General features: G+C 50.5%; 1 protein-coding gene across 1 annotated transcript; it reads right to left on the bottom strand.

Annotated features, from left to right (window-relative positions):
* Nucleotides 1-20,692: 20,692 nt before the first annotated feature.
* On the bottom strand, nucleotides 20,693-59,173 carry VSTM2L (V-set and transmembrane domain containing 2 like). The gene is made up of 4 exons (XM_068987869.1): nucleotides 59,053-59,173; nucleotides 33,416-33,585; nucleotides 31,519-31,569; nucleotides 20,693-20,965 (listed from the first exon to the last, which is right to left on the bottom strand). The coding sequence occupies exons 1-4, from the start codon at nucleotides 59,171-59,173 to the stop codon at nucleotides 20,693-20,695; spliced, it is 615 nt and encodes a 204-aa protein (XP_068843970.1).
* Nucleotides 59,174-66,778: the final 7,605 nt, after the last annotated feature.

Here is a 66,778-nt window from a genome sequence, read left to right as displayed (position 1 = left end):
TAAGATCCTTCCTTATAGTCTGATTGCAAGACAGTCTATGAGGAAGACATCAACTAACCTCACAAATATATAATGACACACTTACAGGACAGGGATCTGGGCTGGTGTGCAACAGGAGGGCTTGTACTTGTCCTGGGGTGGGGGTGTCCCTCAGAGCAGGCTACCTAGAGGAAGGGATGTTTGAGCCAAGATCGGAAGAATAAGTAAGACTTGACTATATGAAAGGGGACAGGAATGAGTAGCAGAATGCTTCGGATATCTCCAGGACAGCACATGCAAAGGTCCTGTGGTGAGAGAGAACAGAGTGAGTCTGAGGAAAAGGAAGAGGCCAGCAGGGGGGTGTGCAAGGAGTGTGTGTGTGTGTGTGTGTGTGTGAGAGAGAGAGAGAGAGAGAGAGAGATGAGGCTGGGGTTAAGGATGTTGGTTCTCTCCTCTGTAGCAGACAGGGCCCAGTGTCTAGCCCACATCCCTCAAGTCTTACCACCTCAGTGTGCTCCCACTAACTTCCTGCTACCCCATGTATGCATCTCTTTGCATGAAGACTTTCCATAGATAAGGAGGGCCTTCTTAGCAGACCAGAAGTCTTGGCATATTAACAGCTTGGGAGCAGCCTTCGGCCAATGACTGATGGAAGTTAATGTGTAAAAGCCACAGGTCCCCCAGTCCTAGGGATGACTTTGAGGTACATGCTCTACACTGGCTCCCAGAACTCCCTGGTAGGACAGAGCCCCACTCGCTCACAGTGGCTGCTTGCCTGACCACTCACACTTTCCCTGTCTCACTTTTCCACTCCCCTTCTGGTACTTTCTGGAATCACCTCCCCCAGTAAACTACTTACCCTTAAGCCTTTGTCCTAGGGACGTCCCTGGTGGTCCAGTGGTTGACAGTCTGCCTAGCAATGCAGAAGACTTGGGTTCAATCCCTGGTCGTGGAACTCAGATCCCATATCCCACGCCACAGCTACTGAGCCTGAGCGCTCTGGAGCCTGCGCTGCAACGGAAGATCCTACAGGACACGACAAAGATCTCAAGTACTGCAGCTAAGACCTGATGCAGCCAAGTAAATAGATAAATAAACTTTAAAAAATAAATATTAAAAAAAAAAAAAAAAACCTTTCTTTGTTCCAGTATCTGCTTCTGAAGGAACCGCATGCTACAACATCCCTTAAACAAGACACAGATAGTTTGCCAGCCGCCTCTGCATCCTTGCCTGGACGCCTTCCTCTCTCCCGTTTACTTCCCTTGCAGAGTGTGGGGCCCCTGGACTGTGGTGGCCCAGCTGGGGTCTGCCTGGCACAGTGGACGTCAGATCCACCACCAGCCTCTTTCTCAGTACTGTGCCTCAGTACCAACTCAACCTGAGCTGTCTCTCCTCCGGGACGGCAAGTCCAACAGAACTTTCTTCAGTGATGGAAGTGCTTCGTGTCTTCTCTAGCCACCAGCCACAGGCCCATAGAGCACTTGCACTGTGGTTGGTACAACTGGGGGGCTTAATATTTTATTAGTTTAGATGTAAATAAATACATGTGAAAGGAGCGAATCTGAGTCAGTTGTAGTGAAGTGGATGAACCTGTTATACAGAGTGAAGGAAATCAGAAAGAAATAAACAACCATATATTAGTGCATATATATGGAATCTAGAAAAATGGTGCGCATGAACCTATTTGCAGGGAAGGGACGGAGACACAGACACGGGGCAGGGGGCAGGGCAGGAAACGGGAGTATGAATGGAGAGAGTGGCATTGACACGTATACGCCACGATGTGCGAAATAGAGAGCTAGTGGGAAGCTGCTGCACGACACCGGGAGCTCAGCCCTGTGCTCTGTGACAACCTAGAGGGGTGGGATCAGGGGTGGGTGGTGGGAGGGAGGCTCAAGAGGGATGGGGACGTACCTATACATGTAGCTGATTCATGTTGTTGTACAGCAGAAATGAATACAGCAATGTAAAGCAATTATCCTCCAATTAAAAATAAATAAATACAATGTTATGAAAAAATATGTGTGGCTAATGGGTATTATATTGGACACACAGCTCTGGGATATGCCCTACTGTCTGTAGGTTGCTGTTTCCTGGACATCAAGTCTGATGGATTGTGGGAAGGGCAGCCAAGTAGACCCAGCTCTCTGCGCCCAGCTCAGCCAGTGGGCCCACCAGAGCTTCCTCAGGTAGGCCACCAGAAGGCAGCCACTCAGGTCCCAGGGTGGTCAACGGTGTGGGTCTGTCTGCAGATGCCGTTATTAACTCCCCCTTCTCTGAATGCACCACCCTTCAACTGCTCCCCACCCCGCTCTCATCCCCTGTAGCTGGAGCAGAGAACCTTGAGGGAGAAGCTGCCGTGGCTGCCCTGGTGGTAGGGGCTGGGAGTTTGGAGGTGCTGAGTGAAACACCTCCTTACCCACCAGCCTGGCCTCCTTTTGTGTAGTGAATTAAAAAGTTCTCCCTGATTTTGAGGAATAATTGTATTTTTCTACCAAGATAGTATATTAAACTCAAAGTGCCTAGAGTTCAGGACAGAGGCAGGCTCAGAGTAGGGCCTGCTAGAAGTCATCAATAATTAACCTCCCCTTCTTCTAAATAAAAGAGCCCCGCTATTTATCTAGGCACACAGCTGGTCAGAATAAAGGTCACCCTTTCCCATCTCCTTTGAGCCAGATGTGGCCATGTGACTAAGTTCTGGCCCATGATAGAGAAGCAGAAATGATCTTCAACTTCAAGCAAGCATCCTCAAAGAGAGGCTGTGTGCCCCTCTCTCCCTTTCCCTCCTTCCTCCTGGCTGAAATGCAGACCCAGTGTTGGGAGGTGGAGTGGCCATCTTGGGCTATGAAGAGATATCTGGTGAAAGGGACGGTAGGTCCCTTAGTAATTAGAAATGCCAACTAGTTAAAAAAAAAAAAAAGGGTCTTGTGATATTTAGGGAAGGAGAAAACAGGGCTCCAAAAAAGTTCCTTTGTTTAAATGAGATACAGTCCGAACTTTGACCCAACCCTTAAAAGCTGTCAATGCCTGTCAGGGACAGATCTTTATTCACTGATTCGTTTACTGAGTGCATGCCATGAACCTCGAGACCTGTGCAAGGCACTGGGGACCCAGCAGGGCACTGAAAGTCTGGGCCCTCACAGAGCCTTCATTGCCATTCCTGACAGTTTATAGCTCGGGGTACATTCTAAAGTGTTTTTACAGCCACCTACAGTGAAAATGGCATTGAGTTCACGCTTTAAAAATAACCTGCTCCTCAACCAGAACGCTCATATATTGCAGATGGGAATGCAAAATGGTGTAGCTACTTTGAAAAACATTTTGGAAGTTTCCAGATATACACTTCCTTTGCTGCCCAGCAATCCCATTCAGGTATTTACCCAAAAGAAGTGAAAACGTGTCCACACAAAGATTTATCTATGAATATTCATGGAAGATTTATATATAATGGCCCCAACCAGACACAACCCAAATGTCCATCAGTAGGAGAATGGATAAGCAAATGGTGATATATCCATACAACAGAATACTACTCAACAGTAGAAGCAAAAGAAGTAGTATACACAACCTGGATAAACCTCAAAATCACTATGCTTAGTGGGACTAGCCAACCACAAAAGAGAATATACTGTCTCATTCAATTTATATGAAATTCTAGGGAAGGGAAAACCAATGTGTAGAAAGCAGATCACTGGTTACCTGGGGCTGCAGTTTGGAGAAGGGGATTGATAGCAAAGGGGTACAAAGGAAGTTTGGGGGTTCATGAAATTATTCTTGATTATATATGATATATGTTTATCATATAATGGTGACTTTATGACTGTATCAAGTTATACACTTTAAATGGATGCTTTTATTCTATTAATATAGTAGTCATATATACCTCAATAAAACAGACATAAGAACTATTTTTAAATTTTTATTTATTTTACTCGCTGTTGGCTGTGCTGGGTCTTTGTTGCTGTGCGTAGGCTTTCTCTAGTTGTGACGACTCTCTAGTTGCAGTGTGCGGGATTCTCATTGCAGTGGCTTCTCTCGTTGTGGAGCACAGGCTTTAGAATACGCTCGCTTCAGTAACTGTGGGATGTGGGTTCAGTAGTTATGCATGGGCTGAGTTGCCTTGCCTTGCCTCACTAATCCATAAATTAGTGAGGAAAGATAACCTGTTTATATACTGCAGCAACAGATAAATTATATTTTTAAATAAATAAAGTTACATAACCACACTCACAAAGATAAGGGGATAGACCTGCCAAGCCCTGGATCTGGAAACAGGCAGAAGTGACCAGGAATTCAGGACCAAAAGGATTCTTCAAGAAGGAGAGAGAGCATATCAGACTCTTGCTTGAATCCCTATCTTAGGTAATGGGGGGAACAGGTGGTCTGGCGATTAGAAACTGAGCCATGCCACCTTGACTCATTAACTGTATCTGTGACATCTCTGATAGCACTGAAATCTGGGAATCCTAAACTCCAGGAGGAAGCACAGTTTGTGACTAGAATCCTGGGGATTTAGACAAGTGCAGAGAGAGAAAATGAGCATAAAGATTCCTCTTCAAAACAAGCTTGCAAACCAAAATTCTAAAGCACTTGAAATAAACCGACAGCCGACAAACTCAACCCTTAAGAGATGAATTTGCTCATGAGAAGTGCCAATAATAAAGCAATCTGAAAAATCCATTAAAGGTTTAGGATCCTAACAAAGGTAAGTGTTAGTTGCTCAGTCATGTCCAAGTCTTTGTGACCACGTGGATTGTACCTTGCCAGGCTCCTCTGTTCATGGAATTCTCCAGGCCAGAATACTGAAGTGGGTTGCCATTTCCTTCTCCAGGAGATCTTCCCGACCCAGGGATCAAAGCCAGGTCTCCTGTATTGCAGGCAGATTCTTTACTGAGCCCCTAGGGGAACCCTCAACAAAGGTAAAGGAATGAATAACTTGTAAAAAGAAAAAAAAAAAAAAGAATTATGAAACAAACAATTAACTGCTAATGTGAAAAAGAAACAATCAGAAATCCTAAAAGTGAGAAGAATCATTATTGAAGTGAATTCAGATGGGATACATTCTAACTAACACGCAGTTGAAGAGACAATTAGTATATCGAAAAATGTGTGCATGTATGCTCAGTGGTGTCCAACTCTTGTGATCCCGTGGACTGTAGCCCGCCAGGCTCCTCTGTTCATGGAATTCTCCAGGCAAGAATACTGAAGTGGGTTGCTATTTCCTTCTCTAGGAGGTATTCCCGACCCAGGGATCAAACCCAGGTCTCCTGCATTGCAGGCAGATTCTTTACTGGTTGAGCCACGGGGGAAGCCCCTAACAAGGGTAAAGGAATGAATAACATGTAAAAACATGTTACAAAACAAAGCCAAGCAATTAACTGCTAATGTGAAAAAGAAACAATTAGAAATCCTAAAAATGAAAAGTGTCATTATTGAAGTGAATTCAAATGGGATACATTCTAAATAAAACACAGTTGAAGAGACAATTAGTATGTTGAAAGATGCGTGTTGAGCATGCGTGCTCAGTTGCGTCCAACTCTCGCAACCCCATAGACTGTAGCCCACCAGGCTTCTCTCTCCGTGGATTTTTCCAGGCAAGAATACTGGAGAGGGTTGCCATTTCCTTATCCAGGGGGTCTTCCTGACCCAGAAATCAAACCCTCATCTCCTGCACTGCAGGCAGATTCTTTACCACTGGGCCACCTGGGAAGCCCCAAGTTTGGAAGATATTCCTGAGTAATTCACCCAGAAAGCAGCACAGAGAGACAAAGAAGTGGAAAATAGAAAAGAATATTTAAGACATAGTGAGCATATAGAAAGAGTCCAACATATGTATAATAGAAATTCTAGAAAGATAGAATAAAAGGTATTATGGAGATACAATATTTAAGAGATGGTGACTGAGAATATTTCAGAATCAAAAAAAAAAAAAAGTCCTCAGATGAAAAACACTTACCGTGTGCTAAATAGAATGGCTAAAAATCTCAGGAATTCCCTGGTGGTCCAGTGGACTGTAGCCCGCCAGGCTCCTCTGTTCATGGAATTCTCCAGGCAAGCTGGACGCTTTCGCTGCAGGAGCCTGGATTCGATCCCTAGTCAAAGAACTAAGGTCCTGCAAGCTTCGCAGTGTGACTGCCCTCCGTGCCCCCAAAGAAATCTCAACCAGAAGCATTGTAATGGTAGAGTAGAATGTCAAAGGTAACGAGAAAAATCTTAAGATGTAAGAGCACAAAGACAAATTGCCTACAAAGGAAACCCAGTTGAGCTCATAGCAGATTTCTCATCAACAGCAATAGATGAGAGAAACAGAGAAACAGTATCCAGATCATGCAGAGAGTAAAGTTGGATCAGCCTACCTCGATACACAACCAGATGAACACTGAAAAAGGAAATCAAATTACAGATCTTTTCGTAGATTAAGAGAGTTTACCACCTGTACCTTTACCACCTGTACCACCTGAGTATTAAACATGTACTTCAGCAAAAGAGAAAGAAGGAAAACATTAAGTGCAGAAATTGGTCACATATATTGGTGAATCTAAATCATTTCTGATAATATAATTAATTTCTGTGATAAACAGGGGAAATAACACTCTAACAAGGATGATGCAATGAGGGATAATTCAGCTCATAGTTAGATGGTGTTAGAGGGGTTGTCTTGTCAAGAGGAAAATAAAGATACTGGAAAACTTTATATTAATGCTGTTAGGAAAATATATACTTAAGTATGTTAAAAAACTAAATCAGGGATTTCCTTGGTGGTCCAGTGGTTGAAAATTCACCTCCCAATGCAGGGGACGTGGGTTCAATTCCTGCTTAGGGAACTAAGATCCCACATGCTGTGGGGCAACTAAACCCTCACACCACAATAAAAGATCTGCACACGTCAGGCAGATCCCATGTGCTGCAACTAAGACCTGATACAGCCAAAACACAATATAAATAAATATTTTTAAAAAAGAAAAAATATTGAAATAGTAAGAGAAATGTGATACACAGCTTTCAAATCAGTGAGGACGATAAAGGATGGGGTGCTAAAGAATGCTATCCATCAAAATTCAAAAAAGAAGAAAAACATTAAAGTAACCTTATGTGATCCCCTCCCCCAAAAGTGTCATGTTAATAGAAAACACACACAAAAATACACTGAAAATAAAGATGGTAGAAAATGAGTCTAAATAAGTCAGTAATCACAATAAATGTAAGTGGATTAAAGTGTCTTTGCCTATTAAAGACAGAGACTATGAGATTTTTAAAAGAATCAAAATCCAGCATCAGCTTTGCATAAGAAATATACCTAAGACAATGACACAGAAATATCCAAAAAGAAACATATCACAGGCAAATAGTAACCAAAGAAAACTTATCTAAGAATGCTAATATCAGCAAAATAGAATATAATGCAAAAAAGGACTACTAGGGATAAACTGAGTCAGGATATTTATGATAAAATGAAGAATCCCATCAAGAAAGTGAAAACTCATGAACTTTTCCTAGCATTTCAAGGGAGTCTTTTTGCCACTACACTTAGTCAAGGATTCATTGTTCATTAAACTAAATCTGCACGCAGGCCTAAGTCCCTTAATGTAAAAAAGGGTGAGGCATGAGGACAAAGGGAGATTGAAAAAGAAGGTTGCTTCCTAAATTATTAAGTATACAGCTCTGGGCTCAATCAACGTAACTGCAAGTAGAACAATAAAGGCCCAGCACATCCTAAATCACTTGTGGTACATTTGCATATTAAATTGGAACATTTATGTAGCTGTAGCCTAGAAAATGGCCTCTATTTAAATGTGCCCACAGTTAACACTTTCAGAAGCAAAACTCATATGGCTCCAAATGCAACTCAGCAAACCTCCTTCTCTTTGTGAGAAGTGAGGGCAATCAAAAGGCTGAGTTGTAGGTAAAGGAGATATTGGAGGCTCAAGAAACCTGGGGCATTTGACAAAAATCACATTTGACGACCATGTAGACAAGAAAGAGAAATGAGCTAGGTGAGGCAAAATTAGGTAAATTTGTCTTGGGCCCCAAAGGGCAGCTGATTAATTGATGCTGTTAAGCAGGAGAGTTCTTAATTGTAGAGTTCTATAGCCCAGCCTCAAATACTAGGTCCCTCATTTATTTACCAGCTAGGTGATCTCGGGAATTGTTTTTATTTATTTCTCTGAGCATCAGTTGCCCCAAAAGAAATAGCTGCCTGTTTCAAGGGTTGTCGTGAGAATTAAAGAACTCCTTAAAGCATTTGGCATACAATAGGCATTCGACAAAGAATAGGGAGAGATTTTAGAAGCCAGACAGTAAAGAATTTGCCTGCAATGCAGGAGACCCAGGTTCGATCCCTGGGTTGGGAAGATTCTCTGGAGAAGGAAATGGCAATCCACTCCAATATTCTTGCCTGGAGAATCCCATGGACAGAGGATCCTTGCAGGCTACAGTTCATGGGGTTGCAAAGAGTAGGACATAACTGAGCAATAACACTCACTTTCACTTTAGGAGTCAGACAAAAGATACAAGTTTCAGAGTTTTGATGACACAGAGTTCAACAGTTTGAAAAAGCAGTTTGTAATCTGGGCTGCAATAATGGGAGTGTGCTACTGGTATTGTGGGAGATAATAGCTCTGCTCTGTTAGCACTAACCACATCCCACCTTGAGTAGCAGTTTCACTTTTGAAAGCCATGTTTTTACAGCAAACTAGATCAGTGGTTCTCAAACTGTGGTCCCCAAGTCCAGCAGCATCAGCATCATCTGGGAATTTTTTAGAAAATGCCAATTATTGGAATCCACTCTAGCCCTACTGAATCTGAAACTCTGGGGAGTGGAAGCTAGAAATGAATGTTTCGTAAGTTAATGTTCCCTGATGGCTCAGATGATACAAGAATCTGCCTGCAATGCAGGAGACCCAGGTTCATTTCCTAGGTTGGGAAGATAACCTGGAGAAGCAAATGGCTACCCACTCTAGTATCCTTGCCTGGAGAATTCCATGGACAGAGGAGTCTGGTGGGCTATGGGGTAGCAAAGAATTGGACTCGACCGAGCAACTAGCAAACCTCAGCATGATTCCAACACTTGCCAAAGTTTGAAAACCAGTGATCTGGATAAACATACCTGTTAGTGATATGTAAAGGTCTCAAAACTATGCACATGAGTTCCATTGAAGGACTTGAAGATGTTCAGCCTCGAGGAAAGAAGATCTGACCAGTCTAAAAATAGGGATCAGATGGAATATCTGATCCTCCATGTTACCTCAGTGATGGTTAGGACCAAGTGTGGGAAACGTGGCGGAACAAAGACAGCCTGTAGATTAGAGAACGTGCCCTTATCTGCAAGTAAAGCACAACAAACTGACACAAGGGCCTGAATCAGGAGGGATTTATTGATTGGTAACAGGAGCCTAGAGGTAGAGGGTTCCTACCTGGCTAATCCCCCGGATCAAAGACCCAGTCTTCTCTCATCAGCCGTTTGCCTCTCAAGTGTATCGGCTGCTCTCCACCTGGCCGCCCAGTGGTGGGAGAAGTTCCCAGCTTACATGCTCAGACGCTAAGTAGCAGAGGAAGAAAGCATGACTTCTTTGTGTCTCCTCTTAAGAAACCTTTCCGCAGAGGGACTTCCCTCTCCCTCCAACAGGTGGCCGCTTGCATCTCATTGTGAATGGGACATACCAGGTCACATGACCCTTCCTAAACTAGTCTCCAGCTCAGATAATGGAACTGCCAGCATTGGCGTAGGCCAGAGTTAATCCACCTCTTCTGTGCCCCTTTGGTGAAACCTAGGGACCCCTTTCCAGAATACTCTACTTAACCTCATAGAATAAAAATGACAGGATTACAAAAGAAATCAGCTGTATTGAAATACAGTTTTACAAATTATATTTTTAAAGTGACTTAAGAATAAAACTGCTTCTTTACTAGTGCACTAAATAACAAAATCTAGCAGCAAATCTAATAAAAACCATAATTTTTAAGTAGCGATGAAGGTCAACAATTTTCTGAGGTACCTGTAATAACTGTTTTGTGATACGAAAACATTTGTGATTTCCATTGGTGACAAAGTCACAAGTTACTGCTATGATACTGCGGTTTGTTGCTTACATTCGTAATAGAAGGAAGTGCTAAATTTCAGTTGGAGTTTAATGCAAAGAAAGACATAGTTTTTTTCTTTTTTTCCCAGTGCAAGAGTGTGAATCTCAAGCATTCCATCCACAGACGCTTGACAAGAGAGGTCTGTGGACTCCACGTTAAGAGTCTGTAGCTTGGATTAAGTAAGAGTTGTATTCTGAGACATGCTCTTGCTGTTGTTCAGTCGCTCAGTCGTGTCCAACCCTTCGTGACCCCATGGACTGCAGCACACCAGGCTTCCCTGTCCTTCACTATCTCCCGGAATTTGCTCAAAACTCATGTCCATTGAGTCGATGAAGCCATCCAACCAACTCATCCTCTGTTGCCCCTTTTCCTCCTGCCCTCATCCTTCCCAGCTTCAGGGTTTTTTTTCAATGAGTTGGCTCTTCACATCAGGTGGTCAAAGTATTGGAGCTTCAGCTTCAGCATCAGTCCTTCCAGTGAATATTCAGGGTTGATTTCCTTTAGCATTGACTGGTTTGATCTTATTGCTGTCCAAAGGACTCTCAAGAGTCTTCTTCAGCACCATAATTTGAAAGCATCAATTCTTCAGTGCTCAGCTTTCTTTATGGTCCAACTCCCACATCCATACATGACTACTGGAAAAACCATAGCTGTGACTATATGGACCTTTGTCAGCAAAATGATGTCTCTACTTTTTACTGAGTCTGGGAATGGGCAAGTCTTTACTGAGACAAGTGGCTTCAGAGGAGTGTGAATATCTGCACTAAATCTAGAAGAGGGACTTCCCTGGTGGTCCAGGGGTTAAGAATCCGGCTTCCAATGCAGGGGACGTGGGTTCAATCCCTGGTTGGGGAACTAAGATTCCACATGCTGCGGAACAACTAAACCCCACACTGCAACTACTGAGCCCGAGTGGCAACTAGGGAAGCTGCCGGGCCTCAGTGAAGATCCGACACAGCCAAATAAACATGTAAATAGTTTTAAAAATGGAAAATAAACTAAATCAGGACTAACAAGCAAAGAAAAGAAGTGAAAGTGGGAAGAGGGTGGGAGAGTAAAGCAGAGGAGGAGTGAGTGTGAACCTGACTCCAGGGTCTGCTCCATGTAGAGTCGGCAAGGGCTTCTTCCGGAAGTATAACACTGGAGGAAGAAATGCTGTCAAGGGGACTCAGATATACTAGGATAGCTGTCAACCTTGACATCTTACATTCCCCTCATTTTATTTACTTTTGTTTCTTGGTCAGCTTTCTTTAAATATTTGTATGTATTTCAAGGTACAGCTATTCAGCCCCCTGGAATATATCCCTTTTATCCCAATCCTTAGAAATGACCACAGCTCTCAGCTAAGTGGATGTCTTCAGACCACTTGCTACGCACGTGATATCCCACCAGCTTACATATTTTTATGTATTTATTTTTGGCTGCACTGGGTCTTCATTGAGGCCCTCGGGCTTTCTCTAGTTGCAGTGTGCAGGCTTCTTATCTCGGCGGCTTCTCTTGTTGCAAAGCACAGGCTCTATGCCCACGGGCTTCAGTAGTTGCAGCGTGTGGGCTCAGTAGCTGTGGCGCATGGGCTTTTTTTCTCTGCGGGATGTGGAATGTTTTCGGGCTAGGCACAGAACCTACGTCCCCTGCACTGGCAGGCGGAAAAATCCATTAGTTTTTAAGTAGTCTTTATAAAAGCAGACAAAAGAAGTCCTAGACAAAATGAGAAGATATTACCAGGGAGAGGAGTATCTTTTTATTATTATTTTTAAAAAGCTTTTTTTGATGTGGACCATTTTTAAGCTGTTTGTTGAATTTGTTACAATATTGTTTCTGTTTTCTGTTTTGGTTTTTGGGCGGAGAGGCATGTGGGATCTGGGATTTTAGCTCCTCCACCAGGGAGCCAACACACACCCTCTCCACTGGAAGGCAAAGCCCTAACCACTAGACCATTAGGAAGTCTTGGTGAGGAGAGTTGAGATACTATAGGAAGATGTTGTCATAAAATGTAAGTTCCGGTCATGTTAACTTATAAATTTTCCTGATCCAACTAAAATAACAATCAAATTCTTTTTAACTAGACAAGTTGGTTCTAAAGTTCACATGGAAAAGCAAAGAAGAATCCATGGAAGTTCTAGAAACAAAAATTAAACAAAAAGGGAAGTAGGAAACAGGCTTATTTATATCAAAATATGTTATAAAGCTATAATAATTGAAACAGTAAAGTATTGACCCATGAATGAGATCAGGGGGTAGAAAAGAAAGTTGTGAAACGGTCCACATTTATGTGGAATTTTGAAATATGATAATGATGGCACTTCAAATTAGTGGAGGAAAAATAGTGTTGAGATAAGTGATAGACATCTAGAGGAAAATAAAACGGGAACCTTACCTCATACTTGGAAGCAATTTGAATTCCTGAAGGGTAAAATTTACATTTATAGACATGAAACAATACAGAAATGACAAAATAATGCTTCATAGATATAAAGATTAATAGACTAATCTTATTAATCGATTGATAAAGATTAACAAATATAAGGTACTTAGCAAATTTTTAAAAAATTTAGTTGGAGAAAAAAACAGTGAAAACAAAGCCAAAAGATAAATAAATAAAGACTGAGAAAAATATTTGCCAATCATCACACAAAGAACTCCTACAAATCAATAGTATGACAACCAACAAAAAAAAAACATAGAAAAATGGGCAAGGATTATGAACTGTCAGTTCACAGAAAGGGAGTTCAAATGGTTCTTAAGCAAAAAGATGCTCAGTTTCACTCATAAGGAAAATGAAAATTTAAACTACCATGAGATCCTATTTTAGCCAACAGATTGATCAGGATCAAAATATTTGATAAAAGTGTTGGTGACAGTGGGGGGAATCAGAAAATAGGGCCTCTCTCTCACGTATACAGCTTGTGGATGTGTAAGTTGGCCCAGCTTCTGCAGAGATCAATTTTGGAATATTTACCAAAATTAAAAATGCAGAAACTCTTTGAATCAGCAATTCTAACTTCTAAATATTTATCCTACAGATATATTTGCATATGGATGCACAGATTTATACTCTGGGAAATTCACAATAAACATTGTTTATGATAGCACAAGATTGAAAGCAACCTCAACGTTCCATGCTAGGGGACTGACTACATAAATCATGGTTCATCCACATAATGGGCTATTCTACAGCCAATAAAAAACCCATGTGGAACCGTCTTGAAGGTAGATTGTTAGGTGGAAAAAGCAAGATTCAGAACTGTGTACATCATACTATATCATTCAAGTATTTCAACATACACACATGCACACAGAATGTAACTGGAAGGAGAGTAAGAAATTCCTAATGGGGGGACTTCCTTGGAGGTTCAACGGTTTAGAATCTGCCTTCCAAAGCAGGGGGACTCGGATTCCATCCCTGATCAGAGAACTAAGATCCCGCATGTCTAGGGGCAACTGAGCCCATGGGCTGAAACTAGAGAAGCCCGTGAATCACAACAAAGAGCCCAAGCAATGAAAGATCCCACGTGCCACAACTGAGATCCAACTCAGTGAAATAAACAAATGTTTTCTAAAAAAAGAGCTTCCAAATGGTAATTGTTCCCAGGAAGAATTGGGAAATGGATAAGTGGAAATAGAATGTAATTCCCTATAAATACTCTTGAACTTTTAACATTCATATCATGTGCCCTTATTACTTATTCCCCCCCCAAATTTTTTAAGATAGTCAAGGTTGCTTGGGGGGAGCAATTTGATAGAATATCTGGTGCTAGCAATTTCATGTTTAAGGATTTCCCGCACACTCTGAAATACCCTGAGAGTGCCACGCTGTTCACAGAGCCATACTCGGTTGATCATTACCTAATAATGTAATAGTAAATCATTAGAAATAACTTAGATGCCCATCAGGAGGAGAGCGGTCAGGGTAACTGTGGTACATCCTCTGCTGAAATACTCTCCAGCGAGCAGCAAAAATGAGATAGGTCTGTATGTGGCATGTGGTCAAGTGAAACAAACCCACTCTTATAAAAAAAAAAGTATTATTTTTTAAGTTATACATGTTTGTTTCTTTAAAGAATCGTATAGTGGATTACTTCTCCAACTATACTCCTCTGGCCACCTCCATCAGAATCCTGTCGGGTGAGGACTTCCCTGGCAGTCCAGTGGTTAAGAATCTGCCTGCCAGTGCAGGGGACTCCAGTTTGATCCTTTGATCCCTGGTCCAGGAAGATCCCACATGCTGCAGGGCGGCTAAGCCCCTGCACCACAGCTACTGAGCCTGTGCTCTGGAGCCTGTGAACCACAACTACTGAAGCTTGTGCTCCATAAGAGAAGCCACGACGATGAGAAGCCCCTGTACCACTCCTGGAGAAAGTCTGCTCCCACCCACGAAGACCCAGCATAGCCAAAAATAAATAACCACTCCAAAATCTCTGTTGGACATACAGATTCCTGGACTCCACTCTAGAATCACTCACTCCCAATCCTGGATGGTTTACAAGCTCCCATGACTCAGATGGCCCCGGGTTTAGGTGATGTGTGGGCCCCAAGAGGGCAGGGCACCTCGCCCATTCTCTGGGTCCCTAACAGGGGTCCTGAGTTCCTTCCTCCTCCCCTTGGACCAGGCCTCCAGCAGGCCTGCCCCACGCTGGTTCTTCACGGAACTGCTCGGATGGTTCTGTGAGGTCCCTGGCTGTTTGGTTAGCTGATTTCACAGCCAGCACTTACTAGGGACTCAGAGGGCAGGCAGTCCTGCCCTGTGCTGGGAGGGTCCAATCCCTATCTGAAATTCACTGAACCCTCTCTAGCCTTCTGAAATGGAGCATCCGTGCCTCCCACTCTGAATCCTGGGGTGAAGGAGCGAGAACTGGGGTCGGGGCGCAGAGGCCTGATACTTCGCTGTCAGTTTCTCCCATTCCCACCCAGCAGGGAGCAGAAAGGGAAGTTCTGAAGTAGAGTTGACAGGGCCTGAGAGGGTCATCCCTGAGGGCAGCTGGGCAGGCAGGATGCGTGGGGACTGGGCCAGGATTCAGGGCCTCGGAGACCAAGGGAGCTGGGCCAGGGCTAGAGTCGCCCAGGAGGATGAGAACCACCGGGGGCACCAACCATCAAGGTGGGTGCTGTGGATCGGAAGGCCAAGGGGGATCTGGAGTTCTGAGTTTACAACAAACACCCACCCCAGGCTACTCTTATACTAGGGAGCAACTAACTTTGGGATGCGAGGGGAAGTTTCTGAGCATTCAGGATAGGGCCTGGGGACCCCCTTTAAGAACTTCTCTCTCCGGACTTCCCCAGTGGCCCAGTGGTTAAGAATCCACCTGTCAAAGCAGTCCCTGGTGCAGGAAGATTCCACAGGCCACCGCAACTCCTGAGTCCATGTGCCCTGGAGTTAGTGTTCCACAAGAGAAGCCACTGCGATGAGCAGCTTATGCGCTGCAAGTAGAGAGTAGCCCCCGCTTGCTGCAACTAGAGAAATCAGCAACAAAGACCCAGCACAGCGGAGGGAAAAAAAAAAAAAACAAAGAAAGAACTTCCCTCTCTCAGGCATGCTGTTTCTCTGCTACCACCGCACCCTCCCCAACCTGAGTTCCAACCCTGGGCTGCAACTTTCAGCTCTGCTCTGAGGTCAGCACGATTTGGCTGTGGCTTCTACATAAAAAATCACAGCAATATTAGCAGAAGCCAGAATTTTCCAAGTGCCTCCCAAATGTCTGTTGTGGGCACGTGGGTGCTTTGCTATCGTTAAGAGGATCCCATTTCCCTCAACAGCTTTATTGAGATATCATTCACATACCATACAATTCACCCATGTAAAGTGAAAAGTGAAAAAGTGAAAGTGAAAGTCACTCAGTCGTGTCCAACTCTTTGTGACCCCATAGACTATACAGTCCAGGGAATTCTCCAGGCCAGAATACTGGAGTGGGTAGCCGTTCCCTTCTCTAGGGGATCTTCCCAACCCAGGGATCAAACCCATGCCTCCCGCGTTGCAGGCGGATTTTCTACCAGCTGAGTTACATGGGAAGCCCATACAAATTGTTATGATGATTTACATTGTATACTATTTTCTGTGCTGTGCTGTGTTTAGTCGCTCAGTTTTGTCCAACTCTTTGTGACCCCATGGCCTGTAGCCTGCCAGGCTCCTCTGTCCATGGGGATTCTCCAGGCAAGAATACTGGAGTGGGTTGCCATTCCCTCCTCCAGGGGGTCTTCCCAAGCCAGAGATCAAACCCAGGTCTCCTGCATTGCAGGCAGATTCTTTACCATCTGAGCCACAAGGGGTGATATTAAAATTTCATTTTTTTGTTGTTTATTTACAGAGTTGTGTGTCCATCACCCCAAATAATTCCATCCCCCCAAAAAATAGTCACATACCCAATCAATCCCTACTTTCCTTTCACCCAGCCTGGGCGACCACCAGTCTGCTTTCTGTTTCTATAGACTTTTCTATTCTAGACATTACATAGAAATGGAATTCTACAATATGTAGCTTTTTGTGTCTGGCTTCTTTCACTTAGAGTAACGTTTTGATTATCACTTAGAATAATCCATGGTGTAACAGGTATCAGTACTTGGTTCTTTTTTATTGCCAAATCTCAGTAATATTCCACTGTCTGGACACACCACATTCCATTCATCCATTCATCGGTTGCTGGGTATTAAGGTTGTTTCCACTTTGGGGCTAGTATTTATGAATGAATAAATAATATGAGTGAATATTCAAGCACAGGTTTTTGTGTGGACATATGTTTTCAGTTCTCTCGGGTACATACCTAGGTGTAGAATCGCTGGGTCATATGGTAACTCTACGTTTAACATTCTGAGAAACTTCCAGACTGTTTCCCCAAGGAGCTGCATCGTTTTATCACCCCACCAGCAGTGTGTGAGCGTTCTAGTTTCTCCACAGCTTTGCCAGTGTTTGTTATTCTGTCTTTTTTTATCAGGTATTTTTATTTTTAGCTAATTAATTTTTGTGGCTGTGCTGATCTTTTTTGAGGTGTATGGGCTCTTTGTTGTACCATGTGGGCTTTCTCAAACTGCAGCACACAGGCGTTTCTGGTTGTGGCTCAGGCTTAGTTGCCCTGCACCATGTGGGATCTTAGTTCCCCCATCAGGGATCAGGCCTGCGTGCCTTGCATTACAAAGCAGATTATTAGCCACTAGACCACCAGGGAGAAGGCAATGGCAACCCACTCCAGTATTCTTGCCTGGAAAATCCCATGGATGGAGCAGCCTGGTGTGCCACAGTTCATGGGGTCGCAAAGAGTCGGACACGACTGAGCGACTTCACTCACTCACTCAGACTACCAGGGAAGTCCTTCTCTGTGTTTTTGATCCTTGCCAGCTTAGCGTGTACCAAGTGGTATTTCATTATGATTTTGATATACATTTCCCTGGGAGTGTTCCCATTTTACAGAAAAGGAAACTGAGACTCAGAGAGGTGAAGAACCTTCCCTGGGGTCCTGAAACAGTCATGGGCAGAGGCGGGATTCTGTCCCAGGCACTATCTCTCCCCTGAGCTGTATTCCCAGCGGAGCAAGAAAAAGCCCTCCAAGCAGGTGGGGACTCCCCTAAAGAGTGAGAGGACGGTAGATGAGACACAGGCTCTTGAGAAGGTAAAATGAGGTCCCGTGAAGCCTCAGGATTTCCTGTGGAAAAGTCCTCCCCTGGCGCAGTATAGGCGCTCAGCTCCTGTAAGAATTGTTACCACGCTAGATGGGGGTTGAGCCTGTAACCCCCAGAACCTGCCCAAAGGGACCTGGGCTTTTCAGGCCTGCCTTGCACTTGGGGATTTCTGGAAGGGACCAAGTTCATTGAATAAAGGGACCATGTTCACTGACTGCTGGCCTGACAGGACAATAGGTCACAGACCATCCAGACCAGGGATCCTGCAACCAGTCCGAGCCCTGCCGGCTTCACAGCCTCGTTGATACACATTCTCATCCAGCCAGCCATCCTCCAGCCTGCTCTTCTCTGAACTTCAGCTTCCTCATCTCAAAACTGAGGATATGTGCCTCCCTTTGGGACTGCTGTGGTGGTCAGCACAGTGCCCGGAGCACACCTAGTGCTCAGCCAACGTCAGTCATCATTCCAGCAGCTCCCAGACCCTGCCTTTGAGGAAGCTCACTCAGTCTGGCTGGCAGGGGAGCTTGGGGACAGGCAGATGCCCCAAGCTCCATGTGGGTGATGCCAATGGTTTCTGTAGGGGCACAAAGGGGGTGCCATCTGTGCATGCTGGCTACGAAGGCTTGACTGATACACCCCCAGGCAGATTCTCAGCAGGACCGAAGTGGGCAGGACTCTTGGCTGGGATGAGCAAAGGGGAGTCCAGAGCCCAGGGCATGATGGAAGCAACAGTCAAGCTTGGCAAAACAGATTTCAATAGCTTAGCCTCTCCGAGCCCATTTCCTCAACTGTAATATGGGGGTGTTGATACCTGGGGAGAAAATGAGATCCCTAAAGGGATGCCTAAACCTCCCAACTGACCAGTCCACGTGCTCACATGCAGGGCCATTAATTACGGTGCACCCAGACGGGACCACAGATTCTTGTCAACAGTATTAATGGATGCATACATTGATATGTTGTAGGATAGTCAAACAGGAGAAGGCAATGGCACCCCACTCCAGTACTCTTGCCTGGAAAACCTCATGGATGGAGGAGCCTGGTAGGATACAGTCCATGGGATCACGAAGAGTCGACACGACTGAGCGACTTCACTTTCACTTTTCACTTTCATGCACTGGAGAAGGAAATGGCAACCCACTCCAGTGTTCTTGCCTGGAGAATCCCAGGGACAGCGGAGCCTGGTGGGCTGCCATCTCTGGGGTCGCACAGAGTCGGACACGACTGAAGTGACTTAGCAGTAGCAGCAGTAGCAGGATAGTCAAACAGTAATAAAATGGACACATTACGGACACATGAAACAATCTAGGTGAATCTCACAAACAGTAGTGTATGAAAGAGCAGATAGGGTATAATTCCATGCATATAACGTTCTAAAAATGTAAACAAAACTCAACTATATTGTTTAAGATGACATACATATAGGTAGTAACACTATTAAAAAAAAAAAAAGAACACTGAAAATGGGATTACCTTAAAAATTAGAGTGGTGGCTCCCTCTGGGAGAGAGCAGGGGGTAATCTGGAAGACACACGGGCCAGGCAGGGGGGTTCTTTTCTGGGGTTGCCTGGTGAGCTGGTAACTCACCCTTACTTCATTTATAAGTTATTTATTCACAAAATAGTGTAAACATGTTATTGTTCGCTTCTGTATGGGTTAATGATCTCAAAATCAGAATAATTCAAGCACCTGGTAATTGGATTGGCGCTGGACGAGGGCTGGTTTTCTTTCTCCTTGAGCCCCCACTGGAGTTCGTCCTGTGCTTGGGGGGCCGAGAGCAGGGGCGAGAAGGGATTGAGTGAGGCGCGGGTGTGGGCTGGCCTCCCCTTCCCCATCTCCCCCTCCCTGGCGGCACTGTTCCCAGACGTGAATGCCCCAGAAAGACTCTGCCCAGAGGTTTTTTTTAAACCGCTTTATTCAGGTTGGCTGGTAGTCACAGACTGGATCATGTGTACAGGGCAACCCACACCCTCCCAGGCAAAGCCTAGGCCTCTCCCACACCCCCCGACTCCAGCGCTGAGGGGTGGCCAGAGGTTCCAGCCAGTTTTGAGGGGACGTGGGGCTCAATAGAAATATTTACAAATCACCAAGGGGGTGGGTGCCCCCCTGCTCAGGAATTGTGAAAGGATTTGGTATGGGGGGGCCCTTGGCTCCCGACAGCCCCAGGCCCTTTGCGGGGGGGGGGGGTTGGCATGGGTCCTGGGAGGGGGCTGGGATGGTAGGAACTGGCAGAGGGGGCTCCTGTGGAGCCTCAAAGACCCTCCAAAGGGTCCCGCTGGTGCAAGACTCTGCCTGGGGCCGAGGGGTCAGAGGGGAAAGGCCCTCCTTCTGACTTGCTATGTGAAGGGTCAGATCCGGGGTCCCCTGCCTCCCGGCTGGGTGGGACAAGGGGCTGATTCTTAGTAGGAGGAGGCTGAACATGAAGGACCCACCTGGAGGCAGTGCGAGGGGTCTCCCTGTCCTCCCAGGACCCCTGTGAGCCACTCGGCCAAGGGGTCACGGCTCTTCTGGGCCTGTGCCTCACTCCTTCACCAGAGGCCCTGGTTCTGCTCAGAAGATTCAAGTCCACATTTGGGAGGGGTCACCGTTCCACACCCCGGGGTCCAAGCAGGGGATGGGAGGAAGGAGGGAGAGTAAGGCTGGGAGGCCCCCGGCTTGGGACAGGATGGGGGACAAGCAAGCAAAGCGAAACACTGGACTCGACTGAAGCTGGTGACAGACGGGGGCGGCTCGGTCCCGGCCTGGTGCCCCAGCCCAGCGTTCCGGGGCGGCTGTCCCCTGGGTGCCCCGGGCCACCTTCTCGGAGCCAGGTTGCGGCGAGGGTCTGAAGGGGGAGGGTTGGGCGGGGCTTACATGCTGAGCTGAGGGGTGGTGGGCGCAGGGCCGAGGAGGGGGCCACGGGCCGTCTCGGGGATGGGGAGGAGCTGGACCCGGGCAGCCCCATCCCCGGCGGTCCAGGGGCTCCTCGTGCACTCGATACAGCCGGAGGGGCGCGGGGTGGGCCAGCGGCGAGCTGGGCATCAGTCTAGAGGCTGCAGGCCTCCTCGTCCACCGAGCGCTTCCGCAGCTCCTTGCCGGGCTTGGGGGGCGGCGGGGCGGGCGCGGCAGGTGGGGCCTCGGGCAGGTGCAGGACGGAGTTCTCCCCCGGCTGCACCCGCAGGTAGGCCTTGACCTTGTGGTGCCGGGCCTTGCCGTCGCTGAAGTCGATGACACGGCACTCGTAGGTGCCTTCGTCCGTGGGCTTCACGCGCGACAGGCGCAGCTTGTGGGAGATGTTGCTGCCCACTACCTTGACCACCTGGGGGCGACACAGAGACGGTGACCTTGGCCACTGGTGTCCTGGGCCCGCTCCGCGGGTCGGGCCCCAGGGACACTCCCATCAGGGCATGCGGAGTTCAACAGCAGAAAAGCCAAAGCAACTTAAGGGTCTATCAACAGATCACATAAACAGGCGCTGGTCAGTTCATTCAGTGGAATATTGCACAGCAGTGAAAAAGCATGAGCTAGAGCTCAGGGATACACGGGGTGAAAAGATCTCATTGCCAGACTCTTGCCCTATGATGCCATTTCTGCAAAGGCACAAAAACCCTCTACACAGGTTTTGGTGACTTGTGTGTAGGCAAGTTTGAAAATAGACAGCAGGGAACACAGTGTGGCCTCAAAGCTATGGTTGTTTCTGGAGTGGAGCCCAGGGAAGGGCTGCAAAGTGACTTCTTAGCCTTATGTATCAAAATAAAATAAAATAAAGGCTGATCACAAATATATCAGGATGCTAATGATAGCTCACTCCAGTGGAGGTGAGGGGTGGGGGGAGCAAGACTGTGATATTTATCTTCATATTTTGGCTTTTTGCTCATTTACTTATTGGATGGGTTTTTTTAATTTTTACTTAAAATTGAAATATAGTTTATATACAATAAGGCACACACAGCTTAATGAAATTTTACAGGTATGCTGGGTGTGACCACCATCCAGAGCAAGGCATGGGGCGTTTGCAACCTTCTGGAATGCACCCTAGTGGCCCCTCCTTGTCAATTCCCGCCCCCTTAGGTTACCTAGTACTCTGATTTTTATCACCCTAGACTAATTTCCCCTGTTCTTTTTTTTTTTTTTTTTTTTTTTTTTTTTTTTTTTTTTTTTTTTGTGAATCTTCTCAAGCCCTCTTTTAATAATCACAGGCCAGGGGAGGTGAGTGGGATCAGGGGAGGTACACAGGAGACCCCTGCACACAGGAGGTATGCAGAGGGAACACTGCAATGCCGGGGCCTAGACGCACCTGTGTCTATTTCCCAGGGAAAAGTCCATCTTGGTGTTTTCCTACCCCACGTTTTCTCAACACAGAGGTAAGAGTTAGTGGGGGAAGCAGGATGATACTTTACACCATTGGTCCAGGTCAAGATAGTAAGTGGTCCCCCTGGCCTTCCCAGTCCACTTCCTACTCTCAATTCATGGAGCAGACCTTCTTCCACCCCCGACAAGCTCAGAGAACCCATTCTCCTTGCTTGAAACGGTGATCTGGCAGCTAAGCGTCGAGTTTCTGGCTGTGGAAACTGCAGGCGTCTATAGCAAACTGTTCCGTTTTAGTTCCCTATTCACCTGTCCCTCCTAACGGATCTACTCATTCCTAAGTTCTTGACTTGATAAGCACCGAACTATGAAGTTTTTTTTTTTTTTCCCTCACTTTTCCCTCTCCTCAGTTCTGTGAATTGACTTGTCTATGTCACTTTCACTACTCACTCCAAAACATTGCTCTTTTGGAGTGATGTGTTCTGCCAAATAGATTAAAATAAAAATACATTACCTGGTACAGGGAGTATACAGAACAACAGGGGCTGAAGGTTCAAGACAGACACTGACATTATGATCATACAAAATATACAGAAGTACCCAACATCAACAACTTTTGTCAGAAATTGTACATTTTGCTGTTTCTTTAGCATTTCCCCACATTTTCTTCTTCTTCTGTGGATCCACTGCAGTGAAGGCCGAGCTTTCTCCACAGTGTTTCTGAAATTTGTTACATGACTGGAACATACTGAAGGAATTCCTTTTCTGTCCAAAGCAATGAGTGCTATACATGGAAAGTTTTCCCTCACATAACAATGTTTATTTACAGTGAGCTTTCTGATGCTAAGCTGAAATGTGATTAAAGGCTTTGCCATATTTATCACATTTAAGAGGTTCCTTCCTGGAATGAATTTTCTGATGCCAGGTAAGACGCAAATTCTTGAACTCATTTGTATGTGTCTTCTTCCACACGACACACTATCAGTGAGATTCCTTCGTGTTGCCTGGCTCAATTTGTTTCTTTTTATCACAGTGTAGTATTTCATCACATGGATATGCCACAGTCTGTTTATCTAGCCACTTGTTGATGGACATTTGGGTAGCTTTCAGATTAGAGCTCTTCTTAATAAATCTGCCACAACTATAAAGCTGCTGTGAATTTTTTCAATTAAGAGGGAAAAGGCAGTTGGACAGTCATATGAAAAAAATCACTGGGGAAGCTAGATGAGGACAGGGGACTCTGTGATCTCTTTGTAACTTTCTCTGAGTCTGCAATTCAAAATAAAAAGCTGAAATAAAAGAGAAGCTTGGCCTAAAAAGTGGGGGTGTTGTAAAATGGGGCTTCCATCCTTCTTGTCCCCTCTTCCTTAGAGCCAAAAGAAGCCCCTCCTACAGCCCCCACTCACTCTAGACAGAACAGGGGAGAACAGTCCCTAACAGCCAGCTGCTGACCCCCTGCTCAGTGATGTTATTACCAGCTGGCACTGCAGGCTCGCCAGGGCCAGGATGGAGCTGAGTGAGCTTCAGACTGGTGGCCACAGTCTGGAGCCCAATTCGTCCTTCTCCCCTTGGGGAGGTGGTGATGGGGACAGATACCCAGGCTGCCTGTCCTTGCCACACCCCAAATTCTGTAGGAGGACACCTTTGCTGATCACCCTTGCAGTGAGGAGGCCAGGGTGAGAAAGAGGACGGTGAGGTGGTGTGTTCACCATGCAGCTGGGCCCTCACACATGACTTCTAATCATCTCATTAATTGTCTCTGGCTTCCCTGGTTCCTTCCTCCTGGATGCCAGGCTCTTTATGACCTCATAGCCTTTGCTGGTTTCTCTGCCAGGATGCTGTCTCCCATCACCTCCTTGAGTCCCATTCATTCTCAAACATCACCTCCTCCAAGAAGCCCTCCATCACATCCTCCTGTCTATTTCTTTCCTAACACTCATCACAACTGGAGAACCATATATTTGTCTGTTTACTTGATTTTTGTTTTTCTGACTAAACTATAAACTCCACAAGGGCAGGAATGATATCTATCTTTTTCAGCTCAGTGACCACTCAAGAGCCTAGTACCCTGTAAATAATAATAATGAAGAAAGAAAACATATAAGTGTTTAAATGGACTTACTCTAGTTCCTCCTTTCTCCAAATGAAGTGGTGCCCAGATATCATGCTTGTTGATTTGGGGGTCACATATATATGATCATACCCACTTTACAGATGGTGAAGCTAAGTCTCTGAAAGACGTGGCTTCCCCATGTGCATCAGGTCAGTGAACCCAGGTTGCCCTTGCACACTCTAACCCTTCAAAGGTGTGATGGGCCCACAGAGGGTCACCCAGAGGTAGCAGGGCCACAGGGCACTTCCCAGGCTCTGGAAGGGAAGAGAGCAGTGGGCAGCTGCTAGGAGCCTGGCTCACCCTCTCTTATTCTGACCTTCCTGGCTGGTCATCATCCCCCACAAAACAAGAGTACATGGGCTTATGGCACAGCAGGAGGCAGGAGGTGGGACAGAGGCAGAACTGCCCACCTTCCCTGTAGAGCAAGCAGTGGGAGACTCTTCCAGCTGCCCCGTTGGGTGTGGGACACCCCCTCCTCCCCAGTACTGGGGCAGGGCCCAGCTGGACGCCATCAGCCCTGCTGGTTCCATCACCTCTGACCAAGGGCACAGAGAGGTCCTGGGGCCCTGCCACGCTCTCAGGCGAGTTAGGAGATGCCGTTGCAAATGCGCAGCGGGGAGTGAATTACCTCAACATCTGTTTCCCTCACGGATATTAATTATCCTTCATTTGTCAACCCTACAAGGCGCTAATGGAGTAATAATGTGAAGCGCTGGGAGGAGCGCTGGGGAGGGAGTACCATGCTTGGCCCACCCCTCCGCCCACCCTTTCTCTACCCTGGACCAGAAGGCCTGGTCACCGGCTCCCTCCTACCCTGTCACCCCTGTGTGTGTGACCTCCCCCACTCAAGGAGGAGAAGGGAGACAAGGAGAACAGCAAACAGTGCTGGGAGGCTGGATCTGACCCTAACCCGTCCCGAGCACCCTGGCCTCAGTTTTCTTGGGCTGGATTCATCCTTCATTCGACAAGACCATGAGCGAGGCCCACTCCGAGCCGGGCGCTGGAGATACGGCTGCAAGCCAGCCAGACCCCTGTGACTCCCACGTAGGCTCCCTGTCTAAGGGAGAACCCAGACCTCACATCAGCAACTAAGCACCTGGGGGAGCTGCCTTATACCAGGACGACGGGAGAGGACACACATCAGTCCTGGGGATCTGCATCTGTAAGCACCACCCAGAGAAAGCAAATAATAAACACAGTAACAACACTTAACAGCAAAGCTGGTAATATTTATGGAGCGCTTGATCCCTGGGAGATGATGTGCTAAAGAGTCTACACCTTATTTAAATCCCATAATAAATAACCCCAAGACGGAGGCACTACTGGGATACCAAGATGTAGGCACACTGGGATACCCATTGTTTGGGTCAGGAAACAGAGGCTCAGAGAGGTAAGGTGACTTGCCCAGGGCCACCCAGCTGGTGACAAGAACCAGGTCCTAATCATATCCCTGGGGATTCTCCCAGGACCAGTAAACAAGTCTGTCTTTCCACCCCCGCCTCCCCTCTCTTTCCCTGGCCCTCCAGCCTTCCATGTCTTTGAGGAGCCTGGCCCCTTCCTCAGAAGCATCTCTCACGGGAGGGAGCCATCATCTTACCCAGGCTTCATGCGGGTGGTGGAGCAGCCTGTTGGATTTCAACATTCACAGACTGGGCAGAAAAATCCTGCAGCCCAGCCCCCCAGCACGGGGCTGTGAGGCAGAGAGACCCCCACGTGGAGGCCTGGCTGTAAATCATAATCGCCTCGGCATGGGCATCGACAGGCCTTAGCAGTGCAATTAAGCACCTAATTATGCTGAAAGAGACAAGGTGGCCAGTCCATGCCATGACCAAGCTCAGCCTCCTTCTTGCCTGCCCATGGCCCAGGCCTCGCTGGACACAGCAGGAGCCCACGGACCATCAGGTGGGTGGGCTGGGATCCTTCTCCCAAGCTGTACCAGGAAGAGTGGATGATGGCAAATTAATCCATGGTGCCAGACCTTTCTTCCGTGTGTCCTCAGCCTAAGAGAGATGTGGTAACCCTGAGAAAGTGCTGGGTGGGGAGCAGGGGGTCAGGAGGTCCCTGCCCCAGGCCTGGCTCTGAGCTCTGCCACTCCCGAGCTTCCATCAGGAACACCCAGCCAATTCACCAGTGCCCAGCTGGTAAAGAATCTGCCTGCAATGAGGGAGACCTGGGTTCGATCCCTGGGTTGGGAAGATCCCCTAGAGAAGGGAATGACTACTCACTCCAGTGTTCTGGCCTGGAGAATTCCATGGACTGTATAGTCCACGGGGTCTCAAAGAGTCAGACACAACAGAGCGACTTTCACTTCCACTTTGGCAAGGCCAGACGCCAACTCAGAGTCTCCCCAAATCTGGGCCCCAGAAGGCCTCACCCATTGCAGCCAGACCCTCCCAAGTCATGACCCCCATTTCTCCCTTCACACAGGCACAATCTGCCTCTGAATCCCACTGGTCTTCCTGCTAAACATCACTGGTCCTCCCCTTCTCTCCGGAACCCAGATCCTCATGCACTGGCCAGGGCAATATCCCAGCCTCCCCCAGGGCCTCTGCAGAGCACTTTGGCCCCTTCCAATCCATCCTCCCAAGACAGTCAGACATATCTTTCCAAAATGGCTCCAACTTAGAACCCTTCCTGTGATGGCTCCCCATAGTGGCTGCTGGGGGAATCCTCTTGTTTCCCTCACCCACCAACCAGTTCCTCCAACACACACACACACACACACACACACTCAGAGAAGCTCCCTCTACTCCAAGTCAACCCCTACACTCCAGTGCTCACTTCAAAGAACATCTCCAAATACAGTATTGTAAAGTAAAATAAAGTAAAAAAAAAAAAAAAAAAAACAACAAAAACCACCTCCTCCAGGAAGCCCTCCAGACCCCTCAGACTAGGTCAGGTCCTCTGTGACCAGCTGCACTCCTTATTTTGATAGTCACAGCTGTAGTTTTATGTTTTATCACGTGTGATTGTTGAGTTATCATCCATTTGCCACGCCGGCTGGGAGGACCCTGAGAGTGGGGACTGGGTGTATGTGACCGTGGCCTTCACAGAGTAATCTCTGGGGCCTCAGCCAAAGGCCGGCTGCTCCGTGCCTATTTCAAGGGATTCCCAAGATGGATGGAGTGATTTCGACTCCACATGAATCTTGCCTCCCTTTCGGACTTCAGAATTCCATGCCCTTTGTATACCGCGGATCACTGCAGGAATTTTCAAGGAAATATAGAAATGTCTACTACAGAAAATAAAGTCGTAGTACACCATGACCCACTGCTTGGCCTGTTAATCCTTCATGAAGAATGCAGAGCTCATGTGCTGCTCTTGTTCCCAGCCCCCACTCCCTGCATCAGGAAACATGTGGTATTCATGTGTATATCACATGTATGGGGCGGGCAGGCAAGGAAGGCAGGGGCTTGATCTGACAAATACTGCTGCTGCCTTTTAACCATTTATGCAGATTTGGGGGCCTGGGGTTGGGAGCTGCTGTTTGCTTTCCACAGTTTTAAAAAATTCCAATTAGGTCCCAACAGTTAAAAATCAGGGGCTTCCCTTTGCATTACAGGGGACACTGGTTCAATCTCTGGTCCGGGAAGATTCTACATGCCTTGGGGGCTGCAGCGTGCCTTCTGACGCCTCTTTGGCTGCCCCTCGGATTTAGGGCTTTTAGGGCTTTTAGGAGAGGAGGCCAGAGCTTAGGCTAGCAGGGCTGGAGCACAAGGCCACATGTATATTAGGACCCAGGCTACCCATGGCTGTTTTGGACTGAAACAGGTGACATGAATCTACAGCAAAAACAACTGTAATTAGACCAAAGAAGGGACTAACAGTAACAAAGGCAGGTGAGCCTCTTGGGAAGGAGGATGCATACGGAGAATTTCACCTTATTTTAAAATTCAACAGTTGGGGGCCATCTCTACTTACAAAACTGTTATTTAAAGGGAAATTAATTCCAAAACACAGCACTTCAGTGAACTCAAAAGAAAGACTTCCAGAACTTGAAAATGGACACAGGCAGAATTTATCTGAGCCCCAGGAATGAGGTCCTGATGAGGGAATCCTCAGCATATACAAGCTCCCATGGGAGATAATTTTTTAAGGCCAGGGGATCCTTCCCCAGGCCTCAAGTTAAATGAGATAAATCACACTGTAAAGTACTCATCATGGTTCCTGACATATGGCAAGCACTCAATAAATGTTAGCTGCCTTGTTATTATTGTTATCAATGCTATTATTACAGGTGCCTGTAATTTAAATGATCTCCTTATGAGATTCTGAGCTCTTTTCATTCCCTCTCCCGTTTTCTGCAAAGCTGGGCCTCCTTTCCCTGCTCCACACCCCTCCACCCCCAATTCTGGGAATAGGAATCATGTGATTTGAATTTTCATATTAAGTTTCCACTCTAGTAACCACTGTCATTTATACGGCCAAATCCAGAGGACTTTACAGTTTCCATAGCACTTTTCATATATTTGTTAGACAGCAGTGAGCGGGGGAAGGGAGGCCCAGGGAGGGGGCAAAACTGGACCAGGACTCGAATGGTCCTGGGACATTTGGCGCTGGCCCCACTGTGTCCTCCCTGACCTACCCCTGCACTCAGCGCTGCCGTATCTCAACCTCCCCAGGGCCACCATGGTGGACCCAAGAGGTTACAGCACCCACGATGGAGCCCTGCCTCCACCAAACCCCCAGAGACTCATTTTACTTCCTACTCTGAACCTGGGGCCCCCAAGGTGCTGACGATGCCCAGCCAGAAGACTGAGCTGTTTGCCTTCCACAGTTTTTCAAAATTCAAATTAGGTCCCAACAGTTAAAAAATCAGGGACTTCCCTTGTGGTTAAGTGGTTAAGAATACACCTTGCATTGCAGGGGACTTGGGTTCAATCCCTGATCCGGGAAGATCCCACATGTCTCAGGGCAAGGAAGCCTGTGTGCCACAACTGTTGAGCAGAGCACATGCTCTGCAACAAGAGAACCCACCGCAATGAGAAGCAACTAGGGAGTAGCCCTGCTCACTGGAACTAGAGAAAGCCCGCGTGCAGCAACGAAGACCTAGCACAGCCAAAAATAAAATGAATTTTTTAAAAAAATTGGGAGATACTTCCTGGAATTTGGGATTTTTAGGTGACATGGGACTCTGGGGCCAGCACTCCTGCAGGCTCATCTGGCTCCTGCAGGTACAAGGCCTTCATTCCCAGGCCCCACCTTCCCACATGACCCCTGTACACATACACGCACAGGCACGATGCATATGGCGTTGGCATGTCTGTGTATCAAAATCTGTGTCTGGCTTTGTGCTGCCATTGGCCTGGGTGTGTGTTTGTGTGTGTGGCAGTCACTTGATAAATATTTATTGGGCGCTGACTACCTGCCAGGCACGGAGCCAGGCTCCGGAAATCAGGCAGGCGCAGTCGCAGCCCCACTGTCTTCAGGGAAGACAGGCCTGAAACAGAGGCTCACAAGCACAGATCAGTACAGACAAAAATGCAGCCAGCAAGGAGAAGGAAGGGGCGCTGGCTGAGTCCCAGCGTCCAGGGAGGCTTGATGAGCTGAGTTCTGAAGGGAGAGAGAGGAACTGTTTTCTAGGCCAAGGGACTGGCCTGTGTAAATGTCAGAAGGTAGGAAGGAATGCGAGGCTGGGAGGCAGCCAGGATTGGGAGGGACAGGAGAACCAGGGCCAGCAGATGAGATGGCCCAGAGGGTGAACAGAGCGAGTTGCACAGAATCTTGAAGGCCATGGAGAAATCTGAGCCTTCTCTTGGGCTGCAGGAACCTGGGGTGTGCTGCTGCTCACAGATGGCCGCTAACTGTGCGTCCATGTACTTAAGAACTATCACAGGCAAGATGCTCTCTGCACATGGAAATGGGTCTGTGTTTGTCTGGGAATCTCCTAACCAGAGCTGGTGCAGGAATCGCCAGGGATTGGGGTGGGGTGGGCACTGCACGATCATGCTGAGTACATTTATTTTATTTAGCTAATTAGCATCTTTGCATGCCCCTCACGTGGAGCCCAGCAGCCTTGAATTCTAATCCTCTAAGTCAATTAGATTATTTTCTCCTTTGCGTTAGATGCTTCTTAAACCCCAAACAAAATCATCAGTGAGAGAGTTGCCATGAACGGGGTATATTAATGTACACAGAGGTCTCCACCTGGCCAGGCTTAACTGATGGGTGTTTGGGCAAGAAACGAGATGTTACACATGCGCATGCCATTGGCAAAGGATGAGGGTAAGGGGCCAGGGGCAGTGGGCCAGTAGCCGCCCTGAGCCAGAAATGATTTACATTTTCCTAGCTCAGAAAGGCCCCAAGGGTAGGTAGCACAAACGATGCTTTGAAGGCCTTTCTTCTATCATTTGCCCATCTCCTGTCTGAGCCTCCATGGGAGCCTCCCTCCCAGCCCCCCGGCCTCTGTTCTGCCACCTCCAGGGTCTGGCATGGCACCTCACGCCTCCCGGTGCCCACTCTCTACATTGTGACTTCTGCTTTGGGGGATCCTCTGTGTCTAAGTGGCCTTGGGGCCCCGAGCTCCCCAACAAGTCCTTGATGGGCTTGGGAAGGAGCAGCAGAAAAGAGTGAATCTGGACGTCACTCCCACCAACACGCATCCATACCCCTGTGGGCACCTGCATCTTCTGGGCGTGTGTCCAGTTGTCTCCCAGCCTCCTGCCAGGCTGACTGCGTGCCCCGTGCACAAACCCAACCCCGTCCCATGGCCACACGTGTCACCAGGTCACTCCCCTCTGCTCAGCCTCTTCCAGACTCTGCTTGGGGTGCCCTTCTCTACAAAAACTGGCACTGCCTGAGTCCCCTGGGTGCCCTACCTCATGGGGCTCCAGCATAGCCTGGAGACAAAAGCTCAATGCAGCTCAGCCAAGTCATGACCTCCAGCAAGGCTTTGACCCTCTAAGCCTCAGTTGCCCCATCTGTAAAATGGGCAAAAGCTTGCCCTTCCCTTGAGAGATGGAGCAATGATAAAAATGAGTCAATGCATTAGAAGGCCCGGCCAGCCTTGAAACCCTTCGGCTGTAGTTCTTCTGTCCCGCCTCACGTCCGGAGCCAGATGACCCAAGTGACCGTGAGATGCTGCAGCCGTCATTTGTGATGGGCCGAAAAAAGCCGACTCAGTCTCATTAGTTCCTCGTTGGCTTCCCAAATAAAAAATGCTGCTGAGACAGGCACGAAGCATCAGGGATGCACATAGCCTTGGCCCCGACAGGAGAGAATGCATCTTCTCTCCCCCTGTCATCTGTTTGTGCCTGTCATTCAATGAACTTGAAATATCTCTGGCTTTTAAAAAACAGAGCTGGGCCAATTTTTCCCCCTTCTTTTTTTTCTTCTTTTCCTTCTCCTCCATCTTGCCAAAGCTCCCTGCTGAACTAGACCAATTTTTTTTTTTAAAATTACAGCTGTGTCCTCCATTAGAGCCCTTGTAAGAAGTCATTATCAAAACTCACACTTATTTTGGTGGCATCCTTCCCTGCGTCTTCCTGCTGAGATGCTTTTAGCTGTTGGGAGCGGGAGGGTAGAAAAAGCAGAGACAAGGCATTAGCATCACGGGATGGGAGTATGGGCCACAGCTAAGATTCTCGAGACAGCAGGTGATGCTCCAGGGACCGCGGGTCTGGAGGCAGGGCTGTGGGGGAGTCCTTTCAGCTCTGCGTCCACTCAGGGATGGAGGTGAGTCAGAGCGAAGGAAGATAAAGGAGGTGTCTATAAAACTGACTGCACATGCGCTCTGCATTCTGATATGGAGGGTACTTGGAGATACACAGGGAGGGTAGGTGTGAACAGGCAAAAATGTAATTCGGGTTTGGTGTGTCTGTAGGATTGTCTGTCTGCACACTCACATCTCTCTCCATCTGTGGATGCGTCCTGTTTTCAGGTTTGTTTGCACAGATGCTGCCAGAGCCCTGCCCACATACTATTCCCTGCAAACTGACCTCAGAGGCCTCCAACTGCAAAGCCTGCAACTCTGCCTGAGAGCTTTCTCTGACCACTGGAGTCCTCTAAGCCAGTGTGCTGGGAGTGGACACCTCTGGGAGCTAGATGATTTTAATATGTATTTGTGAATATGTTAGAAGCCATTTCATGAAACATACAAGAATGTGTGAGCATGCCTGTGTGTGCATATGAGGGTGTGTCATGTATGTGTTCATATGTGAACAAGTGGGCAGATACATACGTATTTGCATAATACCTATATACACACAAGTGTAAGAATGAGAGTGTCTTAGTTTGCACCCCAATAGAAGCAGACCTTGAGACAAAGATTCAAGTACAAATGATTTATTTGGGAGGTGATGCCAGGAAACACCAGGAGGTGAGTGAGTGAGCAAGTGACACCAAAGAGCGAAGGAAGTTAAGATTGGGTATGTCCTCAAGCCAGTTACCACCGTGGGCAACTGGAACTTTCTCCCTCTGAGCACCTGGGGATGCTCTTCAGTTATCCCAACTGAAGGGTGAGGGAGCTGGGGTATTTACCCTCCAACTGCTGTCACCCGTTGATGGAGCCCTTTTCCAGCCTGCCTTTCCTGCCAGCAGGCTCTGCGGTCCAGAGAAAACCCACAGGCAGTGTTGCAGGGATTGGTAGTGGGGCTGGTGGTAGGTGATAGCGCTGGCCAGGCAGGTGGGCGTGGACACCAGTAGCATATGCCTCCACGGTGTGTGTGTGTGTGTGTGTGTGTGTGTGTGTGTGAGTGTGCACGTGTGCCGTGACTGAGCTGCCTCGTGTGTCTGCAAGTATGTGGAAGGGCATGCATACACATGTGTGTGTCTGTGTGACCGAACTGGGCAAAGACTGCCTTTTGTTTAGAGGGCCTGCAAGAATCCGCCTGCAATGCGGGAGACCTGGGTTTGATCCCTGGGTTGGGAAGATCCCCTGGAGAAGGGATAGGCTACCCACTCCAGTATTCTGGCCTGGAGAATTCCATGGACCCCATAGTGCATGGGGTCGCAAAGAGTCAGACACACTGAGCGACTTTCACTTTCACTACAAAGCTTGGAGAAGGTGAGTCAGGAGACCCGCCTTGCCCAGTAACCTGGAGCCAGCTTCCGTCCCTCTGGCCTCAGTTCTCCCACCTGTACCTGAAGGGCGGGACTCTGCTCCCTGTAGGGCCCCACCAGCTGCGGGCATCCCAAGTACACAGCCTCGCTCCGCTCCCTACTCCGACACCCCCACCAAGCTTCCTTTCCAGGAAGAAGGGAGGGAGACCACTGGGGGCTGCAGAGGACGAGCCCAGCTGGAGCCGTGCACCTCAGAGACGGTGAGGGGCAGAGACATACCCCCTCCCCGGGAGTGGGGGGGCCGGGATCCTCCCAACCCCACTCGGAGCAGTCTCTCCCGGGCGGTACCTGGTTCGAGGCCCACGCCTGCTTGTCCGTCCAGTCCCTGTGGCTCCGCACGTACCACCACTGGATCTCCAGCGAGTAGGAGGGGGAGCCGCTGCCGCGGAAGGAGCAGGCCATCTCCACGTCCTCGCCCGTCCGCGCCGTCATGTCGTGGGGCGTCTCTGTGAACAGAGCTGTGCGGAGACACCGGGGGAAGGGTAGCCAAGGGCTCAGGAAACCTCAGGGCTGGGGGCGGGGCGGGGGTGGGGGAGGGGCAGGGGCGGCGGGGAGGGGCAGGGGTGGGGCGGGGTGGTCCGGCTGCAGGTGGGGCACTTGGACCAGCTCTGCGAGGCTGGGCGAGAGGGCTGGGCAGTGGCGGCAGGTGGCAAGACGGGGATGAAGGGAGGAGGTCGGGGGCCCCGAATGTCCCACAAGGGCCAGCCCTCCACCCCGGATACGGCGGGCACCAGATTCTCTGGAGAGGGTAGTGACGGATCCGAGGAGAGCTTGTTTGGAAGGTGTGAGCAAGGAGGCCGGAGGCCAGGGAGGAAGCTGCTGCTTTCGTCAATTCTTCCCCATTTCTCTGCCCGCCCGCCCTGGGGGGTTCTTCTCAATCCCACGGCATTCAGCACTGTCTTCGAGAAACCAGACCAGACCTGGGCCTCCACCTCAATCAAGGAACCCTTGCCGGGGTCCCCTCTGCGCAGGCTGGGGGGCAGGCCCCTCCCACCTCCCCCTGGGCTCCATTCTGCCCTGTGAACAGGCCTCACGCTGGTCTCCGCTGTTCCCAGTGTCTGAAATGTGCTTCCCGCGGCGCCTCGTTGGCCAGGCAGGTCACGCAAAGCTCAGCTGAAACCTGGCCCCCTCAGAAAGGCCTTCCCTGACCCACTGGGTCGGTTCCCCTCAACAGCCTGGTCATGCACACTCGCTGACTGCGGGCACTGCCTGTCGCAGCTGCAGCACAGCAGGGACCAGAGCTCCCTCACCACACATTTCCTGGCACCTGCGAGAGGCCCCGAACAGGTGGTACAGCCTCCATCCTGTCAAGGCCCCCAGGGGGCGGTGGGAGACCCAGGTGCCTCCCGTCACCCGCTCCCCCACCCCCAGCTGGGTCCAGCTCCCCACCAAAGACGGAGCAGCTGGACCCCCACCCACGGTCACCACCCCCTCCCTCCCCCCCCAAGCCCCCCCCGCGCCGCCCCACACTGGCAGGTAGATGGCAAAACCAGTCCCCACTCGTTGCGGTCCAGCACCGCTCCCTCCATATGTTCTGTCTCTCCTCTTTCCAAACAAATACTGTCCTGAGACGTAATTAGAATTCTTTCCTCTTCTCAGGACGGATTATCTCTCCCTGGAAAGATGCCTGGCAGCGGGCAGGTCACCCAGGGAATGTTGCCTCCGTCGGTCCCCGCCACCCCATGTCTGTTTTGCTGCTGCCAGGCGACCCCACCCAGCGAGCAGCAAGCCCACCTTGCAGCCCCCGTGGTCCCTCCTGGCACTGCTCGCCAGAGCCTGACTGGAAGCGGGGGTCCTGCTCTGGGGTCACCTGTCGCCACCCCGCTCCCATGATCCTGAGCACATTGGGAGGGTCAGTATTGGTAAAATCCTGCTGTTTCTGCTGTACACACAGGGCTTCCAAATGGAGCTTGACTCCAGCAATGAGCCTGTGGGCTAAGAGAACGTCTGTGACATCCTCGACCTCCAAGGCCATGGGTTCAGGCTGCCCATGTTCTCTGAGGTTTGCAAGGGACTGACTGCCGTTGCGTAACAAAGCCAGTTTAATAAGAACGATGTTGTTTGAGTTACTGAACACGTGTCAAGGGTGGTGTGTCAGCAACTGAGAGCTGGGACTGTCCTTGTTTCCAATGGGCAGGAAACACAATGGGCTCCTGGAGGAAGGTACCTGTCCACCCACCTTTGACCTCCAAGTGCCCCGGCCCCCCAGAACTGTAGGGTCTCCCTTGCCTCCTTTGTTCTTTCTCTTATGCCCCCATTCTGTCTCCAGAACATCTCCTGAATCTAGCCCCTTCTCCCCGCTTTCACTGCCCCAGGCTGGGCCAGCCACCACAACCTCTCACCCATGACAGCAGGCGGGCCACTGGCCTCCCTGCCACCACCCACCCTCCTCATTAATTTATTTTCAACACAGCAGCCAGAGGAAATTTGGCAAAACACCAATCAGTGCCCCCCTCTCTCAAATCTCCCATGACACCATTGCCCTAAGACGAAAAACCAAAGCCTTTACAGTGGCTGAAAAGGCCCTCCATGTTCAGGCCAGTCCCCTGTGGGGGAAAAGCTTCTAGTTTTCCCCTTGCTCGTTCCATTCCTGACACAATGGCCTCCCTGCTGTTCCTTGGGTGTTCAGCTGAGATCCTGCCTCAGGACCTTTGCACTTGCTGTTCCCACTGCTTAGCACTCTCTTCACCCAGATTATCACCAGGCTCCTTCCTTCCCCTGCATCAGGGCTCTGCTGAAATGTCACCTCTTCAGTGAGGCCTGAGAGCTTCCCAGGTGGTGCTAGTGGTGCTACTGGTAAAGAACCTGCCTGCCAGTGAAGAAGACATAAGAGATGAGGGTTCAATCCCTGGGTCAGGAAGATCCCCTGGAGAAGGAAATGGTAACCCACACCAGTATTCTTGCCTGGAGAATCCCATGGACAGTGGAGCCTGGAGGGCTACAGTCCATAGGGCCGCATGGAGTTGGACATGACTGAAGCGACTTAGCATAGCATGGACGTGCAGCGAGGTCTACCCTGACCACTTCACTTAAAGCTGCATCCCTGGGAATTTCCTGGTCCAGTGGTTAGGACTCAGTGCTTCCAGTGCCAGGGCCTGGATTCAATCCCTGTTCAGGGAAATAATATTCAACAAGCTGTGCAGTCAAAACAATTAATTAAAAATTTTTAAAAAAGAAGAGAAATTGCAAAACACAATTTGCATTGGAAAAGAAAACTGCATCTCTTGCCCCAACCCAGAGCTTTGAAACCCTCTTCCCTTCCAACATACTTTCAGTGCTGCCCACTAGAACTTCCTGCAATGAGGAAAATGGTCTGTATCTGAGCTAATACAGTGGCCACCAGCCACATGTGTGTCTGTTGAGCACCTGAGATATGACTAGTGTGAATAAGGAACTGAATTTTAAGTTTTACTTCATTTAAATTAACTTTAAATGTAAAGATTTCTGTGGTGGTCCGGGAGAATCGGCCTGCCAACACAGAGGACACGGGTTTCATCCTTGGTCAGGGAACTAAGATCTCACGTGCCGAGGGGCAACTAAGCTCATGAGCCGCAATCACTGAAGCCCACGTGCCCTAGAGCCCATGCTCTTGCGACAAGAGAAGCCACTGCAATGAGAAGCCTGTGCACCACAATCAGATAATAGACCCCGCTTGCTGCAACTAGAGACAGTCCGTGCAAAGCAACAAAGACCCAGCACAGCCAAAAATAAATAGTTAAAAAACTTAAGTGCAGATGGCCACTTGTAGGGGGTTGTTGTCATCCAGTCATGAAGTCGTGTCCGACTCTTTGCAACCCTATGGACTGCAGCACGCCAGGCTTCCCCGTCCTTCACCATCTCCTGGAGTTTGCTCAAACTCATGTCCATTAAATTGTAGATAACAGCTACTGTATTGGACAGCACAGCTAATACACTTATTTTATGGTCTGCGTTTTCTTCCAGGAGGCAGGGGTGGTGCCTGTCTTGTCTACTGATACATCCCCATCTCCTAGAACAGTGCTTGGCACATAGTAGGTGCTCGCTAAATACTGACGCCGACTCGCCAACTCGGGCAGGACTGAAGGGGGCCGCCGAGGACCTGAGCCACCAGGAGGACTGGGAGGTGATCAGAGTGAGCCACTGGCCCCTGGCCCTGGGGACAGCCGGATTCTGCTTTGATCCACGCCCCTACCTGCCCAGCACCTCTGCAAATGGGGGAAGGAGGAGAGCGCTGAGGCCCCCAGTTGGATCCGAGGTAACTGGCAGTGTGACCTTCCTGGCCAAGAGATAGAGGGAGTGACACTGCTGTTGTAACCCCCTCCAGATGTCCCTGCCTGAGCCATGGGAATCGGAAAGTAACCACCATCTTCCCTCCTGCCAGTGGAGAAAGGGGATCCAGAGCTACTGTGCGGAGAGGGGCTTGCTCCCCCCACCAGGACCCCCCCACACCCCCAGGATCACAGAGCTAGGAAGGGCAGAGCCAGCCCTGGAACCAGGGCTGTGTGACTCAGCCATGGCACTTCTCCTCCCAGGGCTGGGTGAGTCCGTCCCACAGGAGGATGGGAAATGGCACGTGTGGGTCTCACGGGTGGAAGGAAGGGCAGCGATGGGTTTCCCCAAGGAAACCCCTTGGGTGGGGTTTCCATCAGGGTGACCTGGGGAGGGGCTGGCCTCCATCTGCCCTCACTTAGCCTCCCTCTGCCACAGCCCCCCGCATCCCCCCCCCCCGCCTCCCTCCCCCCCCCCCGCCCCGCCAACTTACTGAAAACCCTGACCTTGGTCCACCAGCTCTTCTTATTGATGCAGAAGTCTGGCCCAGGGCTACTCGGCAGCCAGGGGTGGGCAAGGTCAGGCCCTCTCCCCCCCTAGCACAACAGCCCCTCTCCCCCAGGTGGATCCCAGTAATCGTCCTCTAGAGGGCGCTGTCCAACAGACACAGAATGCGAGCCCCGCACCAAGACACAGGAAATTTTCAATTACCTGTGCCATGTTTTTAAAGCAACCAAAAAAAATTTTTTTTAAGAAATGAAATTAATTTTAATCATTTATTTTATTTGACCCAAGATATCAAAAAATTATTTCAACATGTATAAAATTATTCATGAGAAATTTTACATTCTTTTTTGTGCTAAGTCTTGGAAATCCAGCATGTATTTTACATGATTACAACACATCTCAATTTAGGGCAGGCACCTTCCTAGTGGTCAGTTGTCATGTACGGCGGGCGTCCTGGCAGGTGGTGACTCTGCCAGCCTCAGCTCCCCACTACTCAGAGGAGGCAGCCCAGGCCCAGTATAGGGCAGTAACCCTTCCAAAGTCACACAGTGGAGCCTGGGTTTGAACCCAGGCCAGGCTTCTCAGATGATGTTAGTGGTTAAGGAACCGGCCTGCCAATGCAGGAGATGCAAGACATGGGTTCAATTCCTGGGTCAGGAAGATTCCCTGGAGGAGGGCCTGGCAACCCACTCCAGTATTCTTGCCTGGAGAATCCCATGGATAGAGGAGCCTGGTGGGCTACAGTCCATGGGGTTGCATGGAGTCGGACACGACTTGGCACACGTGCACACACACACTGTCTGACTCCCAAGGCTGTGCTCTTTCCCACAGAACTCAAACTCTTTTGGGTGGTAGGACTCTTTCTTAAAAAAGGAAGAGCCCCAGTGGCCAACCTTGTTCTGGAAAGTCCTGAGGAAGCACCTTCCTATGGGGAGTCTGTTTTATTCTGAGTGTAAAGGCCTAGGCTGGTACTGAGGAGGCATTTCACCCAGCCTGAGGCAATCAAGGGAGGCTTCCCAGAGGAGCTGCTGCTCCTCACCAGCCCCAGGTGGGCCAGATAGTCCTGAGCCAAAGTGGGGAGGGGCCCTGGTTGAGAGGTTGGAGGTAGAATCTGCTCTGAGAACTCCTGGGAGCCAGGAGAGTTGGCTGTAGCTGTGGCCACCAGCTCACCCTCTCCACAGGGGGCTCTGGTCCCTCGCTCTCTTTCTTGCTGATCCCCTCAGACCCTGCCAGGAGGCACATGGTTGGGTGGGTTGAAGGAGGCCCCCTTAGGATCCCATTGGCTCCATCCTCCATGATGAAGGGGGCAATGCATTCTCAGGACAAGTGGGGAAGCTGAGGCTCTAGGCGTTTGATGGCATATCTGAGTCTCCATATTCCAGAAGCAGCAACATGAGGGTTTATTTGGGCCCCACCCCAGAGAACCCCCTCCCTGAAGGGAGAAGCCACATGCAGGTGAGTGCCAGGACTTGCAGCCAGGGAGAAGGGACTGAGCCCGTTTCTGCCATCAGCCTTGTTGTGTGACCTTGGGAAAATTCTCCCCCTCTCTGAGCCTCGGTTTGCTCCTCTATACAATAGGGTTAGTCCTCACAGTCTGAGACCCCCACCAGCTCAGACAAACCCAAGGGAGCCAGGCCCTGGGCACTGGGAAGCGGAGGGGTCCCTTCCACTTGGGGGAAGAGGAGGTGACCTGGCCCTTTAGCTGTGCCCTGAAGGAGGGGTGAATACCAATAAGCAGAGGTGGAGAAGGATAGTGTGAACCCAGGAGGGAGGAGGGGAAACCCACAGAGCTTTGTTTAGATAATAATAATAATAATCACCCCTTTTAAGGAGCATCTACCAGCATGATGCTGACATTGTCTCTAACAGTTTCTAATCCATTCACTCCCATTTGACAGATGAGGAAAGTGAGGCTCAGAAAGGTGACATCATTTGTCCAAGATATATACAGAGCTGGATTTTGAACTTAGGGTCTGACCAGCAGGCGTGACCAAGACCCTGGGAGTCTATCAGCTCCCATCAGAATTTGGTCTGAATTATCAGGTCAAGTTCAGCCACCAGATTCCACATTTCTGTGTCCCATTTGCACACCTCCAGAGACAAGGAGCTCAGCTCCTCCTGTCTCCACTGAAGGTGGGCAGCTCCAGTTGTCAAGAGGTTCTTGCTCCCTCTGCTAATTCTGTGATGCGGACTCAGCATCAGCACCAGAGACCAGAAGGTGATCCATCTTAATTTTGATGATGACGATGATGATCTCTGACAAATACGGAGTGCTTGTTAGTATTCCATATTTGTTAGAGATCATTGTCTCTAACAAGGCCCTCTGCCAAGCTCTTTACACACCTTTTCTCATGCTCCCATCAGGATGCTACGGGGGAGGTGTGATCATTATCATCCCCATTTTTCAGATGGGGAAACTGAGGCTCGGAAGGGTTAAGTGACTTGCCCAAGGCCCCAGAGTCAGTGGTTATGTATGAACCCAGCTCTAGAGGACTCAGGAGTGGCAGCCCATAACTTCTAGACCGTGCTCCTATAACCCTCTTCCCAGTCCCTTCACCCCACCTCCTCCTTCCCTCTAGCCTCTCAGACCCCTCCCCTACCTCAGCATCCTTGCTGAGTTTGGGACATTCAAATCCTCTTTCCTCTTTGACTTCCTCCCACCCCTCCCTGTTCGGGTAACTCCTCCCAGCCAGGGAGGCTGGTATAATCATAGGTGTTTGAGAAGGATAGGATTGTCCTCTCCAGCCCCAGGGCCCTGAGCAGGGCTGGGCTCGCTGGGAAGACAATTAAAACTGCTGCCCACAAGTTAGGATTCAGCAGGAGGAGAAAGGGGCTTGATTGAATGCAACATCTCCTTCCTTTCTGCTTTTAATTGGGGGAGTGATGTATTAATTAACCCCAGGCCTGGTTATCGGGCATCATCGGCAGGAAACAGCTTGTGGCTACAGCGGGAGTCACCGAGTCTGGCTTCTGGAAAAGGCAGGAGATGATTTGGAAGGTCTCATCCGCCCTTAAGGAGTGGGACCGTGACCTCCTTCCTAACCTTTCATTCCCTGGTTCAGTACAGACATCTAGCACTTGGCCTCTGGCATGGATCTGAATCCTGTTTCCTTGAGTCCCTATCTGTTCAACCTGGACAAGCCCCTTTACCTCTCTGAGCTTCCATTTCTTCAGCTGAAAAAAGGGAAGAATGAGAGGATAAAGAGAGGGTTGCACAAGGCAACATACGCCTCATGCCTGGCACATAGTAGGTGCTTAAGAAAAAGCACTCCCTTCTCTCAGTTTCTAGCTCAAAATCCTACCATCTCCAGGAAGATGTTTAAAGATGCTTCCTTTAGTTTCATCAGATTATGCAGTGGAGGCAACATCTGTATTTCACTCACACCTGGACCATGACACCCCTCATCCATCAGTCCTGTACTCTCCTTCCAACATCCATCCCTGCCAAGCCAGGGGGATTCATGCAGGTCCCAAGGAGGCATGTTGACCCAGGCAACCCTAGCCCAGGCCCCATGTCCCTCCATCTCTGAGCTCAGGTTCCTCATCCCAGACACTCTGGTCCAGCCCCAGGTCTCCCTCTGCACAACCCTCTCTGCCTTTCCAGTCTTCAGGTTTCTGGACTAAGGCTGCCTCTTCCAGGAAGCCTGCAGGGACTGGTCCCCAGCCCACCCATCAATCTTTGCTGGAGCTAGTACTCCCCCGGGGAGACTGGTGGCAGGGGCAGCTGCTTGTCAGGGGAACCAAGGCAGAGCTGGAGCTAATGAGACATGAAGGGGGCAGAGCAGAGAGAACCAGTGCGGCCCCTGGGGTCCTGAGGTCATCTCAGTCCCAGATCCAATCTCCTGCAGGGAAAAATCGAGTCCTACTTGCTTAAAACCTCCAGTGATGGTCCCTCCATACAATGGAATATTATAGTCTTAAAAGAGGAGATTCTGACATCTGCTCCAACAAGGAAGAACCCTGAGGACATTAGGCTAAGTGAAATAAGCCAGTCACAAGAAGACAAATACTGTATGATTTCACTTCCATGAAATTTCTGGAGTAGTCAGACTCATAGAGAGCAGAATGGTGGCTGTTGGAGCTGGGGGAGGTAGGCTGGGGCGTCACTGTTTAATGGCTATAGTTTCACTTTGGGATGATGAAACATTTACGTAAGTGGATAGTGGTGATGGTCACAGTAATCTGAATATATTTGATGCCACTGAACTGTACACTTAGAAATAGTTGAAATGGTAAATTTTACATTATGACTATTTTACAATTGTTTTTAAAAAAGCCCTACCACCTCCTGTGGCTTCCCAGCTCTGCCACAATGGTTTTCATCAACAAAAATTTCCCTGCGCTTGTGTCTAGAAGACTCCCCTGCCCCCGTATCCATGGGGGCCTCTCACTTCTTTCTCCTTTGCTCAAATGTCACCTCTTGTATTGTCCCTGGCCTCTTCTCCCTCATATTTTCCCCTACTGCTTACTAATATATTATATTCTCACTTAGCGTCTCTCGTGTACTGTCCCTCTTCCACCCAGGATGTAAGCCCCTCAAAGGCAGGAGATTTTGGTCTGTTTTGTTGACTACTGCACCCTGCCAGCTAGAACGATGCTAGACACATAGTAGGTGTTCAATGAACACTCTGCTCTCACACAGAACATATGCAGCAGCTCGGGTGAAAGACCGAAAAAGGATCCCATCCTCCCTGCCCTGGAGGATGAGCAGGGAGCTCCCAAAGGTACTCATGCTTGGGATGCCCCATTGAGAAACTGTCAGCTCTCAGGGTCAAAGTCAGACTCCCAGGTTGAGCACCCAGAAGCTTCTAGCTCTGGCCCCTCCCAGAACCCAGTTCAGCCCCTCCTGCCTTTGGGCCATGTGTGCGTATCTCCCTCGGGGCCCAACCTTGCATGGTTCCTGGAATCCCTGCTCGAAACTGGCCCTCTGCCTGGAGACGCCCTTTCTCCTTGGGCTAGGCAGAAGCCCTCCTTGATGCTCCCGATGCTCTCTGAGTCCTCCATTTGTTGCCCCACTGGCCTGTGTTATATGGCAGGTATTAATCAGGGTGTCTGTGTCTCCCCCAGATTGGAAGCTTCCCCAGGGCAGGGCTCCGTATTGCCCAGGATAGAGGAGGCACGCAGGCGGCACTGCTGGGCATGTGCTGAATGAAGTGAGAAAGGAAGGTTAGACAAAAACTTAAGAGACTTAAGTTAGAAACTTGAAAGAAAAAAATGAGACGTAGACATCATCCATCCATTCATTCATCCCATCATTCACCCACCCAACATTTACCGGGCATCTACTACGTGCCAGATTAGTGTTTGGGGGGACAGCACCCACGAGCGCAGATGTATGGACACAGGCAACCAGGGAGGTCCTGAGTCAGGCCCCCCCAGACCCACCCTTCCTCCCACTGGCCCTCACGACCACCAATGCCCAAGCCCAGTCTGGCCCACTGGGTCCAGCCAAGGGGCTTCCCAGAAAATTAACAGGCAAGCTGGAGGCTCCCCGTGATGATGCAGCAAGTTGTCATGTGAAATGTGACCAAGAGTGAACAGGCCAATAAAGAAAGGCTGAAGCTCCAAGAAGGGCCCTCAGTTCACCTGCCCTTGAGGCCCAAGGACCATCAACCTTGTGGAGTGACCTTCTGACTGGAGGCCCACTAGGAGCCAGAAAGTTGAGATGCATGTTCCCAATAATCCTCACAGCGACCTGCTGGGCAAGGGGTCACTGTCTCTTTATTACAAGTGGGGAAACAGGCTCAGATAACCTGGGGGCCACTGGGGACAGTCCCCTGCCCTGGTGTTGAAGGGAACCCCTCTATGTGGCAGACACTGTAAACAGGACCCCAGTTCATCCTCCCGGAGAAAAAGGAAAGAAAGAAAGATAGCATTAAGTTGTGTCCAACTCTTGCGATCCCATGAACTATACCGCCGGTCAGGCTCTTCTGTCCATGGGATTCTCCAGGCAAGAATACTGGAGTGGGTTGCCATTTCTTTCTCCAGGGGAACTTCCTGACCCAGGAATTGAACCCAAGTCTCCCACATTGCAGGCAGATACTTTATTGACTGAGCCACTTGATGCTATTTATTATCATCCTCCGTTCACAAGGGAGCTACCCAGGCTCCACACCTAAGGATGCAAAGTCAGATTTCAATCCCGAGGCTGACTGTGGAATTTCCCAACCCAAATCTGTGTCCTCTCTCACCCGCTGTCCTCTTGCAGCTCTAGAAAGTGAGAGTCACTGGGGGCCATTTCCAGAAAGCCTGCTTGGTGACCAGCTCAGCAGAGCGCTGGGGCTGAAAGGGCGTGTGACATGGGGTCAGAAAAGCCCAGAGCCTCCTGAACTCCCCACTGGGAGGCAGAACACAGAAAAGGACTGCAGAGGGAATGTTGTTTGGGAAGCTCCATCTCACACGAGACTCTCACGGAGCTCCTGAAATCAGGGGATATAAAATGTCCATAAGAGGAAAACCTAAGGAAGTGGGATGAAAAAGCCTCCAGGGAATAAGAAGCCTGGCAGGGATGGGTGTGAGGTGTCTGCTCTGGGATGGGCCTGGGGTGGGGGGGCACCCAAGGGTTCCGTTTCCTCCTGGTCAGCCCCCCACTCGGGGAGGTGGCCTGCAGCAAGAGGGATCGAGGTCACAGAGGCTCTTTGATCTTGGAGTGGACAGGTGTCCTCTTCTCAAGAAGTGAAGAGGAGGCTAGTTCACTGGTAGTCCAGTGGCTAAGAGTTTATGCTCCTCCTTGCTCAGGGACTAGATCTCACAGGCATCAATGAAAAGATCCTTAATGCTGCAACTGAGACTCGGTGCAACCAAATAAATTAATAATAATAATTAAAGGAAGTGACAAGGAGTGCATTTTGTACAAAAGTTTGAGGAACTGAATGTGCCTTCTTGGGATGATGGGGGCCTGGGCATGTGGTAGGGACTCAAGTCCTCCCTGCAGAAGAAATGAGAGATCAGCTTTCATGGATGCCTCCTCTGGGCCAGTCCCTGTGCTGGGCTTCCCAAGATGCTCAGGCCAGGCCCTGATCCTCAAGGGGCACACATTCTGCAGGAGCTACAAACACACAGACCAGTAACTATTGTTGGGACTGGGTAACTAGAGCTTGGACTGAGCCTGGATCGGCATGTACGGTTGCTCAGGGTGTGCGCCATTCACAGAGCCAGGGATCCTAGGGCCCTGCAGAGACGTGTGGCACACAAGGTGTGTGCAGAGGCTCTGGATGGAGGTGCACGTCCTTGGAGAGGAAAGGCTTCTGGGAGGGAAGCGGGGATAGGATTGGACTTGAACATTGATGGGATTTGCATAGCCAGGGTGCTCAGGGGCCAGAAAGGGCATAGGAAAGAGAGTTCTGCAAGTCCAACCTTTTGGGGTCCACTTTACCATTTCTGCAGATTCCCTGTACCACCTGCACTATTATTTACTTAATATTTATTTTCAAAGCAACTGTCTCTTTTTTACTTAAATAAATTCCACTTAAAAGGAGACTTTTATTACTGCCATAAATGGAAAATCAGCATCACTTGCCATAAAGAGAGGGTAACAGTAAAAATGAGCACTATGAAAACCAAACAGCGTTCATAAATTCTAGCCAGAGAAGGTTGCCTGCTGAAGGCTACGAGCCTCCATCCCCGTCTCCTCTCATTAACAGGGGAGACGGGTGAGAGATGGGTGTTAAATTCGGAGCGGCATCGGGAAGAGACTTCCTTCTTGATCAGAAGGGCTTGGGATGCAGGTCCAGCTGACGTGTGCCCATCAGTGGGCAGCCACCTCCACCACTGTCACCAGGTCTGGCCGTCTTGGCCATTGGCCCAGTCCCACGATTCATCTTTAGTTGGCACCTCCGAGACCTTGCTCGCTCTGGCCCATAGACCTGAAAGCTTTCCCACTCGCCTATACAGCGCAGCATCTTGTCTGATTTGCCAGAACATTCCCTGTGTCTTGCATGTGGGGAGGACTAACATCAATTTCAGGAACGAGGAGGACTGAATGCATGCTCGTGGAATAAATGACCAAAGAAATGAATGGAGGGCTCCCTTCTGGCTGTACTGAGGCTTTGGAAGTGACTTTCTGAGGCATCAGTTTCCTTCCCACCCCTCCGCTGCCCCCACAAATGGGAACGTTACTTTTGTATTAAAATAAACATGAATATATTATGGCATGGAACACAGAACTCATGCATTTTGGATGAAACAGGAGACATCAAAGAAATGTTGCCCTTGGTGGGGAGCTGTTTACTCTCCGGCATGAGGCGAACCCCTTGTCAAGGACCTCCATCCCATCCAATCGGAGGCTGCCTTCATCTTTGCAGCCTCAGGCTCTTCAGACCATGCTCTGCGCACTGGAGGGCTGATGTGTTGGCAAAAGGGGCAGAGGACCCAGAGGAAAAGGAGGGACTGGGGGCAGGTGAAGTCCAGGATTTACAGATGTAGATGCCTTTTCATCCATACAACAGACCCCTTTCCATGAGTCCAAGCCCAGTGCAGGGCACGATCCATAGTCCTCACAACAATCTTATGGTTTTTCACAGGTAAAATAATCTAACACTCGGGGACAGAGGACTGTGTATCACAAGGCACAGATCCAGTAAATGGTAGGGCGAGGACGTGAACCCAAGTTCCAGGAAACTCCAGAGCCTGTATTATTGCCACACCAGCCCCCCTCCCTAAGATGTGGCTCCACTCTTTCTTGATGTGTGACACTGTGTAAGCAGCTTCACTTCTCTGGGCTTCGGTTCCCACGTGTGTCATTGGTTAAAGGCTTGTTTTGAGGATTACATGAACCGCGCAGGTGAAGAGTCTGTTTTGGTGTTCTGGACACCGTAGGGCCTCATCCACTCACTGCTGACTTCTAGAGACACACTAGCACATTGACCTAAGTGGGGTCCCTGCCCAGCCCCAGCTGATTGCCCACCCAATAGCAATTCAGACCGCTAACAATGTGCCTCGGTTTCCCCATCTGTAAAATGGGGATAATAATAACAACCACTTCAGAGGCTGATGTAAGAATTTTTTTAAATTAATTTTTCTTGTAGTTGCTGATGTGGTTAGTTTCTGCTATACAGCAAAGGGAATCAGCTGTTGTTTACATCTATGCCCTTGTTGTAAGGATTAAATCCATTAGCGTTTTTATAAAGTGAGTGTCTGACTCCAAGTATGTGCTTATAAAAATGTTTCCTTTTTATTTATTTATTTAGCGGTAACTGAAGTGAAATTCACATAACATAAAATTAACCATTTTAAAGTGTACACGTCAAGGGCATTGAGTACAGTCACCAAGTTGTGAGACCACCATGTCTATTTAGTCCCACAGCATTTTCATCCTCCCACTGAGCAGTCACTCCCCTTCCCCCCAGGCCCTGGCAACCACCAATCTGCCTTCTGTCTCTATGGATTTGCCTATTCTGGGTATTTCACATAAATGGAATAATGGAATACGTGGTCTTTGGGGACATGCTTTTTTCACTCAGCATAATGTTTTTGAGGTTTGTCCATATTGTAGCATATTATCAGATTTCATTCCTTTTCATAGAGTTGTTTCTTTAATGAAATATCTCACAGAACCCCTAGCACAACCTGGGAAGCAGCCACTGTCCGATGAAGAAACTGAGGCACAGAGAGGGTGGGGACTTGCCCAGGTCACCTGCCAGGCAGCCCCCACACAGCAGGGCTGGCAGGCTGGGGGCGGGGTGCCTCCCAAGGCCACCAGCGCATATTGAAGGAGACAGCCATGGAATTACAAATCTGGGGAGATTTGAGGAGAGTGGAAATGTTCTGGCACTTGCAGGATTGTGGAAGTTGAGCAGGTTTCCCCAGTGGAATTCCCGCCTCCTCTTCCCACACATCTAGGCCACAGGGGATGAAAGGGCTTGAGAGGGAGAAACCAAGTGTGGGGACATGCAGGGAGCCAGGGATGGGATGAAGGCTGATGGCTGTGCAGGTACCATTTCTTTCCATGCTCACCTGCACATCCTGCAAAGCTGGTGGGGTGAGCCACCCACTGCACTGATGGCTAGTGAGGCTCAGAGAGGTTGGCGGGGGAGGAGGGGCCAGGATTTGAGCCTGAGTGTCTGAGCTCAAAGTCCAGGCGCGTACCCATCCTTAATGCTTGTCACAGATTGCAGGGAGTGTGGATGGAGGAAGCACAGGGAGGCTGCATCAGCCATAGAATGAGAGGTAACCCCAGGGCCCCAGAGAGAAGCTTCCACAGATCCACCAAGAAGGGGGAAAAAAGTCTAGAAGCACCCACAGTGGAGCGAGAGAGGCCAGGACCAGGCAGGACAGAGCAAGAGAGCGGCAGAGACGGGGGCACCTGAAAGTCAGGTGCAGAGATCAATAGGAGGAGAGAAACTGAGGCAGCACCCCCAGGGACGCTTCAGAGCAGAGCTTCTGGGGATGCCCAGAAGGTAGGGGCAGAGAGCAGAGTGGCTATGCTGCCCCCTCCTCCACCCCCTCTTTGCCGGGGCTGGCCCAGTCAAACTCAGCTCCCCTTGGGACCCAGTTCCTGCCCTCACCCTAGTCCCTGCTACTCCTGCCCAACTGTGTCTGAGAAATCCAAGACTGCAGCAGTAAACACGTGGGCTCTGGAGTCAAGCTGACCTGGATTTGAAACCCAACTGTACTTCCCAGAGGTCAGCCAAACTCTGCCCAGTTTCCTCATCTGTAAAATGGGTATTGTGGGGACTCGAGGGGATCACACATACCTGTAAATGTCTGGCTGCTGCTATTCATGCTGATTCTCTGGGAGTCGGGGGTCTTGCTCCAGCCCCGCCTCCCAAAGGCTCCCACCTCCTTTCCCCTCACCTAGAAGACTGGCCTTTAAGGAAGGGTTTTAAGCCCAATGACTATTCTAGAAGCAAATAAGCCCTAGCTGAAAGGGTTCTGCCCTACCCCAGGGCCTTTGTACTTACTGTTCTCGCTGCCTGGGAGGGGATTTAATAGAAAGCAGCAGAGCTGGGATGGGGTTGGGGGCACCCAGTGCCTATGTGGAGTTCTGTGATCACTGCTGCGGTGTCTGGGGGACACGAGGAGACCAGCTGATGAGTCTCGGGGCTCCTGCTCCCAGAGCCCCACCATCAGCCAGCCTGTCCACCCCTCCCTCTCATCTGCCTGCCCGAGACCATCAGCGCCTTTGTTTTGAGCACTATTTCCACTACTGTGCGCTCTGGCCGCTGGGCCTCCATTAGGGACCCTTTCCTGGGGCCGAAGACAGGCGGCAAACAGCTCCCCAGCGAGCCAGCTGTAATTGCTGCCGCCTCTAAGGTCGGAAATGATTTTTTTAAAACCTCACAAAGCGAAACAGACACCCTACTGCCTGCTCTCTCCCTCCCCGCCCTCAGCCGGGAACCAAGCCTGAGGTTTCTGAGAAATGGGGGGTGCAGTTAAGATTCCCCTTAGCCCAAGAGATGCCCTTAACATGCCAGGATCAGGGAAACAAAGTTTGGGGCTCTGATCCCTCGCTTTGAACTCGGTGTGAGACCCCGGACATCTCTCTAAGCTGTCCCACCCCCACACCCCCCCCACCGTTTCCTCCGTCTGGGGTGCCTGCCGGGGTGACCGTGACGGGGCTCTGACAGGAGGTTATGGGCCTCTCCGTGAAGCAGAGAGAACCGCAAGGCAGGAGGGGAAGGAAGAAAGCCTGCCAAAGGGAGAAGATCACTCGGGAAAAGGTTCTGAGGAGGAAGGAGCTCGTGTGTTCAAGAAAGGAAGCCAGCATACTTCTACACACACATGTACACACACACCAGACACCCGGCTCCCATCTCCTTTCAAGCCCATATTCCCAACAACTGGTGGGCACTTAAGAACCAGCCCCCGCATCCTATGAGCCCAGAAACTCAGCCCCTCTCGCCATAAACAGTCTCTCCTCCTCCATCAGCCCCTCCAGCCTCCACGGCCTATTTAAGGCCCCCACTTCAACCTGCAGGGCCAGCGACGCCCTGTGCCTTCACCACTCAGAGATCCTCCAGGCCTGCCCCTGCCCTGGGAATCAAAACCAACCCTCCCCAGCCTAGTCTCAGCACCTCCAGCCACAGCCTGCTTTTCCGGATATGCCCGCAGGCCCCTCCAAATGAAGCCCCTGCCAGACCCAGACAGTTGGGCAGGGCTCCCTGCCGGCCACCAGAGCCTCCTCTCAGCCCCGACGGTCCCTGGACGCAGGCAGAGAAGGCGCCCACGGCCCCCAGGAGGTCTTCCCTGACTGCACCAGGATACAGCAACTACTCTCACTGGGAACCCCCCACCCCGAGACCTCCCTCCTCTGTGGCACACCTGCCCTGTTTCTGGGGCTCTCACCTCTGGTTGAATGTCCTCTATTATGGGTCCCTAAACTCACCCCCACGGACACTCACCAAGGACCTGCCGGGGAAAGGGAGTGAAGCTTCTTCCGAGGCCACCTCAGGTCACAACACAGAACAGTCCCCGGGGGTAGGAGAAGGACTCCAGAGCCTGGCTCTGCATCACGCCAGCCCTGCGTCCTGGGGCCAGCCTGGAACCTCAGTCACCCCCCACCCCCCGCCCCGTGACAGGAAAGCTGCTTCCCCCGAGGACCACAAGTGGGCTTTGGGGGCCCTCAACAAGCCCCCTGACACTGGACCACACAATGAGGCATTTTTCTGAGGAAACAACCCAGTTTTCATCAACCAGTCCAATTCTCAAGAGGATCGTGACCTCCAAAAAAATTAGGGACCATTAGTCTAGACAAGGCCCAGTGCCCCAGTGGCTTCCCCGTGTGGCCATTCACTCGTTTATTCATTTTCGTTCATTCAACTGGCATTTCCTGGGTGCCTGCTCTGTGTGGGTGTCATTGTGATACACAGAATCCATGCACGTGTAAGCCTCAGATGTCACCTGAAGAGAGGAGTGTGTGTGTGTGTGTGTGTGTGTGTGTGTATGTGTACAGAGAGACAGAGGGAAACGGCAGACTGAGGTGGGAGAGATGAGAAGAGGGAGGAAGCAGATGGAGCAGACACAGGGAAAGGGACAAAGAAAGATGGAGAGTGGTCGAAAGACGGAGATAGAGATTGAGAGAGACAAACCCATAGAAAGAGATTCGGAGGAAGAGGAGGTGGGCATGTGGCACCGATGGGCACTGTCAGCCCCCTAATTGATAGCTCTGAGCGAGGGCCCCCTCCTGGCTCTAACCTTCCAGATGCTCCCAGAGCCTCCACACCTCACGTCCCAAGGGCACCTGCCTGGAGGGGGCTGGGGAGGCCGGACCTGATGCAAAGGCAGAGGGTACCTGCCTGGCCCCTTAGGCCAGTCTGATAAAGGACCATCCAAGCCCCTTCCTCCCCACTGCCACAGCTCCTCCAGCCACACGTGAGCAAATACTCGAGCATTCACTCCAGACTCAGGCTCAGACAAAAACAGTAGCCCCCATTAAATCCAGGCAGGCATGACCCTACTCCCACCGCTCCCCACCGATGATGCCAGACTTGGATCCAGAACCCTAGACTCTCAGCCCTGGGCTCTTTCAGCCAGACTGGGCCTTCTCAGCCTTTTGGCATCATGGACCTTGAGAGAATCCCATGAATCCAGGGCACGCGGTGGAACAAAACACCGGCCCACAAGCCCAGCTGGTTTGGCAACCAGCAGAGGACAGATTGAGTGGGTTAAGAGCTGCAAGCTGGGCTCAGGCTTGGCTCAGCCATCTAACATCTGCATGTCCTCAGGCAAGTCGCATCACCGCCCACCCCCGCAAGCCTCAGTGTCCTGTCTGTAAAATGGGAATGCCCTCTGCACAGAACAGGCGAGGACTGGATGAGAGGAGGTGGGGAAGGGGCAGGCACAGAGAAAATCCCCTGTGAGCCCTGGCTGGTGTTTTGGTTCAGAGCCTGGAAGGCCGCTGAGAGCTAAGTGCCAGGTGCCAGTTGGAATGCCAGGCCACCATCGGCTCCATCCTCACCTGTTGACGGGAGGACAAAGGACAGCACTGGGAGGATACAGATGGAGGTGTTCCAGATGCTTAGAGCTTCGGAGAACTCGGCACTGTTCAGGTGGGAAAATGAGGCCCAGAGAGGGGCAAGGACCTGCCAAGCCACCCAGAAGCTCGAGCAGGGGGAGAGTGGATAAAAACCCAGGTTTGACTCCCTGCCCCAATTCTGGCATTTTAAGTGGGAGCAGAACTGATCAAGGAATCTCTACCCCAACCTCTTAACACTGGGAGGAGTGAAGGCCCCCACCCCCACCGTGTCCCCAGTGTGGGACCAGGCCTCCTTAGTGTTGCGAGCTTTGCCCAACTCAGCCCTTGTCCCAGCCCCATCACTAAACTGCTCACACCCACTGTCTTCTGCCCACTTCACCCGTCTCTGCTCATTTGGGAAAGAAGGCAGACTTCTCCTCTGTGATACCCCCAGCTAATAACTGGTCCAGCTTGCATACCTCCTGTGATGGGGAGCTCACTCTTAGCAACTTCACTGCCCCAGGAGGGAGTGCCCTTCTCCAGGCTGAACATCATTCCTGCTCCTTAACTCATCACAATTTACTCTTACATATATTTTACAAGTTTAGTTGTCTGAGCAAGAGCCCTGTCTGTCTTCTTCACTGGTATGTCCCCAGTGGCTAAAAGAGCCTGCTCCATGGTAGGTTCTCAACTATTGAGATATTTGTTGAATGAAGGAAGGAATGAATGAATGATCTTGCAGCCCCTGTTAGGCCAGCAGTTCCCAGTGTGAGGAATAGGAGTATGAGGTGGGAGGGGGTGGCCTGCAGGCCAGCACCTCCCAAGTATGGTGACCCACACACATGAATTCGTCTGTGTACCACTTGTACCATTACGTCCATCCTGCTTTTCTATAAACGAACTCACTATGTTTTAATATCCCTGTTAGGCTCATTCTAAGCAATCATATCTGTGAAATCGCAGTTTTGATGTGCTGGTTATATTTTTCCAATCCACATTAAAATAAATGCATAACTATTAAAATGTAAGAGGTTTGTCTGTGTTCTGCCTAAAACCATCTCTCAGGTAGGACCCAAGCTTGCCGAGAGGGGTCTTCTTGAAGAAGGGGATGGTGGAGCTGAGCCCTCCGCTGGCTTCAAGGAGGGGGAGAGGACACAGCAGTGAACGGGGGGACCTGGAGCAGCAGCAGCCCCTCTGCCCACCCCCCCCCTTCTTCACAGCAGCAGGTACCAGAGCGATTCTGGGGTCATCAGCTGGTAAAGGAGTGGATTTATCCCCCTAGCAAGACCATGGCCCCCTTTTCCATTGGAAGAATCCCACTGGGGGCTGGGAGAAGAGGCTACATCCTGGGACCCCATTACCCTCAGGGTTGAAGCATCTCACATGCACCCCAAGGGGCTGGGCCTAGGGGTCTACCCACTGCAAGAGGGAATCAGCCTTACTCACCCCAGATGCCCATGTCGTGGTCAGTAAGTATAAGGAGGGGGTTTGGGTTTTGTGATTTTTCTACTAATAACATGGATTTCTTATGAAATTAAAATTATGTGAATGTTTAAAATGACACTGACTTGGCATGAACAGAAGTTTAAATTCAGACCTTAGACTTCTACCTTATCCTCCTTGCCACCCACTCCGTCACTCCCTACCATCTCCCTGGGCTGGGCATTGTGGTGGGCACCAGGACATGAGGGACTCTGACCTGCTCCCACCGTGGAGCCCTGGTCATTACAGTGGGGGTGGTGAGTGCCCAGATGCCAGTCCCCATGTGCCCAGCTGGCCCAAACTCCCTTGGGGCTGAGACACCCTTCCCATAACGCCCTCAACAGCTGGTTCAATCCCTAAAGTCCAAGGTCATAGCCAAGCATCAGGAGGTAGGCTTGCTTCACGTCCCCTTTCCCTTCTTTCTGACACCTACCTCTCCCAAGGGCGCCGATGTCACTGTTCACACCACGTGTCCCCTCTCCATCTGATTTTCTCAGCCTATAACAGAAGCTAGAAAGTCACCAAGGCAGGTTCTGGTCTGGGGGTGGCCAGGTTCACTGCTCCACAGCTCGGGTGTGGAATGTAGAGGTCATCATCACGGGGCCAAGGGCCTCTCCCTCCTCTCTGGGACACAAGAGCATTGCAAACATGGGCCCCATCTGGGCTCCAATACTTGCTAGGTGAGTGACCGTGGGCAAGCCCTTTTAACCTCATAGAATCTCAGGTTCCTCATGAATACAATCAGGCCAGGGGAAGTCCCCTCCCCTTAGGATTCTTATGAGGATCAAATGAGACAATGCCGTTTAAAACCCTAACATGACAATATATGTTTGCTTCCATATAATTCTCACTCTCTCTTTTTTAAAAATATTTATTTATTTGGCTGTGCCAGGTCTGAGTTGTGGCATGCGAACCCTTGGTTGTAGCATGCGAACCCTTGACTGTGGCATACAAACTCTTGGTTGCAGCATGTGGGATCTAGTTCCCTGACCAGGGACTGAACTCAGGCCCTCTGCACTGGGAGCTCAGAATCTTAACCTCTGGACCACCAGGGAAGTCCTCTCACTCTCCTTGTGCACAGAGGCGGGTCAGGTGATCCCCAAAGCCAAGCACTAACCTCCCAGGCAATCTGGGCGCACACTCTCTTACCCAAGGCCTTGGTTTTCCCCTTTGTGAAATGGGTAGAAGATGGTCCCAAAGGCCCTGCTGGCTTGGCCTGAGCCTCAGTGATTCATTTATTCCACATGCTCCATCTCCTGCCCTGGTGATTGGCAAGGATCACTCTCCCTGCACCCCAGACCCTGCCCACTTACTTGTCACCAAGAGACTTCCCCCAACACGCCTGCTGTCACGGTGGCAGTGAGTTGAATTCCCAGTCCTGCTGGCCGCCTGCGGCTTCCCTTGCTTGGGGAAAAGGCTGAGGGAGCCGCTGATAGGCAAAGTGTCAAAAGCAATTGGTGTGAAGGACTTGGGGAAAACTGCTTGCGAGGGCCAATGCCCCACAGGAGGCCGGGAAACCCTCAGCCCAGGGCGAGTGTTTACGGGCGTAATTGATAGAATAATCACCAACACCCGAGACAACGGTGAACACATTTTTAACATCATAACCTTCGGAAGACAGCACTCAATTTTCTCCATCTCCCAACCACCAAACTAGCCAGCTTATTGATGGGGAGATACCAACAGTTCGGGAAGGAATGCAAGAAAGCCAGGGTCATTTTTCAGTGCATGGGCTGTTTGCCAAATGGCCTGGCAGCCCCCACCCCCTCCCGCAGCATCCTGCTGCACCCTCCTGGCAACAGAGAAAACCTCAGGACAGGGAATCACTCAATGGACAAAGGCCCGGCCAAGCCAGGATCCTTGTCTGCATTGGGGTGTATTAATAATTGAAGGTGCTGGCCTAGGGGTGTGTGTGTGTGTGTGTGTGTGTGTGTTTGTGTGTGGCAGGGCGAGGGCAGGAGGATGGACGTTTGCTGCAGTGAAGGGCTTTCTGGGGCTCCTCTGAGGGTCCACATGCCCCTTCCAGTCGGGACCTCTTCCTCGCTGGCAATCCAGCAGCCCCCCGCACCAGGCAATTTCCCATCCGTACAAGTCTCATCAGGTTGGGTGAATACTTAAGGCAGTGACTCCAAGACTCTGGGCCTGGGGAGCTTATTAAAATGCAGATTCCAGGGTCCTCCCAACAATCATTTTGGCCAATGGATCTGCATTGTAACAAACTCCCTGGGTGCTAGCAATGCAGGAGATCCACAAAGATCCTCATTAAAGATCCTGCCTCCTGGGGACTTCTCTGGTGGTCCAGCGGTTAGGACTCTGTGCTTTCCCTGTAGGGGACATAGGTTTGATCCCTGGTCAGAGAACTAAGATCCTGTGTGTGGTGTGGCCAAAAAAATTAAAAAGATCCTGCTTTCCAGACCCCTACTGTGAATAAAATCTAGGAAGAGTCCTGGAGAAGAAGTCTAATCCAGCTTCCTGCTTCTAACTTGCACATGGCCTCAGCAAGATCTCATCACCTTTCTGAGCTGCTAGCTCCTCTTGGTGGAACCCACTGCTTTCCCAGTTGTCCGGGGAGCTGGAAGGGAGTCCCTGGGGTAGGGATGAGCAGGGGAAGGAGTTCCATCACACGACTGGCCAAGCCTGCCTCACAGCTGTGCTGGAGGAGGCAGGTCTGGAACTGCCAGACACACTTTCATTGTAGGCTGGCCTTCCCAGCTCTCTGTACAGACTCAGTGACCTTGAGCAAGTCACTGGCCCTCTCTAACCTTTGTTTCCTCCTATGTTGGATGTCAGCCTTAGTGAGTAAACACTGGTCAGGGGTTTGGAAGCACCTACCACACAGTAGGAAGTTCATAAATGTCAGCTCCCTTTCCTCCCACCTGCACTGTGTTCAGGGCAATGAGCTAACCCTATCTGATCAGAAAAAATCAAATTAGCTGCCATTCATTGAATACCTACTCAGCATAGATACTGACAATCACCTTCCTTGCCTCCTGTTTCCTGATGTCTCCCTAAAAGACAGGTACCACCCCCTCCCCATCACTCATCATGCCTTTAAAAACTCCTCTGCGAAGTGGGCTGAGTGGAGGCAGCCAGGAGGTGGGAAGTGAGACCGATGTCCTTGCGGACCCATCTGACTATGGGCTTTCCCTGTGACAAGCCCCGGGACGAGCAGGTGGAAGGCATTAGCCTGGTGGCTGGGCTGGGCTGGGCTGGAACTGAGCTGGAGAGCAGCCACCAAGCGGTTGGGGTCAGTGGACTCCTCCCCAGGAGCCCCCTCTTCCAGCCTCCCACCCCCACCCGAGGCACAGAGACACCTCCCTAAGCCAGCCACATTTCCTGAATCAGCTGAGGACACGCAGAGCCCAGGAATAATGGAACAATCAGGCTCCAATCTGCTAAACAGCAATTTCTGGGCTTTTTCAGCACACACAGCTTTTATCAAATTGGTATTCTCCTCCTGAACACAAACGGCTTATTAGACATGACCCACTTATCCGCCGCGTCTCACTATCATTAATAACAGTTTCTTTTTGTGATTAAGTGAGTGGCTCCGAGCCCTTCCTGTGGTGTTAGGCGTCTGGCCCGGCAGAGGGGCAACGGTGGGGGATCCTTGGCATCAACCACTTGGTGACTTTGAACCTGGTAGTGTTGGGAGCCAGCAGTCTGGACCCTGCAGAGCGGTCCAGCCTCCTCGCTTCTTGAGGGACAGAAAGAGCCCTAGAGGGGTGACTCACTTGCCCAGAACTGCGGGGTGGGTCAGCAAGAGAAGCCAGGCTCCCCTGCAGCCAGTGCTGTGTCCTTCCTACCCAACCCCTCCTCTGGGCCCTTGCTGGACCTCCCCAGGGTGCAGTGGGGGCACTACAGCCAGGGGGGCAGAGCTGTGCCCTAAGCACGCCTGGCACCAGGGGGCAGGCAGAGACTGCCACACAGAGGAGAACCCTGCTTGCCGATGAGGGGGCCACCTCGGGGCCTCAGGAATGACAGAGTGGCACCCACAGCCCAGGGATGGGATGATGGTAAATCTCAGAGCCCCACTCCTTGTATGTCTCGGGACCAAAAATTCAGGAAAGCCCTTCCTTGGAACATTCTCCTAGTGTGAGTTCCAACCGTGCCAAGGATCTGAGCGGAGCCAGGAGGGGAGCGGGAGGAGGAATCCCTAGTTTCCCTTGAATGGGAGGGAGCCTGACAGGGAGATGAATGTCCTGGAAAAAGCGCTGTCTTTGCCCGACAGACTCTGGGGCCAGTCTCGGTGCAACCACTCACTCACTGTGTGACCTTGGGCGAGTCCCTTTACCTCTGAGCCTTGGTTTTCCCATCTGTATACTAAAGATCAAAATAACCCTTCCCCTATTTTAGCACTGCTCCAGCCAGGTCGGTAGAAATTAGATGAGGGATAAGAACGGTGCGCAAATGGTACACAGAGCGGTTACTATTTAACCTGGTCAGGAAGAAGGGTGTAGGGAGTCATAGTTCCTCAAAAGCAGAGACCCTGAGAAGGGCTTACTCTCCCAAGCAATTCCAACTCACACGTCACGCCCCAGTAAAGCCTTCTCTGATCTCTTACCACCACAGCCCTTACTCTTTTCCATCAGAAGAAATCACCCAGTTCTCTGCCCTTTGTGCAAACCTGTCCGCAGTCCTGGGCATACATTGCCCAGCATGGGTGCTGCAGCCTCCCCTGCCAGCTTGGAAACCCTTGTAGGGAAGAGATGGATGGATGAGGCGTCTCCATTTTCATCTGTGCCCTGGTCCTCATACAGGAAGGAGTCCACCTCACGGAGGCAGGGGGAGCCCCTGCCGCTGCCGGCCTCAGACAATCCAACTCTGCCGCCAACTTGGGCTCCTCTGGGGCTGGAAGGAGCTTCTGACACTCTGGCAGCCAGTGCTGGGAATGCTCACTTGCTCCCCAGCTCCCAGGGTGGCTGAGTTGAGAGGTCCCATCTTTCAGTCCTCCGGGGTTAAAGATGAGGATGAGAGGGGACCCTACAGAAGGATGGCAGGGGGCTTCCTGCCCACCCCTAGAGGCAGACAAAAGCTCCAGGCTTCCCTCTTTCCCTTCCACGCCTCCGCCTGGAAGCAGCAATGCCAACTATTCCAGCGTTTTCAAGGGGCTCCCACCAAGCCAAGATGCCACCCACCTGATGGGGTGGCTGCAGCCCAGGCTACCAGTTCTCAAGAAGCGGGGTTCGTCTGTCCCCCAAGACCTTTCCCAATGGGGCAGGTGGAGAGGGAAGGGACAAGGACAGCTACAGGGTTAAACCCACAAAAGGGGAAAGGCAGATGGGCAGAGATGTGTGGGTGAGAAAAGTGTGTTCACAAGTGTGTGTATTTTGCCACTGTGTCTGCAGGAAGGCGGGCAGGCAAGAGTTGTGCTCTGGGGTGCCAGCTGGCAGGGTGTGAGCCCTCCGGCCGCGCCTGCTGTGTGTGTAGTGGGCACAGAAGTGAGGGCGATCCGAGGTGTCTGGAGATGTATGAGGGCAGGAGTTGTGTGAGAAAGCAGCGAGTGTGGCTGTGTGTCCGTGGCTGGTCGTGAAGGTGTATGTATCCGCGCGAGTGTAGAGGGTGGGAAAGGAGCCCTCCGCGAGAGTGGCATGGGGGTGCCACCCGGGGTGCACCCTCGTCCGCAGGAGTGGCCAGCAAGCCAGGGCCGGTCCGCAGACCCGGCAGGGGGCGCCCCCCCTCGGACTCCCGCCACCGGCGCCGCGGGCTCGAGTCCGGGGACGGCCAAGTCGGAGCCGCGCTGCCCAGGGTGGGGTTTGGCGGGGAAGTCCGCGGGGGCGGCGACCCAACTCACCGTGGCCGGAGATGTGATTGTCCCAGGGCGCGTGGCCGGCGGGCCGCGTGGCGCCGCCGAGTTGCAGGAAAAGTGCCAGGTAGTGGAGGGCGCCCAGCGCCACGGCGAGCGGGGCCCCCATGGTGCGCGCTCGGGCCGGAGGGGGCGCCGCCGCCTCACATCGGGACTCAGAAGACCGCAGACCTCGCGCCCTCCGGCCCCTGCCCGGTGCGGCCTGGCTGCCCGGCTGCGGCTGCTGCCCCTTCGCCCGCAGAACCCGGTCGGGCCCCGGTTCCGGCCCCCGCCCGGCTCCGGCCCAGCCCCGGCTGCGGGAAGCGAGCGCACGCCCAGCCGGCCGCCTCCGACTGCGGGACTCTTCCCTTCCGCGGAAGGCCACTCCGCTCGGCGCCGCTGCCGCCGCACCCCCTCCCTCCCGCTCTCCCCCCGCCCGCCCAGAGGAGGAGGCGGCGGCGGCGGAGGGATCTGCCGCTTGATTTATCATCAAAGTTTTGCCCAGGCTGGGATTTTTAAAGCGGTACCCGCAACTTCTCCCGGCCCGAGAGCGCAAGTCGGGGCGAGATGGGGTGGAGGAAGCCACCCTAGGGACCGGATTCCTGCCAAGCATAACACTACTGGTTTCAGGAACTGAAATGCTCTCCAGTGGGATAAAGAGGAAAACCAATCGACCAGACCCAGCGCGCTCAAAAGGGACTCCTCAACTTTGCTAGCTGGGCGGTGCCGAGGTCAGGGAGGCAGGTGGGGGTGGGTGGGTGGTTGGAGGTGAGGGGGAGGTGGGAAGAAAACCTGGGCTGAGGCACTGGAGACCTGGTTAGACCTGCCTGCCGCAGGCTGTGTGATCGTGTCCGAGTGTCTACCCCAGTCTGAGCTTCAAGGTCTTCATCTGAGAAGTGGGAATAAATAGTTGCCTTCAGGGATCCTGGTGAGGATTACAAAATCGTGTGTGTAAAGCGCTAAGCATAAATGCCGCCCTCGTGGTAGAAGCTCAATAGTTATTACTGATGTTGTCCCCCTCTCTGGGACTCAGTTTTCATGTCCGTGTAGTGGGTGTAAGTAAGGCAGGCTGTTGCTGTGTCTCCTTCTAGCTTAGAGAGGCTGAGCCTTGTGCAGTGGACTGGATCGCCCCCTTCTGGACTGCAGGGCTCCCTCCCTTGGACAGAGGGGCCTAGAGGTGGTGGTGAACGAAGCCACTTTCATTTCCAGGAGCAGGAATCCCAGGAGATCCTCCGATTCCTCCTCTGACTGTTTTACTGGGGCTGTTGAGACATAAGGCGGACCTGTGGCTTCATTTAAAAGAAAACTAAGCACGTTAAATCAGAGACGGAGCTTCTCCGAGGACCTCAGCGAGTCTGGGGCTAAGTTCCTGCCTCCTGGGCAGGATCTCTCCTACTTTCATCCCTTGTGCTTCATCAGGCATCGTTCCGGGCACAGCCCTACCCGCCGCGGTTTCAGCACCTCGAAGGAGGACAGCGTCCACCCCGACACCCATCTTTTCAACCTCACCCACCGCACTTCTCGGACTCTTAGATGGGAGGGTTCAGCACCATGGACAGACCTTCTGATTGCCTCCCTCGCCCCCACCGAATGAGAGTCAGAGCCAGAGAAGGCCCACAGCCCTCTCCAGAACACACACAGGAGGATCCAGCATTGTGGACATCACCCCAACTTTGAGAATAAGGTTAGAGCCCGAGGGACAGCTTTCCTCCTCGCCTCCGTCTTTAATTTGTTCTCTCATACCCCTTTCCAATAATATGGCGGACAACACACCCGTTGGGGCCTGTGTTCTCCAGCAACAATACAGTTTATTCGAAACCATGGACAGCACCCTGAAGGGTCGCGCAATTACGAATACTGCTTCTACACAACTGACAGCTTTCACAGGACCGGTGTCGCGGCGCTGCCTTCAGCACCGCGGACAAACGCCGTCGTCATCTAGCTCCTTCCCGTCCATATTCTCTGGAGTAAGGGCTTTTTTTTTTTTCTGGCCTGATTAACTTACTTATCATTTCCCTCGCACGCAGAGGTAGTATTTATTTAGGCTATCCTGGAATGGCCTGGCGTCTTGGACCCTATGAAAACGTTTCCTCATTCATTAATTCACTTTACCCTCCCTCCCAGTGAAATGGTTTCCATTGCCCTCGTTATAAAGATGGCGAATCTTTTGTTGTTTGGCTACACTGGGTCTTAGCTGTGGCAGACAGGACCGTTGATCTTCATTGCCGTTGTGGCATGTGGAAGCTTTAGTTGCTGGCATGTGGGTCTAGTTCCCTGACCAGAGATCAAATCCTTGCCCTCCTGCATTTGGAGTGTGAAGTCTTAGCCACTGGACCACCAGGGAAGTCCTGAAGCTGAGAATCTTCAAGATCACATAGCAGCTGGTGCTATGACTGAAACCCAGGACTCTTAATCCCAGCCTGAAGCCTCTCCAGGAGAATAGAATGCCAGAAATGGGGCCCAAACCCAGGGTTTTCTCCTCTTAAATTTAAAATTGGAAGGAAGCAGGCAGAGGCAAGGGCACAGGGAGAGAGGGGAGAGAACAAAGGAGAGAAAACAAGAGACGCTACTTTCAGACTGCAGAGGAACGAGGTCAGAGTGGGACAGCGGCCCTGCCCTTATCCACTGACTGACCTGCAGGCACCCTTTCTTCTCATAGTCTGTGCTTAGTCATGTCCGACTCTTCGCAACTCCACGGACAGGCTCCTCTGTCTATGGAGATTCTCTGGGATGGGGTTAGATCTCATAACCCCTGAAGTTCCTTCAAGGACAGATTTCCAGGGATTTAATGAGTTTGAAAAGGCTGTTGCTGTAATGGTTCTGCTCAAAAGCCTCCAATGGCCTTGTCTATTAGAGGAATCTGACATCTCTGGTTTGCATTCAAGGTCTCAGCCTCCCTTCTGCTCCAGGCACCATCCCCCCTCTGCACTGCCTCCCTGCACCCACGCTAGCGTCACCGTGTCCTTACCATTCCCTGTGTCTTCCCTCTACACACATGCCTTCCCCTCTGTCTAGCTGAGTCTTCCATTGGCCAAGGTCCCGTCTGAATCCCTCACAGGAAGACATGCCTGCTGGCTTCTCCCAATCTCTGAGCCTCTGTTGGCCCATTACTGTTTACCCAGTGTTGTGCTACAAGTTTACTTATCCAACTTAATCCTCTGTACTACCAAGACATATAGGGTAGAATAGGGTGATTTTAAGTGTGGAATCTAGTTTTTAATCCTGCCACCCACCCACTAGCTGTGTGACTTTAGACAAGTTACTTAGCCTTTCTGTGCCTGAGCTTCCTTATCTGTAAAATAAAGATAATAATGCCTCCATCACAAGGTTATCATAAGGGTTAAATGACTTGCTACACGGAAAGCAGTTAGAACACTGCCTGAAGAAAGTGAAAGTGGAAGTGAAAGTGTGAGTCGCTCAGTCACGTCAGACTCTATTCAACCCCATGGACTGTAGCTCTCCAGGCTCTTCTGTCCATGGGGTTTTCCAGGCAAGAATACTGGAATGGGTTGCCATTCCCTTCTGCAAGGGATCGTCCCAACCCAGGAATCAAACTTGAGTCTCCTACATTGCAGGCAGATTCTTTACAGTCTGAGCCACCAGGGAAGCTCAGAACACTGCCTGTTATTATTATTCAGTTGCTCAGTCATGTTCAACTCTTTGTCACCCCATGGACTGTAGCCCACCAGGCTTCTCCATCCATGGGACTCTCCAGGCCAGAATAGTGGAGTGGGTTGCCATTTCCTTCTCCAAGAACACTGCCTGGCACAAAGTAAATAGTAACACATAGAAAATACATAGCCATATGCTGCTGCTGCTGCTGCTAAGTCACTTCAGTCACGTTCGACTCTGTGCGACCCCATAGACGGCAGCCCACGAGGCTCCGCCGTCCCTGGGATCCTCGAGGCAAGAACACTGGAGTGGGTTGCCATTTCCTTCTCCAATGCATGAAAGGGAAAAATGAAAGGGAAGTTGCTCAGTCATGTCTGACTCTTCGCGACCCCATGGACTGCAGCCTACCAGGCTCCTCCGCCCATGGGATTTTCCAGGCAAGAGTACTGGAGTGGGTTGCCATTGCCTTCTCCAACATAGCCATATACATGCTGGCTATTATTATTATTTAAACATAAGTAAACAGGTGTTCAGAGAGGTTAAATATCTTCTCCAATGTCTCACAAGACAATTGCAGAGTGTGGTATTTTGATTCCAGAGCTGATGCTCCTGGCATAATACCTAAGCACATCTAGTTCAATCCACCCAGCTTAGGAAGCTAAAACCCAGAGATGATGAATGAATTCCTCAGAGTCACACAGCCAACCATGGCAGAGCTAGATCCTCAGCCCCCTTCTGTCTGTCAGCTCAGGGCTCTCCCACAATACCATGCTGTCCGGCTGCATTTTCTGCAGCACCTAAACTGTACTATTCAGTTTATAAATCACATTCGCACCCATGCTCTCATATAATTTATGCAACAACCCCTGAGGCCACTATTATTACCTTCCTTCTCATTAAAAAATACCTATCTACTCATTTGGCTGCATTAGGTCTCCGCGGCACATGGAGTCTTTGTCGCATCGAGTAGGCTCTTTCTTTTCAGCGCAGGGACTGTCTCGTGGCACTCAGGCTCCGAAGTGCAGGCTCAGTAGCTGTGGCATGTGGGCTTAGTTGCTCCCCACCATGTGGGATCTTAGTTCCCCCACCAGAGATTGAACCCAAATTCCCTGCACCACAAGATGGATTCTTAACCACTGGACCACCAGGGAAATCCCTACCTTCCTTCTTTTACAGATAAGGAAACTGAAGCTCAGAGAGTTAAAATAACCTGTTCAACGTTGCATGGGGAGGCGGGGCAAAGGCTGAATGTGAAAGGATGAATCCTCAGCCCCCTATTCCTCCTCTGTGAGATTTTGCCTCTTTTCTGCTTTGCGATCCAAGTGCAGACTGCAGACACTGTGGAAGCTAAAAGCCTACAGGAGGCCCAAGGTAAACGAAAACTGTTCCAGGAAACAGTCTCTAGGAATTTGCTAGGGCGGGCGGCTGTTGTCCCTCGTCTCACTCTGGGAATGCTCCAGGAGACAGTAAGCTTCCCATCCCTGGAGACAATTAAACAAGCATCTAGTGGTCACGTGGATGCCAGAAGGCAAATATCACAGCTATTTCCACCACCCAAATGAGGCTCAGAAGGTGAATATCATGTTAGGTATTTCAGTCAGGAAAGGCACTCTTTTTAAAGTTTGCCCCAAGCAGTGGAACTTGCACTGTCCCCTCCCCCTGATGCAAGCCCACTGGAGAGTCCCCGGCCTCCCCTTAACTCAAGGAGGCCGCCCTCCCCTTCCTCCTTGAGAGGTGTCACTTGAGCACCACGGCTCTGTCAGTGGTAACAGCCGTAAGATTTGTCCTTTTAATCCAGAATCAATAACAAATTTCATTTAAAAATAAATTAAACCAGGCATTGGAAATCATTCACTGTGTGGGACAGGGCCCTCTATAGTGCCGTCTAAATGGCTTCCTTCTGCTCATCTATCAATGCCAAGAGGGGGGAAATACCTAAGCCGCCTGATTCATGGAGAAACTACTTGAATGTATCAGTTCCTAACAATGAGCAATTGAGCCCTGAGTTGCACCTTTTAACACACCAATAACATGTGGAGCACGGCTTCATGAGAGCTTATCAGAGACCCCACGGTCACTGGCTTGGAGGGAGCCCGTTTATAAGGGGGAACAATGGCTTCAGTATGTAGCCACCTAATTTCCAGAATGCATTACTGAGCTCAGAGGAGCAATGGAATTCTATTAAACTCTTATCTGCCATGGGAGGGTATGAAACCGGAGGGAAAATCCAGACTCGGCAAAGACTTGACCGGAAAGGACTGGAACTGACCCTAGGAGGTGGGTGAGCAAACCCAGAGGGGAAGGGGGGCAGGCGGGGCCCTGGATGGGTAAAAATATGTGCATTAATAGAGCTCTGGTTTCCAGCGATTACGTTTACATCAGCGAATAAAACTTGGCAATAAAACATCGGAGCTGCGTCTCAGACAGCATTTCCTTTTACAGTCTGGTGTATTTCATTCATTATAACAGGAGGCAAGGAGCTTGAGGTGTCCCCACTTCTCCCCCTTTAATTAAATTTTTAAATTACTGCCCAAGATTTGGATAAAGGAAAAGACTTATAGCTTTGCAAATCTCCATCCCATCCGATTGCAGCTCCCATCCCATCACAGTGGTGGCCCTGACTGTACCAGAATCCAATATTATTAAAGTGAAATACCGTGGGCATTGCCTGCCTGGGCTCTGGTTTGTAAAAGGAGATGCAAATTTGGGAGAGAAAATGGCTCAAGCTCAGAAAAGAGTCCTGGGTTCTGAGACTGGTTTTTGCCATCACCTCACTGTGTGATCTTGGTCAACTTCCCCTCTCTGAGCTTGACAAGTTCCCTTTTCCCTGCCTGACACATCCATCTGGAGGCTTTTAGAATTGATTAGGGGCTGGGGGTATCCCCCCCACCCAGTGCACACTGGGATGTCTTAGGGAGCTTTAAAAAAATAATAATATTCAGTGCACACATGCTAAGTCACTTCAGTCATGTCCAACTCTTTGCCATCCTATGGATTATAGCCTGCCAGGCTCCTCTGTCCATGGGATTCTCCAGGCAATACTGGAGTGGGTTGTCATTTCCTCCTCCAGGGGATCTTCCCAACCCAGGGATCAAACCTGTGTCTCTTAAGTCTCCTGCATTGGTAGGTGCGTTCTGTACCACTAGCACCACCTGGGAAGCCATAACAATGTTTAGATCACAGCCCCAAGATTCTGACCCAAATGGTTTGGGTGAGGCTAGTCCTGGGTATCCATTTTTTTCAAAATTCCCCAGGTGATACCGGTGTACAGCTGGGGTTGACCACAACTGGCCTAGACACAAAATTATGTAATATTAATTGATTTTAGACTGTCTGGGGAGACTGGTTGTGCCTGCACTGGACCAGGTCCCACTCCTGGGGCAACCCTCCTAGTCTGGCTGGGGGAGATTTCTGGGGATCTGCCGACTCACCAAGCCCCAAGTGTAGCTCGTGCAGGGATCCAGTGGGCCACAGAGAGGACCCCAACAGGATGGGAGGACCGGGGCTCCTCCTCCTCCAGTCTTTGACCCCAGTCAGCCTCTTGGGGTGAGGGGGCTACCTGCCCCAGCTCTTATCTGCAGGGTAGTGCTGGGCACTGACTTGTGACCTCCTCCTCCCACGTCTGGGACACTCCTCTCCTCTGATGACTGATTTATCTGTTCCCCAACAAGCTGGCCTCTGCAGTCAGGCCATGTCCCACTCACATGAGCCTCCAGATTCTGAAACTTCTCAAAGACAGCTGGCCATCTTTGAGGCAGACCCAGGTCCTCCTATCAGCATAAATTCTGAGCCTTCATCTTCATTCTGCCTCCCTCAGAACTCGTGGGCCACGTAGGAAGCCCCTAGCTAGGATGAGACCAGGGGCAAGAGGAGATCAACTGGCCTGGCCCCTGTCTTTTCTAGGCTGAGTAAGCCCATGAAGACCCTTGGGACCACTCTGAGCTTTTCCTTCTAGATGGTAGCCTAGGTGGACCATATGGAGTGAAGATATGATCTGACACTCAGAATTTAAAATAGTTCCATTTTTTTTAACAGAAAAGGCTCATCAAGGATCAGGAGGGAGGTTCAAGAGAGAGGGGACCTATGCATACCTAAGGCTGATTCATGTTGATGCATGGCAGAA

The sequence above is a fragment of the Capricornis sumatraensis genome, chromosome 15, assembly GCF_032405125.1.
Source record: "Capricornis sumatraensis isolate serow.1 chromosome 15, serow.2, whole genome shotgun sequence".
Lineage (NCBI taxonomy): Eukaryota > Metazoa > Chordata > Mammalia > Artiodactyla > Bovidae > Capricornis > Capricornis sumatraensis.
This window is presented reverse-complemented; position numbering and strand designations above follow the sequence as displayed.

Excerpts from the sequence above, each read along its gene's own strand:
- VSTM2L (XM_068987869.1), bottom strand. The coding sequence starts at position 59,173 with ATGGGGGCCCCGCTCGCCGTGGCGCTGGGCGCCCTCCACTACCTGGCA. Across the intron at positions 33,586-59,052 it reads CAATCACATCTCCGGCCACG|CTCTGTTCACAGAGACGCCC; the intron begins GTGAGTTGGGTC and ends GTCTCCGCACAG. Across the intron at positions 20,966-31,518 it reads AGGATGCCACCAAAATAAGT|GTGGTCAAGGTAGTGGGCAG; the intron begins GTGAGTTTTGAT and ends TGTCGCCCCCAG.